Below are 72,089 nucleotides of genomic sequence, written 5' to 3' on the forward strand. Positions count from 1 at the left end.
GAAAGGCCTCAAATAAATGATCTAACAATGCAACTCACATCCTGACCTGAAGTGCTGGTGTCCCATATGGGTGCCGGTTTTAGTCCAGGCTGCTCCACTTCCAATCCAGCTTTCTGCTGTTGCCTGAGAAAGCAGTAGATAGAAGATGGCCCAAGTCCTTAGGCCCCTGCACCCACATGGGAGACCTGGAAGAAGCTCCTGGCTCCTGGCTTTGGATCGGTATAGCTGCAGCCATTGCATCCAATTGGGGAGGAAGACCTCTCCCCACCCGCCTCTCTCCCCCTTCCTCTGTCTGTGTAACTCTGACTTGCAAATAAATAAATAAATCTTTAAAATAAAGAACTATACCCCAATAACCCTGAAGAACATAAATGGAAAAAGCCTCAACAGAAGTTACTAGTTAACTGGATCCAAAATCACATCAAAAGACCATTCACCTGGACTATGTGGAATTTACCCTTTGTTCAACATATGTAAATCAATAAATGTGATACATCACATTAACCAATTGAAGAATATAAATCATATGATTCTCTCAATGGATGCAGAGAAACATTTGATAAAATACAAAATCCTTTCATGATAGAATCTTAAATCGGATATAGAAGGAACATACCTCAATGCAATCAAATATATGTCAGACCCACAGCATCACATTGAATGAGGAAAAGTTGAAAGCATTTCCACTGAGAACCAGAAAGAGACAAGGAAGCCAATCTCATCATTACTGTCCAGTTATATTCTGGAAGTTTTAGCCAGGGACATTAGAAAAGAAAAAAAAAATCAAAGCTATTCAAACTAGAATAGAGGAAGTAAAATTATCCCTGCTTGCAGATATGAGCCTACATGTAAGGGAACAAGAAGACTTCACTAAGATATTATTGGAATTCCTAAGAGAGTTTAGCAAAGAAGTAAGGGGTAAAATTAACACACAAAAGTCAATAGTATTTGTTTATACAAACAGTGCCATGGATGAGAAAGAACTTGCAAGATCAGTCCCACTCACAACAGCTACAACTACTTAAGCACCTTGGGGCAAATTTAACTAAATATTTGAAAGATGTCTATAGTTGGCCCTCGCTATGGCTCAATAGGCTAATCCTCTGCCTGCGGCGCCGGCACACCGGGTTCTAGTCCCGGTTGGGCGCCGGATTCTGTCCTGGTTGCCCCTCTTCCAGTCCAGCTCTCTGCCGTGGCCCGGGAGTGAAGTGGAGGACGGCCCAAGTTCTTGTTCCCGCATAGGAGACCAGGAGAGGCACCTAGCTCCTGGCTTCAGATCATCGCGGTGCGCCAGCCGCAGCGGCCATTGGAGGGTGAACCAACGGCAAAGGAAGACCTTTCTCTCTGTCTCTCTCTCTCACTGTCCACTCTGCCTGTCTGAAAGGAAGGAAGGAAGGAAGGAAGGAAGGAAGGAAGGAAGGAAGGAAAGAAGGCAGAAAGAAAGATGTCTATAGTGAAAATTACAAAATATGAAAGACAGGAAGTGAAGAAGACACAAAAAATGGAAAATCGTCCATGTTCTTGGACAGAAAGAGTTAATATCATCAAAACGTTATTACTACATGAAAAAATTCAGTGCAATCCCAAACAATTGGTTTTTAAGCATCTGAATGGCACTCTAGTGCTCCATGTTTGAATTCTCATCAGATAGAATGGGTAAAAACATGAGATGATTGAAGTAATGCAGAAGAAACAAGACTCTACATAAAATTGAAATAAGGACAAATAGAACATTTTTTAAAGATTTATTTTATTTATTTGAAAGACAGAGTTAGAGAGGTAGAGACAGAGAGAGAGGTCTTCCATCCGCTGGTTCACTCCCCAGATGGCCTCAATGACCGGAGCTGCACTGATCCAAAGCCAGGAGCCAGGATCTCCTCCCGGGTCTCCCACATGGGTGCAGGGCCATCCTCTACAGCTATCCCAGGCCATAGCAGAGAGCTGGATGGGAAGAGGAGCAGCCTGGACTAGAACTGGCACCCATATGGGATGCTGGTGCTTCAGGCCAGGGCTTAAATCCACTTTGCCACTGCACCAGCCCTGGCCAAATAGAAATTGATGTGGGCCAGCCACCCTATCTCAACAGTATTTGTTAGAAAGCAGCAAAGAAACATAATGCAGGAAATTCCACATTGCCAAGCTCTGGAATGTAAATCAAGTAGGGAGACCAGGGGCCGGCGCTTTGGCATAGCAGGTAAAGCTGCAGTGTCCGCATCCCACATGGGTGCTGTTTTGAGACCTGGCTGCTCCACTTCTGATCCAGCTCTCTGCTATGGCCTGGGAAAGCAGTAGAAGATGGCCCAAAGACTTGGGCCTCCGCACCCTAAAGGGAAACCCAGAAGAAGTTCCTAGCTCCTGGCTTCAGGTTGACGCAATCCGGCCATTGCGGCCAATTGGGGAGTGAACCAGCGGATGGAAGACCTCTCTTTCTCCCTGTATCTCCTTCTCTCTGTGTGTAAATCTTTCAAATAAATCTTTTAAAAAAAAGGGAAACAAAACATATATAGTATGTTGCCAAAGTCCGTTGCCTGCGATTTTGGATGAAAAAGATGACATGCTTTCAGGCTTCGTTCTTTGGTGAAAAGTAATTCCTGAGCAGTGTTTATAAAAACATTTATGGGGCCGGTGCTTCAGAAAAGTGGGTAACTCTGCCTTTCCAATAAATAAATAAATCTTTAAAAAATAAAAATTTTTATGTATTTATTTTGAAAGTCAGAGTTACAGAGAGAGAGAGAGGGAGAAACAGAGACAGAGAGATATCTTCCATCTATTTGTTCACTGCCCAGATGGCCGCAGTAGCAAGGGATGGCTAGGCTGAAGCCCAGTAACAATAGCTTCATCTGGTCTCCACATGTATCACAGGGGCTCAGACATTTGGGCTGTATTTGCTGCTTTCCTCAGGCCACTAGCAGAGAGCCGAATTGAAAGTGGAACATCTGGAACATGCAATGTACCTATAAGACACAACAGTCTCAAAGGTGACAGCTTTATCCATTATGCCACAATGCCAGTCCTACTGAAGAGTGTTTTTTTTAAAAATGAGTGGAGGGGCTGGCGCTGTGGTATAGCAGGTTAAAGCCCCAGCCTGCAGTGCCAGCCTCCCATATGAGCACTTGTTCGAGTCCTGGCTGCTTCACTTTTGATCCAGCTCTCTGCTGTGGCCTGTGAAGGCAGTGGAAAATGGCCCAAGTTTTTCAGGCTGTTCCTAGCTCCTGGAACTTCTTCCAGCTCAGTCCTGGCCATTGTAGTCATCTGGTGAGTGGGCCAGCAAAGGAAAACCTCTGTCTCTCTCTCTGGCTCTACCTCCCTCTGTTACTCTGTCTTTCAAATGAATAAAATAAATATTTTTTTTATTTTTTAATTTTTTTATTTACTAAATATAAATTTCCAAAGTACAGTTTATGGATTACAATGGCTCCCCCCCCATAATTTCCCTCCCACTCGCACCCCTCCCATCTCCAGCTCCCTCTCCCATTCCACTCACATCAAGATTCATTATCAATTATCTTTATATACAGAAGATCGATTTAGTATATATTAAGTAAAGATTTCATCAATTTGCACCCACACAGAAACACAAAGTGTAAAATACTGTTTCAGTACTAGTTATAGCGTTACTTCACATTGGACAACACATTAAGGACAGATCCCACATGAGAAATAAGTACACAGTGACTCCTGTTCTTGACTTAACAATTTGACACTCTTGTTTATGGCGTCAGTAATCTCCCTAGGCTCTAGTCATGAGTTGCCAAGGCTATGGAAGCCATTTGAGTTCGCCTTCATTTTTTTTTATTTCTTTTTTTTTAAACTTTTATTTAATGAATATAAATTTCCAAAGTATAGCTTAAGGATTACAATGGTTTCCCCCCTTCCATAACTTCCCTCCCACCCACAACCCTCCCCTTTCCTCCTCCCTCTCCCCTTCCATTCACATCAAGATTCATTTTCAATTCTCTTTATATACAGAAGATCAGTTTAGTATATATTAAGTAAATGTTTCAACAGTTTGCCCCCACATAGTAACACAAAGTGAAAAATACTGTAGGAGTACTAGTTATAGCATTAAATCACAATCCACAGCACATTAAGGACAGAGATCCTACATAATATTTTTTAAAAATTGATTAATTTTCTATGCAATTTCCAATTTAAAACCAAGGTTTTTTTTTTCATTTTCAATTATCTTTATATACGGAAGATCAATTCAGTATATACTAAGTAAGGATTTCATCAGTTTGCACCCACACAGAAACACAAAGTGTAAAAATACTGTTTCATACTAGTTATAGCATTACTTCACATTGGACAACACATCATTAAGGACAGATCCCACATGAGACGAAAGTACACAGTGATTCCTGTTGTTGATTTAACAATCTGGCATGCTTGTTTATGGCATCAGTAATCTCCCTAGGCTCTAGTCAAGAGTTGCCAAGGCTATGGAAGCCTTTAGGGTTCGCTGACTTCAATCTTATTCCTACAGGGTCATAGTCAAAGTGGAAGTTCTCTCCTCCCTTCAGAGAAAGGTACCTCCTTCTTTGATGGCCCGGTTCTTTCCACTGGGATCTCACTCACAGAGATCTTTCATTTAGGTCTTTTTTTTTTGCCAGAGTGTCTTGGCTTTCCATGCCTACAATACTCTCATGGGCTCTTCAGCCAGATCTGAATGCATTAAGGGCTGATTCTGAGGCCAGAGTGCTATTTAGGACATCTGCTATTCTATGGGTCTGCTGTGTCTCCCGCTTCCCATCTTTCGCCTTCATTTTTATCATTTAACAAAACTTTATTCAGTTAATGCTTGGCAGAACTTTGTTGAATCAGAAAGTTCAGTATAGTTGAAGAAGTGCTTAGTAGGCAGGGGGCAAGAACACATAGTAATGGATGAGGCACCGAAGGTAAACAGGCCAGAGCATTTAAACTCTTAGTATTAAACACGAGGGTCGAAGCGAGCCGGTTTCAGGAGGAGCTAGGGTGGTAATGGCGACATGGCCACGCTCAGGGCTTTCACCTGCGATGACCTGTTCCACTTCAACAACATGTGAGTTCAGCGCGTCCTGAGCCGCCCGCTGCTGGCCAGGCACAGCCCCCGGGCCGAGGTGTCGGAGGTCGGGTGGGCCCGGGGCTGGGATCTTGGCCGAGGCCCTAGGGCGCTGCTTGCTCGGGGGGCGCGGCTGCGGGGCGCCCGCTGCTTCAGGCTCCTGGAGGGCCCGGGTCGCGAGCGAGGCAGGGCTGGGGCCACGGGAGTCTGCGGACTGGGTGCCCAGGCGGCCACCGCTCCAACCGACTGCTGTGGCTGTGCAGTCTGGAGCTGCGGCCTTGCCCCCCTTCTCTCCTGTGCAGAAGGATGATCATCGGGCATTTGGGGATGCAGGCACCGCGGGGTGCGGGGACCAGGCAGTTCCCGTGGCTCACAAGCACTGTTTATTTTGGAGTTGTCAGGCAGTTGGGAAAGTTGACTTTATTGTCCCATTTCTCCATCCTGCCTCCCGTGCCATGTCTGACCTGCGGGGGCAGCAGGTCCCGGGTCTAGGGGATTTGGGGATGAGGTAGCAGGGAGTAGCGCGGAGCAAGGGCCCAGAAGGGCGGAGGCGGAGCGGGGAGAGGTGCGGGGTCGATGCGAATGCAGGTGTGGTTCCGAGGACAGAGCAGGGTGACAGGGCTCAGCCCCACGGTCTAGGGGCTTCCACTAGGCCTTGCGAGAGACTTCTAAAAGCCCTGACCGCAGCTCAGCCCAGGAGGCTCGCGTTGAGCGCTGGCTGCCCTGCACCTGTTCCGAGTGCTCCTGTGATAACCTGCTACCCTGAGACTTGCTGTCTGTCATAGCATTCTGTGAATGAGTGAACCCTGGCGTGCAGGTGAGCCGACCCTGAGAAGGGAGTGGGTGGAGTCAGCAAAGAATCCTGGTAGCCCTGTGTTTTTTTCCTTTTAAGAATCACAAAGTCAAAATACTGTTTTAAAAAGATTTATTGGGGGATGGCGCTGTGGCGTAGTGGCATAGTAGGTTAAGCATCCTCCTGCGGTTCTGGCATCCCATATGGGCGCCGGTTCGAGTCCCAGCTGCTCCACTTCTGATCTAGCTCCCTGCTGAGGCCTGGGAAAGCAGTGGAAGATGGCCGAAGTGTTGAGCTCCTGCACCCACGTGGAGACCCAGAAGAAGCACCTGGCTTCAGCCTGGCCCAGCTGCAGCCATTGTGGCCATTTGGGGAGGAACCAGGGGATGGAAGACATCCCTTTCTCTCTTCCTCTTCCTCTGTCTGTAACTCTGCCTCTAAAATTAAAAAAAAAAAAACTTTAAAAATCTATTCACTTATTTGAGAGGCAGAGTTAGAGGGAGAGACAGACAGTGCTATCTTCCATCTCCCAGGTGCACCAGCAGAGAGCTGGATCAGAAGTAAAGCAGCCAGGTTTAAGTGGCTGCACCACAAAATCAAAATGTTTATTGTATTCTTTGCATACCACATTGTTAAACATTCCTGCTGCAGCAGTACTGGTCTGCTGGAGCTTACCGGCTGGAACAGTTAACGGGAATCACACACCCAGTGATGAAGGCGTCGGCTCAAAGGGGCAGGTGATTCTTAAAGAGTTGGTCCCTGGTCACGGGATATTTTGGGACTGCAAATGCTTGGCTGAGAACTGCGGCTTTGGGGGCTAACTTGGTGCCCAGCAGCAGCTCTGTGACTGTGAGCGGAGCAGAGGAGTTGGCCCTGGCAGCAGCCCAGAGGTGGTGGCCTGAAAAGAGCTTGTGTTTGGGAGGGGCAGCCTGGGAGCGGGCAGACAGGGTGCAGCTTGGTGCTGCGGGAAGAGGTGGCAGGGTGTGACGTGACATGGGTAACGTGGAAGGAAACCACAGCAGAGCCCAACTTGGGGCTTCCGAGATCATTTGCTTTGTTCAGGTCTCCGTCATAGGCCCGCGGGAGACCCTCACTTCCTCCCCGCTGGATCCTGTTGCTGCATTGATTAGGGCATTGTGGTGGGAAACTCTTGAGACTCACTGAAATTAGGTGTTCGAGGAAGACTTGAAGCAGTGGATGTAGAACGCTGCAGTTCATTTAACAAACACGAACTTTGGGCAAAGTATTTGAGTGCCTACTAAGGGCCAGCACTAGAGATGCAGTGAACAAAACAGAAGAACACTGGTGTCTCTATGGAACATGCATTTTAGAAGGGAAGCAGTAAATACAATGTGTAGAACTTAGTGTTCCGCAGAGGGAAGAAGGGATGCTGGAAGGGAGTGGGCATTGAGCTTTGCACTGAGTGTCCAGGGAAGGCGTCAGTGCAGACAGACCGGAAGGAGTGGGTGAGTCCCGTGCACACAGGGGCAGGGGCGCTGTACGTGCAGCAGAGACCCGCGTGGCTGCAGTGGACTGTGAGCATGTGAGGAGACACCCAGGTGGAGGGGTCAGGCAAGCATCTCGGCAGGGAGGTCTCAAGTTTAGGCCTGGACTGGAGAGAGAATTGGGGGATGGGAGGTTGTGACTACCCAGGTGACTGGGAAGCTGGGTGATGTCCATGATGGAGCGTGGCTCCCTCGGCCATCCAGGATTGCAGCGTGGCCCACAAGTGAGGTGGGCAGTGGGGGGCAGAGTGACGAGAGCATTTCAGGTGGTGGGAAGGGGGTGCTGGTTTATTTCACTAAGTATGATGGTTACCAGTTGCATCCATTTTGTTGCAAAAGACAGGATTTCATTTTTGTTTACATCTGAGCAGTAGTCCATAGTTTATATCTACCATAATCTTTCTCCAGTCAATGGTTGATGGGCATCTGGGTTGATTTCATATCTTAGCTATTGTGAATTGAGCTGCCATAAACATGGGTATTCAGATAACTCTTTCATATGCTGATTAATATTGGCTCGGCCCTGTCATTTTTCTCATAAATATTCATGTTGTTTACTTTGGACTCAGAGATTTTCTGGGAGATTTTCTGCCCGCATATTCTTTCACAATGATGACTATCTTTCTGTGTTTCTGTGCGTAGCACATCCTTAAGCATCTTTTGTAAGGCTAGATGAATGGTGACACATTCTTTCAATTGTTGTTTGTTATGAAGGTCTTTATTTCACCTTCATTCATAAATGAGAACTCTGGAGGTTACAGTATTGTGGTTGACAGTTTTTTTTCCTTAAGATTTGGACTATGTCTTTCGATTTTCCTAATCTGTATATTTTCTGATGAGATGCAATTTTTTTTTAATCTAAGGCACTCCTTCCTGTCACCCTCCACCCCCCACAGGGCTATGCTTTTTCTCTTTAAAATAAACATTTAAAAATATATTATGAAATAAATTTGGGTAATCTAGACAGATTCAATTATTGCTTAAGGCTGAGTTCCTTTTGGTAAAACTCACATCTAACCTCAAAAAAAAAAAACTGGCAGTAAACATGCATATGTAGCCCAATGGCTGTGGTGGAATCAGTCAGGAAGGAAATTGGCCACCCTACATGGTGGAGGGAGGCAGGGCCCAAGGAGCTGAGTGCCTCTGAGTCTTTGTTTCCTCATGTGTGAACTGGAAATACAGTTATCCATTCAGCTGGACTAAGTGAGATAAAAATGTAAATTAGGAACCCAGAGCTGCCATAAACTGCTTTACAGAAACTTTTCAGAAAATCATTTCCTCTTTGTCTTATATTAAAAACACTAATGTCCCTTTATTGGACACCTACCATTGTGCAAAGACATTTATATGCATTGCAATTTTGAACCCCAAATTCATAGTTATTATTAAAACTATTATCAGGCGGCCGGTGCTGTGGCACAGCGGGTTAATGCCCTGGCCTGAAGTGCCGGCATCCCATATGGGTGCTGGTTGAGGTCCTGGCTGCTCCTCTTCCAATCCAGCTCTCTGCTATGGCCTGGGAAAGCAGTAGAAGATGTCCCAGTCCTTGGGCCCCTGCACTCTTGTGGGAGACCCAGAAGAAGCTCCTGGCTCCTGGCTTTAGATTGCCGCAGTTCCTGTTGTTGCAGCCATCTGGGGAGTGAACCAGTGGATGGAAGACCTCTCTCTCTCTCTCTCTCTCTCTCTCTCTCTGCCTCTCCTCTCTCTGTGTAACTCTGACTTTCAAATAAATAAATAAATCTTTAAAAAATAAAAAAAAAACTCTTATCAGAAGAGTATGCATGCTATTCAGGATTTTAACCCAGCTATATCTAGTAATAGTGTCTTCTTTTTTTTTTTGACAGGCAGAGTTAGACAGTGAAAGAGAGAGAGACAGAGAGAAAAGTCTTCCTTCCATTGGTTCATCCCCCTCCCCCCCGAAATGGCCGCTATGGCTGGCACACTGTGACCGGGGCACTGTGCCTACCCAAAGCCAGGAGCCAGGTGCTTCCTCCTGGTCCCCCATGCGGGTGCAGGTCCCAAGCACGTGGGCCATCCTCCACTGCCTTCCCAGGCCACAGAAGAGAGCTGGACTGGAAGAGGAGCAACCAGGACAGAATCTGGAGCCCCAACTGGGACTAGAACCTGGGGTGCCGGTGCTGCAGGCAGAAGATTAGCCAAGTGAGCTGCAGTGCAGGCCCATAATATTGATACTTTTGAAGATTACTAGTTTGTGTAGGTTGTTCCTCAAATAGGGGTGATTTGATTTTTTTTCTGATTATATACAAGTTATATCCCTTAAACAGCAATATCTCAGAGGGGCAGGCGGTGTGATGTAGTGCCTAAAGCTCCTGGCTGCAGTGCGGCATTCCATAGGGGTCACCAGTTCAAGTCCTGGCTGTTCCACATCCAATCCAGCTCTCTGCTAGAAGATGGCCCAAGTCCTTGGGCCCCTGCACCCATGTTGGAGACCTGGAAGAAGCTCCTGGCTCCTGACTTCAGATCACCACAACTCTGCCCGTTGCGGACATCTGGAGAGCGAAACATCTCATGGAAGTCCTCTCTCTCTCTCTCTCTGCCTCTCCTTCTCTCTCTGTGTAACTCTGACTTTCAAACAAATAAAAATCTTTTTTAAAAAATAAATGTCACTGAAAAGATTCTTTGTTTTCTGTTTATCCTTCCAACTGCTGCATCACGTTGATTTATCTCACTATTGATGTTGTACTTTTTGATAAAATGATGTCTGACAGGCGTCTCCAATCAAATTGTGACCTGTTGTAATTAAGAAGCATTCTATGGAGAATATTTTGTATTTTGTATAAATATCCCTCATCAGCTTTTTTTTATTTTTATGAACTCATGCTTTCCTATTTTACTTATCACGTTATATGACAACATGATCATCATTTATTGGCCAATGAGAGTCCTTTCAAGGAGACTTGGTATCCTATGTCCTCCTTGCTTTTTGAGGACTTCTTTGCCTTCCAGTATGTGTTTGAGGATCATCTAGTGTTTTCTCTGCCATAATCCTGCAGTCAACTATTTCTCCAAGGTTCATTGGTTCTTTTAGTGCAGAGTGATATTTTGGAAGTAACCAGATGCTAGAAGTACACATTGCTACTGACTCTTGGAGCTCTCTGGTCTTCCTTAGAACTGAAAAAAATGCTCCTGTATATATATGCGTGTACATATTTCTGTACACATTCAGATACCTTCAAAGGTTGTAGCAAGATGAATAAAAAAATTTGATTTTGGTACAAAAATTTTGTCCATGCTTACAAGAGATCTTTATAACAAGTCAAAGACAATATGAACTATTGTAATATTGTAAGACAATATTTATTATTGTAAAATTCATATTTAAAAATATGAATTGATTTCTAAACATTTTGCACCAAAGTAAACTTATCATTTAATTCTAGTTTCGATGAATTCTGTAAAAAGTTGGATTTTTTAACTTTTTAATTAAATAGCAGAGCAATAGAATTGAGAGAGAGGGAAGGGGGAGGGAGGGAAGGAGTAAGGGAGGAAGAGAGGGAGGGAGAGAGAGAGAGACAAAGGGAGAGAGAGAGAGAGAGAGAGAGAGAGAGAGAGAGAGAGAGATTCTCTATCTACTGGTTCAGTTCCCAAATGCCTACAGTAGACAGAGCTTGTCCAAGGCAAATCTAGGAGCTTAGAAATCAGTTTAGATGTCATATGTGGGAGCAGGGACCCAAGTACTAGAGCCATCACCTGCTACTTCCATGGAGAATATTACCAGGAAGCCAAAATCAGAAGCAGAGCCAGGACTTGAACCCAGTCACTCTGATACAAAATGCTGACATCCCAAAGGGCAGCTTAATTGCTCTACCACAATGCCCACCATTTTCATAAACTTATTGATGTGTCTTCATATATTTATTGAGAGTTATATATCTATACTTGTATTAGAGATCATGGCTTCATACTCATTTGGCCAATCCCAATAATACCATGGTTTCCCTCCCAGTCCATATTTTAACTCCTTCTTCTAAATGTGAGAAACCTGTTGCAATTATGCTTACTATATTCCCTTCTTTGCCAAAGCCCTCTCTATATAACTAATCTTCCGTTGTTACCACTGGCCTCAACCCTTCGTGAGTGCCTCTTTAAGCTTTCCCATGACTCCTCACACTGAGATTTCTGACATGTATGTACTGCACACCCTCACATGACTCTGACATGCTCCCTCACACTGTATTTTTATTTATTTTTTGACAGGCAGAGAGAGTGAGACAGTGAGAGAGAGAGACAGAGAGAAAGGTCTTCCTTTGCCCTTGGTTCACCCTCCAATGGCCGCCGCGGCTGGCGCGCTGCGGCCGGCGCACCACGCTGATCCGATGGCAGGAGCCAGCTGCTTCTCCTGGTCTCCCATGGGGTGCAGGGCCCAAGCACTTGGGCCATCCTCCACTGCACTCCCTGGCCACAGCAGAGAGCTGGCCTGGAAGAGGGGCAACCAGGACAGAATCCGGTGCCCCTACCGGGACTAGAACCTGGTGTGCCAGCGCCGCAAGGCGGAGGATTAGCCTAGTGAGCCGCGGCGCCAGCCCCTCACACTGTTTTACCTCTGCGTGGCTTCCACTTCCAGTGTGGTCTCTGATACTCTTCCAAGCTCCCTTCCAATTCCTCGAACAGCAGCTGAGGTAGATTTCTACTTTTCTATTCTGCACTTCAATGTTTTAGGATTGAGGTTTAGGAATAGGAAACAAAGAGCTACCCTTTTTTACTTGCCTTAGCTGAACTTAGTTGTGAGAAGTAAGGGGAGTGTGGAATCCAGCGACTACTGATCTTGAGGCCAGACCTCCTAATGGCTACTCCTTTTATTTCCTACAGCTTTCCTGTGTCAGTGAAATCAAGTGAGAAAGTAGAACATGCATTCAGGAAGAGCATAGCCATCTATATGTTATCAATAGTAGGGACTAGGGTGCATGAGGAAGTCTTCAAAAATTTCATTTAAAAACTAGGTACTGATTTTTAACAATTGTATCAAAATTAGCTAACTTTTTAATTCCATTTGTCCTGTGAACTTTTAAAAATTTCTTTGTCTATAGTTTGCCCTGTGTGAGGTCTAGATCACTCTAGGGATACAGGACACATTTATGTATGTGAGACTGCATCATGTAGTTTACACTTAGAGGATTTGAGTATGGAAACTTGGGTGTTGTCAGTTGGACATAGCCTGGATACTACACAGTAGTATATACTATTACACCATAATTTTTTTTATCTGGTCGTTAGTTAACAGATATCTGTGTTGATTCCTTTTCTTAGCTATTCTGCATTGAACTGCAATATACATGGGAGTACAGATAACTCTTTCATATGCTTCTTAATTTGATATGATCTCGTTTTCAATTTTGACTTTGATTTCCTGTGCCTCTGGGGCTTTTCCAAGAACTCTTTGATTATTCTTATAGGGTTTCCTCAGTGTTCTCCAATAATTCGATGGTATCAGGATGTAGATTTAGGTCTTTAAGCCATTTGAGTGGATTTTTGTGCAAGGTGTAATGTAGGGGGCCTTGCTTCATACTTTTGCATGTGTAAATCCAGTTTTCCAAGCACCATTTGTTGAAGAGATTGTCCCTGCACCAAGGATTGATTTTAGCTCCTTGGTCAAAGATACCTTGATTGCAGATGTATGGATTGATTTCTGGCATTTCTATTCTGTTCCATTGATCTATCCATCTGTTTTTGTGCCAGTACCAGGCTGTTTTGATTATAACTGCCCTCTAGTATGTTTTGAAGTCTGGTATTGTGATGTCTCCAGCTTCATTTTTGTTGCATAAGTTTGCTTTAGCTATGAAGGGTCTCTTGTGCACGCATATGAACTTCAGCATCATTTTTTCTCTATCTGAGAAGAATGTCCTTGGTATTTTGATTGGTATCTCATTGAATCTGTAAATTTCTTTCAGCAGTATGGACATTTTGATGATATTCATTTTTCCAATCCATGAACATGGAGGTTTCTTCCATATTTGTGTCTTCTCTTATTTCTTTCTGTAATGTTTTGTAATTCTCATCATAGAGAATTTTGACATCCTTGGTTAAATTTATTACAAGGTATTTGATTTTTTTTGTAAGTATTGTGAATGGAATTGATCTTAGAATTTCTTTCTCAGCTGTGGCATTGTGTATTGATTGATGTTTTTGTGTTGGTTTTACATCCTGCCACTTTACTAAATTCTTTTATGACTTCCACTAGTCTCTAAATGGGATATTTTTCATCATATATATATATATATATATATATATATAGAGAGAGAGAGAGAGAGAGAGAGAGAGAATCAAGTCATCTACAAATAGGGATAGTTTGACCTCCTCCATCCCAATTCATATCCCTTCTTTGTCTTTTTTAATGGTTCTTGTGTTACAGTTTATTTTGTCTGATATTAGGATGGCAACCCCAGTTCTTTTTTTGGTTTCTGTTATCATGGAATACCATTTTCCATTCTTTCAGATGGTAAGATGTGTTTCTTGCAGGCAACAAATAGATTTTTTTTAATCCATCCAATAAGTCTATGTTTTAACTGGAGTTTTGAGGCCATTTGTATTCAAGCTTAGTATTGGTAAGTAAGGACTCGATTCTGCCATTTTCCCATTAATATTCCTATTGTTTATTTGGATTTCCTTTGTGCTTTTACTGGGAGATTTTCTGCCTTCACATTCTTTCTAAGTGATGACCATGTTTCTTTGTGTCTGTGTGAAGCACAACCTTAAGTGTCTTTTGTAAGGCTGGATGGGTGGTGATAAGTTCTTTCAATTTCTGTTTGTTTTGGAAGATCTTTATTTTACTTTCATTCATAAATGAGAGCTTTGACTGGCACAGTATTCTGGGTGACAGTTTCTTTCTCTTAAGTCCTGAAATATGTCTTGTCATTCTCTCCTAGCTTGTGGGTTTCTGATGAGAAGTCAGCTGTGAGTCTAACTGGAGATCCTCTGAAATTAACCTGGCATGTCTCTTATACACATTTTAGAATGTTTTCTTTATGTTTTACTGTGGAGAGTTTGATTACATGTGTTGTCCTGAAGATCTCTTCTGGTCATGTCTATTAGGAGTTCTATGTGCTTCCTGTACTTAGATTCCCTCTCTTCTTCCAAATTCGGAAAGTTTCCTATAAGAATTTCAGTAAGGGCTGGCGCCGCGGCTCACTAGGCTAATCCTCCGCCTTGCAGCACCGGCACACCGGGTTCTAGTCCCGGTCGGGGCACCCAGTTGCTCCTCTTCCAGGACAGCTCTCTGCTGTAGCCCGGGAGTGCAGTGGAGGATGGCCCAAGTGCTTGGGCCCTGCACCCCACGGGGGACCAGGGCAAACACCTGGCTCCTGCCATCAGATCAGCGCAGTGCGCCAGCCACAGCACGCCAACTGCGGCGGCCATTGGAGGGTGAACCAATGGCAAAGGAAGACCTTTCTCTCTGTCTCTCTGTCACTCACTCTCCACTCTGCCTGTCAAAAAGAATAATAATAATAATAATAATAAATTTCAGTAAAAAAACAAAGAAAGAAAAAACAAAAAAAATCACACACCTTCCAATCCATTATCTCTCTCTTTTTTTTTTTTTTTTGGACAGGCAGAGTTAGTCACAGAGAGAGAAAGAGAGAGAGAGAGAGAGAGAAAGGTCTTCCTTCCGTTGGTTCACCCCCCAAATGGCCGCTAGGGCTGGCACACCGTGCCAATCTGAAGCTAGGAGCCAGGTGCCTCCTCCTGTTCTCCCATGTGGGTGCAGGGCCCAAGGACCTGGGCTATCCTCCACTGCACTCCCGGGCCACAGCAGAGAGCTGCACTGGAAGATGAGCAACCGGGACAGAATCCGGCACACCCACCGGGACTAGAACCTGGGTTGCTGGCGCCGCAGGCAGAGGATTAGCCAAGTGAGCCGCGGCGCCGGCCCCATTCTCTCTTTCCATACCTTCAGGAACACCAAAGATCTTGTGAGCAAATGTGTGATGTGGTCAGCCTCTGATGCTTCCATTAGATCCTTTGACCATTGGGCCCCAAATGGGGTGGGGATTGTTCTCCCCAAATGCTTTCTACAAGAGTGAAGGTGGTGACTGCTCACCTCTGATCCTAGATGGTTTGGAGCATGTACTCAAGAGGTGGGTGGTTGGCTGTAGTGGGGTATGTAACACTTCTGAACTGCCTTTCAAATGCATAACTGATTTTTAAAAAGAATTGCCAATGTGAATATTTTTTCAGCAAATAATATTTTGTCATTTTGCTTTAAATATTTTTCAAAAAAATTAATATATATTATATACTGTTATAGTTTTTAAGAATTTTGTGGCTATTTTGAGATTTGCTTATGTGAGTGAAATTGAATAACTTTTCATTTGTGAAACTGATTTGTGAACTAGTCCACAATGTGGACTGATGTGCACAGATATCAGATGATTCTTCTGTAATCAAACTTATATAACGTTATCAATTTCAAATTGAAAAGATACATATAAGGAGATCCTTTTGAGATGTTTTATATGAAAACCAAGAGAAAACAGATATGATAATAGGAAATAAGTGATTGGAAAATTATATGTTTCCTTTCAGTTGTTCAAATGAAACTATAGATTGACAGCTTGGGGGTGCCAGCATGCCTAGTGGAGAGAGACTCAGTCTGACAGGCCAGGGAATTCACTGTGTAGATTGATAGGTGTGAGAGATAAACTTCTAGCCCTCTCTGGAATGTAGTCCACTTATTTATGAATAATGAGGCATGATTTTCCCATAGAATACTGCTCTCCTGGTACTGATAATAGACAGCAATGAGAAACTTTGCTGGCCTTTCATCTGCTTGATAAAGCATCTTGTGGAATGTCAGCCTTGCATGTTTTGTTTCATTCAATACCAATTCTTTCTAACCCTGCCAAATTCCTCAAACCTGTGTGCTGACACAACAATTCTTGTTCCCGTGTAAACAGTGTAAGGGAGTTGCTATCCTAGGACACTGTGGTCCCCAAGAGCTTGTTAGATCATGATGAAATACTAAATGCCAGAGGGGCTGAGAGTCAAAAACATGTTTTCCAAAGTGTTTCTCCCCTAATGGAGGATGACAGGTGCAGAGCCTCAGGCAGGTTTATCTGGGGTCCTGGATATGATGAAAGGGAAGCAATAAAGACGCCCAGCCGGAGCAGCTCAGGTCACAGGGGAACTAAAAGCAAGGTCTCAGGCCTGCATGTTCTACAGAAATGTCTCCCTGCTCCTTCTAGCTGTTCTCTTGCCTAGTCACCAGCCTGGCACACATTTTCACAGGTTGAGTATATCAGGAGTTCTGAGAACCAGCTGGTCCCTACGCAGAGATTAATTCTCCCTGCTAAGTGATGAACTTTTATATCTGATCCAGGCCCATGCTCTTCTCTTCTGAGTGGAGACTCAGGGCTTTGGGTCTAGATAGAGGGAGACACTGAAATGTCGCTGTCTCTGATTTTCCTCCACCTCCTCCTGTTCGCTTTACACACTTCACAGGACATGATTGAAAGCTTCTGCCGTGCTTACTTGTGGCCCAGTGTCCACAGAGATGGCGATTTTGTGCTGGGTGTGTTTTTCCCTCTTTACTACATGGAAATGGAAAGAGACATGATCCGGTTATCTTTTTTACTCAAGCCTGAGGATAAAGTGACTGCATCTTGGTAAGCTCAAGGGTGTGTGTATGTGGTGTATGTGTAAACTGCATGTGAGAGTGTGCTTGTGCCTTTGGTGTTTCAAACCCTCTTGAGAATTCTGAGAAGTGTGTACAGAATGTAGACAAGCAGAAGGATGAAGCTGAAGTACTCTATAGTCTTACTTCACCCAAAATCTTCCACTTTCACTTGCTCCTTCAGATAGAGAAGAGAGAAGCTTTATCTTTGTCCCAAGTTTGTTGCTCAAATGTGGGGTTCTTGGGATGAGTGAGACTACTGGGTCGACAGACCTTCTACTGCCAGCCCCCAATGATGGCTCACAGAAGTATAGAAACAGAGAACGTTGCCTGAGTTCCAGTTTAGAATAAGGAACTCACTCTCTTGTCACTTTTGATAGGCATTGCTCAATTGTGCCTGATAGAAAAGTCATGAATGTCTAAGATCTGCTACCATAAACAGACCTTATCTGACCACTGATTAATTTTTAAGATTTATTTTTATTATTTTAAAGGCAAAGTTACAGAGAGGCAGAGGCAGAGAAGGAGAGAGAGTCTTTCATCTGTTGGTTCACTTCCACACTTCCATAGTGACCCAAAGCCAGGTGCCAGGAGCTTCTTCGGGGACTTCCATGAAGGTGCAGGGGCCCAAGGACTTGTGCCACCTTCTACTGCTTTCCCAGGCCAGAGCAGAGCGCTGGATTGGAAGTGGAGCCCATATGGGATGCCAGCACTGCAGGCTGTGGCTTTATCCACTATGCCACAGTGCTGGCTCCCTGATTAATAATTTACTGTTACCAAATTGAAGGCATTTGAACTGCTGATCCTGCAAATGAGAACAAAAATCAAGGGAAATCATCTTCAATTAAGTTGTTAATGGTTTACTTTTGGATTCTGATGGCTTAATTCTCTGGGAAAAAAAAATCATGGAAGCTGTTTTTATTCTGGGTTTTCCACACCTGTGTGGCATATACTTCTGGTAATTGAGTTACTCCATTGATGCTTAATGAGTGGGTTAGCAGCAGTGAACCTGTCTCTGCATGTTGGTTACATGGGTGGAGTATTTTCCTGGAATGCTCAATGTGTCCACCTGCTGACATATTCCAGAGATGATGTGGCAGCATACCATTTGCTTAAATGCTATGCGTCTTTGCTTGTCAGTTCTGTATGGAATTTTAAACTTGTCACTAGCGACTTGCCTTGTCCTGGAGGGAACTGATTGTGGGAATGCTGCTTTTGGGGGAAGAATTGCAACCTTACAATCTCTCCTAATCTGTGGCTTCATGTTATCTGTCCCTTCTTGCTATTTCATTTTGAGTCCTCTTCTCTTTTTTCTCAGTTGTCAACCAACATGTTAAATAGAGTATTTTATTGAAAACACATGCCTGTGAATTCTCTGGATATGTGGCAGCTACTGATTGTTTGCAGTCTGTCAGAGTTATGGAGATAGGATATGATTATCTGAAGGTCAAGGGATCTCTAAATCAGTGTCTGCCTTGGATAAGCACTGGATAATTGCCTTACTGTCTGTCACAAATTTTGTATTGGGTCACCCTCATTTTGTGTAGAAGTGAGCCTATCAGCTTGTACTTATCACATTCTAGAATCTTCTAAGCCTCTAACAGGGTAAATCCTGCTGTGTGATCAGACTCAATTCCCCCTCCACAGGGCTTCCATATGTAAGAGTATGCTATGGATATATTTTCCTATAACTGATGAGCATCACGTTATTCTTTCTATACCAACCACGTTTCATTTTATGTGCATAATCCGTATTCGCATTCCCAGTGTCTGGTATCTGGGATATCACTAATGTTTCTGTGGCTGCAAGTGATATACTAATGAACACTTTTATTTATTAAAGTTTCCATTTTCCAATTGAGATATCTTGGGATAATTCTTGGATCATGAGATACTTGCCAATAACCCAGATTTCTGTTTCCCTACCTAGAATCCCCATACTCCATTGCAGTGTCTCCCTATTCTTCTGTTTCTACCTCCAGCCATGGATAACACTAATCTACCTTGATTTTCTGTGGAGCTGCATATTACAGACACATCATATAAACTGGCATAAACTGACTCATGTTCTCTTTGATATTTTATAACTAGGTTTTGGGGTTTGTTTTTTGTTTTTGTTTTTTTTTTTTTTTTTGACAGGCAGAGTGGACAGTGAGAGAGAGAGACAGAGAGAAAGATTTCCTTTGCCGTTGGTTCACCCTCCAATGGCTGCCACGGGTTGTGTGCTGCGGCCGGTGCACCACGCTGATCCGAAGGCAGGAGCCAGGTGCTTCTCCTGGTCTCCCATGGAGTGCAGGGCCCAAGCACTTGGGCCATCCTCCACTGCACTGCCTGGCCACAGCAGAGAGCTGGCCTGGAAGAGGGGCAACCGGGACAGAATCCGGCACCCCGACCGGGACTAGAACCCGGTGTGCTGGTGCTGCAAGGCGGAGGATTAGCCTATTGAGCTGCAGCGCTGGCTATAACTAGGTTTTTAAAAAATATTTGTTTTCTCATTTTTTTTTATTTGAAATGCAGAGTAAAAGATAAAGAGAGTGATGACAGACAGGGAAAGAGAGAGAGGGAGAGAAAGAGAGAGAAGACAGAGAGCATGAGAAATTATCTTTCATCCACTGGTCATTTCCCAAGTGTCCATGGCTGGGCCAGTCCAAAGCCAGGAACCTAAAATTCCATCCTTGTCTCTCACATGGGTGGCTGAAGCATGCTTACCTGTGCCATCTTCACTGCTTTCCCAGCTGTACTAGTAGAAAGCTGGGCCTGAAGTGGGGCAGCCAGGAGTCAACAGACACTCTGACATGGGATGCTGGTGTCACAGGCAAAGGTTCAACCCATTGTGCCACAATGCTGGCCCTGTGACTGAGTTTCATTTACGGCAAAATATTTTCACATTTCATTCATGTTGTAGCTCATATCAATGCATAGTATCTTTTCTGATGATATCTTAAAATCTGGTTTTAATTTTTGGTATCAACCTCTCTTTCTGGTTGTTCCTAATAGGATAATAGTGTATGAGGATATGCTCTTCAATGTTTCATATATTATTTGTCCCATTGGTATTATCTGTATTTTAAACAACCAGGAAAAACCGAGAGTTGAGTGATCATAGATATTCCTTTTTAATAGATGTTTTTAAATTTCAGAGATTGGGCCCTGGAATCAATCTTTACCAGGAGTTTTTAAAAAAAGTTACTAAGCTTTTAAAATGTTTGTAGACATGAACTGTTGCACACTTTAATGTGATAAAAAGCAATCTTTCAACACTGCAGACACAGAAACTGACATCATGTCAAATTGTATTCCCAAATATGTTGAATGATTGCACCTATATTTGTAAATAGAATCAAAATAAAATAGAAGCAGAATAAATTAAAAAAAGAAATCAAAATTTATTGGTCACTTTTAGATTGCCTCCTTTGCTATGAAGAAGTTTCTGAGTTTGATGCAATCCTATTTGTCCAGTTTTTTTGTTGCCTGTACTTTTATGTATTATCCAAGAAATCATTGCCATTACAAAAGTCTTGAAGTATTTTCCCTATTATTTTCTCTAGTAATTTCAGTGTTTTGGGTCTTACATTTAGCTCTCGTACATCTTGGTTAATTTTAGTATATGGTGACAGGTAGAATCTAACTTGATTTATTCTTCATGTGTACATAGTTTTGCCAGCACCACTTATTGAAAAGAATATCCTTTCTCCAGTGTATCTTCTGGGTTCCTTTGTCAAAAGTCCGTTTTCTGTATGTGTGTGGATTAATTTCTGGATTTTCTTTTTTATTTTAATATTATTTAAGGATTACAGACTTCATGCATTTCATATATACAACTTTAGGGACACAGTGATTCTTTCTACCATACCTCCTTCCCACTCATATTCTTACCCTTCTTCCTCCACCTTCTCCCATTCTCAATTTTAGATTTTACAAAGATCTATTTCAGTTAGCTTTAGATTTGTAAGAGTAACCCTACACTAAGTAGAGAGTTCAACAAATTCTGTTCCATTGATCTTTATGCTTGTTTGATGTCAATAACATGTTTTATAATTAATTTAACTTGAAGTATGCTTTTATATCAGATATTGTGATGCTTCCAGTTTGATTTTTCCCAGAATCACTTTGACTATTCTTGTATGCTTCTGTAAGAATTTTAAGACTTTTTCTAATTCTGTAAAGAACGCCATTAGTATATTTATGGAGATTGCATTGCATCTGTGGGTTGCTTTATATAGCAGAGACACTTTAACTATATGACTTTCCAACGCATGTATGAAGAATAGCACTACAGTTTTTATAGTTATTTTGAATAACCTTTCTTTCTTGATTTTCCTTCACAAGATAATTATTATATTAAAGTGTAGATTTCGTATCTTGTGAATTTACTGAAGTGGTTCATCAGTTCTAGTAGATTTTGAGTGGAATATTTTAGTTTTTCCATGTACTTAATCATGTCACTTGCAAACATGGATATTTCCACTTCCTCCTTTCCATTTCAAATGTCCTTCATTTGTTTCTCTTTCCAATTAATCTTGCAAGTGCTTCCAATCCTATAATGAGTAGATGGTTCAAAGTATGCATTCTTATCAGCTTCTCTATATGAGAGTAAAGGATTTAAACTTTTTCACTTTCGCTACGATATTTGCTGATAGTTTTTCTTGTCTAGTCTTTGTAATTTTGAGATGTGTTTAGTCAATACCTAATTTGTTTACACTTTTTTTATCATGCAGAGAGGTTGAATTTCTTAAAACCTTTTTTGCATCTATTAGATGATCATATAATTTTCATTCTCTATTCTAGTGATTTTTATTAAATCAAGGAGTAGTGAATTTTTTTTTTTGACAGGCAGAGTGGATAGTGAGAGAGAGGGAGAGAGAGACAGAGAGAAAGGTCTTCCTTTTTGCCATTGGTTCACCCTCCAATGGCCATGTAGCCAGCGCATCATGCTGATCCGAAGCCAGGAGTCAGGTGCTTCTCCTGGTCTCCCATGGGGTGCAGGGCCCAAGCACTTGGGCCATCCTCCACTGCCTTCCTGGGCCATAGCAGAGAGCTGGCCTGGAAGAGGAGCAACCGGGATAGAATCCGGTGCCGTGACTGGGACTAGAACCCAGTGTGCAGGTGCTGCAAGGTGGAGGATTAGCCTGTTAAGCCACGGCACCAGCCAGGATTAGTGAATATGAGCCATATTTATATCCCTGGAATACGTCGTACTTGATCTTCATGCATGATATTTTAAGCAGTGTTGGATGCATTGCTGATATTATTGAGAATTTTCTGTCTGTGTTTATCCAGAATATTGCCCTATAGTTTTCAATTTGTGCTGTGTTTTTGTTTGATTTTGGTAATATTGACCTCATTGAAATAGTTTTGCAGTCTCATTTGTTTTCAATCTATTGGAATAGTTAGAAAAGTATTGTGGTGGCCGGCGCCGTGGATCAATAGGCTAATCCTCTGCCTTGCGGCGCCAGCACACCAGGTTCTAGTCCCAGTCAGGGCACCGATCCTGTCCTGGTTGCCCCTCTTCCAGGCCAGCTCTCTGCTGTGGCCAGGGAGTGCAGTGGAGGATGGCCCAAGTGCTTGGACCCTGCACCCCATGGGAGACCAGGAGAAGCACCTGGCTCCTGCCATCGGATCAGCGCGGTGCGCCGGCCGCAGCGCGCCAACCATGGTGGCCATTGGAGGGTGGACCAACGGCAAAGGAAGACCTTTCTCTCTGTCTCTCTCTCTCACTGTCCACTCTGCCTGTCAAAAATAAAAGGATAAAAAAAAGAAAAAAAAAGAAAAGTATTGTGCTGTATTATAAGAATTAATGGTAAAACATATTCAAAGAGTAATTTATGCTTTGTGTATCAGTGTGGTTACAAACTATTGAAATCTTTACTCAGTATGGAGTTGATCTTCTGTATATAAAGATAGTTAAAAGTGAATCTTTTTTTTTAAATTTTTTGACAGGCAGAGTGGACAGTGAGAGAGAGAGACAGAGAGAAAGATTTCTTTTGCCATTGGTTCACCCTCCAATGGCTGCCATGGCTGGTGTGCTGTGGCCGGCACACCACACTGATCCGATGGCAGGAGCCAGGTGCTTCTCCTGGTCTCCCATGGAGTGCAGGTCCCAAGCACTTGGGCCATCCTCCACTGCACTCCCGGGCCATAGCAGAGAGCTGGCCTGGAAGAGGGGCAACCGGGACAGAATCCGGCACCCCGACCAGGACTAGAACCCTGTGTGCCGGCGCCGCAAGGTGGAGGATTTGCCTAGTGAGCCTCGGCGCGGGCCTAAAAGTGAATCTTAATGAAGAATGGGATGGGAGAGGGAGTAGGCGATGGGATGGTTTGTGGGTAGGAGGGTGTATATGGGGGGAAGAACATCTATGATCCAAAAGCTGTACTTTTGAAATTTTTATTTATTAAATAAAAATTTGCTATGAAAAAAAAACTATTGGCATTATTTTCTCTAAATTTTTTCAGAATTCAATTTTTTTGAGTTTGTCATTATTTCTTCAATATTATTACTTACCATTCAGTTATTTTGATTTTCTATATTTTCTTGATAGAATCTTGGTATATTGTATGTAACCAGAATCGTACTCAATTTTTATAGTTTTCTAGTTGGCTTCCTTATTGTGGTTTGTAGTACTTCCTTAAGATTCTCCCTATTTCTGTGTTATCAGTTGTAATGATTCCTTTTCATTTCTAATTCGTTTTGAGTTTTCTTTTTTCTGACTAAGGTTTGCCTATTTTATCCATTTAAACAGAAGGTTTTTTTGAGTGGTGTCTAGTGCATGTGAGGATTTCTGAGAGTTTCATTGTGACATGTTAAATTTTTTCACACTTTATTTACTTTTTAAATTTTATTTAAGGCAGACAAATTGCATTTATTACATATGCACAGATTCAGGAACGTAGTGATACTTCTCACCTTACCCTACCTCCTGCCTACACTCCACCCTTCTTTCTCTTCCCTCTCCTATTCCCACTCTTAATTTTTAAAAGATCTATTTTCAGTTGATTTTATACTCATAATATTAACCTTACACTAAGTGGAGAGTTCATCAAATAGTAAGAAGAAAAAAGCACTGTTCCCTAACAGTAGACACGTGACTTTTATAATCATCAAATCTCTTTTGACATATTTATATTTTTATTCATTTCAAATAATTCCTTTAAACTATATTTAATAAAGTTTTTGGTAGATTTAACTATTTTAAATATTTTTCTAATTCATATCATATGTACATTATAAAACTTTATTAATATAAGGGGAATGGATTTTCAAATTCCATCGGTATAGTGCCAAGAAGACAACCACACTTTCCATACTCCCCTGCACTTCCTCAGTGTCCCCTTCTGTCTCTTCATCAGTTTTTGCAGAAACACAGTTTTAATCCACTTTATATTCACAAGCTTAAATTGACACTGATCATAATATTCAACAAGTAAAAGGTAGAAAGACCACAGTTCCACAAGATTGTGAACATGAGCTAAAAATGACAATCATTTCACCAATTGACCATTTGTTTCCCATGCTTGTTTGTATTCTGTATTAACTGCCACGAGTCAGAGAAAACATAGAATGCTTGTCTTTTTGAGACAGACTTATTTCACTAAGGATAAAGGTTTGCAATTGCATCTATTTGTTGCAAACACAGGATTTCATTCTCTACTATGGCCGAGACATATTCCATAGTGTATATATAACACATTTTCTTTATCCAGCCATCCATGGATTGACATCTGGTTGATTCCATGTTGTAGCTATTGTGCATTGAGCTGCAATAAACATGGGAGTATAAATAACTCTTTTCTATGCTGATTTCATGTTCTTTGGGTAAATTCCCAGGAGTGGAATCACTGGGTCAAATGGTAGATTTATTTTCAGATATCTGAGGAATCTCTATACCATCTTCCCTAATGGTTGTACAAAGCTACATTCCCATCAATGGTGTATGTTTTGCCACCCATCCTCACCAGCATTTATTATTATTATTATTATTATTATTATTATTATTATTATTTGACAGGCAGAGTGGACAGTGAGAGAGAGAGACAGAGAGAAAGGTCTTCCTTTGCCGTTGGTTCACGCTCCAATGGCCACTGCAGCCAGCGCACCGCCCTGATCCAAAGGCAGGAGCCAGGTGCTTCTCCTGGTCTCCCATGGGATGCAGGGCCCAAGCACTTGGGCCATCCTACACTGCACTCCCTGGCCACAGCAGAGAGCTGGCCTGGAAGAGGGGCAACCAGGACAGGATCGGTGCCCCGACTGGGACTAGAACCCGGTGTGCTGGCACCACAAGGCGGAGGATTAGCCTAGTGAGCCCCCGCCCCTGCCCTATTATTATTTTTTGAAGATTTATTTGAAAGTCAGAGTTACACAGAGAAAGAAAGAAAGGCAGAGAGAGAGAGAGAGAGAGAGAGAGAGAGAGAAAGGTCTTCCATCCTCTGGGTCACTCCCCAGATGGCCAGAATGACTGGAGCTGATCCAATCTAAAGCCAGGAGCCAGGAGCCAGGAGCTTCTTCGAGGTCTCCCACATGAGTGCAGGTGCCCAAGCACTTGGGCCATCTTCTATTAGTTTCCCAGGACATAGCAGAGAACTGGATGGGAATTGGCGCAGCTGGGACTTGAACCAGCACCCACAAGGGATGCCAGCACTGCAGGTGGTGGCTTTACCCACTACACTGCAGCACCCCTTTTTTTATTTTTTAATGATAGCTATTTTAACTGAAGCAAGATGAAACAACACTGTGCTTTTTATCTGCACTTTCCTGTGGCTATCAATACTGAGCATTTTTCAGGTGTCTGTTTGTCACTTGAATTTCATCCTTTATGCCCTTTGCCCATTTCTTGATTTGATTGCTTTGTTGTTGATTTTCTTGAGCTCTTTATAGATTCTGAATATTAATACTTTGTCAGTTTTTTAAATTCTAATATTTTTACCCATTCAGTCCATTGTCTCTTTGTTGAGTGTTTCTTTTGTAATGCAGAAGTTCCTTAGTTTGATGTGATCCTGTTTATCTATTTTTTGTTTTAATTGCTTGTGCTTCTGGGGTATTTTCCAAGAACTCTTTGCCTAGGTCAATGTCTTGCAGTTGCCCTGATGTTTTTCTCTAGTGATTTGAAGGTATCGTAATATAGATTTAATTCATTGATCCATTTGGTGTTGATTTTTGTCTAAGGTAAAGGTCTTCTTTCATACTTCTGCAAATGTAGATCCCATTTTCCAAGCACCATTTGTTAAGAAATTGTTTTTCTGTGGGTATTAATGTCAGCTCATTTATCAAACATTAGTTGGTTGTACATTGTGTGGATCATTTCTGGGTTTTCTATTCCATTCCATTGGTCTACATGTTTATTTTTTGTGCCATTACCAAAGTGGTTTGATTATAACTGTCATATAGTATGTCTTGAAGTCTGGTATTGTGATGCCTCCTACTTTGTTTATTGTGTAATATTGTGTTAGATACCTGGAGTGTCTTGTGTTTGCATATAAATTTCAGCATATTTTTTAGACATAAGAAAAATGCCATGGGTGATTTGATTGGGATTGCACTTCATCAATAAATCTCTCTGGTAGTATGGACATTTTGCTTATATTAATTTTCCACTCCAAAAACATAGAAGATTTTTCCTTTTTCGTGTGTCTTATTTCTTTAATGTTTTATAATTTTCATTGTTGAAATCTTTCACTTCCTTGGTTAAATTTCCTCAAGGTTAATTAAATTTTTGTAGCTAATGTGAAAGGGAATGACCTTACAAGTTCGGACTCAGCCATGACATTGTCCAGGTATACAAAGACTATTGGTTTTTGTGTGCTTATTTTATATCCTGCAACTTCACTAAACTCTCTTATGAGTTGCAGTACTGTATTAGTGGAATTTTTGGGTTCCCCTGTCTATAGAATCATGGCATCTGCAAACAGATGATAATCTGAGTTCATCTTTTTGAATTTGTATCTCTTAGGTTACTTTTTCTTGCTTAATGACTCTGGCCAAGACTTCCATAACTATCTTGCCTAGAAATGGTGAAGGTGGGCTTCCTTTACTGGTTCTGGTTTTTATCGGAAATGTGTCTAACTTTCCCCATTCCATCTGTGTTCATCCAGAATATGATGCTGGCTGTGGGCTTGTTGTGTATTGCCTTGATTATGTTGAGGAATGTTCCTTCTACACCCAATTTGGTTAAGGTTTTTATCATGAAAGAATGCCATATTTTTATCAATTGCTTTATCTGCATATATTGAGATAATCATATGATTTTATTTTTCAATTTGTTAATGTGACGTTTCACACTGATTTGTGTGTGTTGAACCATCCCTGCAAGCCAGGAATACATCCCACTTGGCCCAAGTGAATGATCTGATGTATTATTGGATTTGATTACTTCGTATTTTGTTGAGGATTTTGCATCTACCTTCTTCAATGATACCGATCTATTCTTTCCTTTGTTGTACCATTTTCTGGTCTGGGAATTAAGATGATACTGGCCTCCTAGAATCAGCTTGGGAGAATTTCCTCCCTTTCAGTTTAGAATAATAAGTGAAGAATTGAATTTAGTTATTCTTAAAAGTCTGATATAATTCAACAGTGAGGCCATCCAGTCCTGGGCTTCTCTTTGTCTGGATGGTTTTTACTACTGAATCAATCCCTATCTTAGTTATTGTTCTGTTTATGTTTTTCTAAGTTTGATGATTCAATTTTTCTAGATTTTATCTGTCCATATAACTTTCCATTTCTTCTGGATTTTCCAATTTGTTATCATATAGCCATTTATAGTAATTTTGGTGATTCTTACTATTTCTGTGGTATTTTTTATTGATGTAAAGAGAATAGATTTCATGTATTTCATAGATACAATACTAAGGATATAATCATACTTGCCTCTCTTCCTCCTTACCTCTTTTAATTCCATTCCTTCCTTCGTTTTTAAAAAAATTTTGATCTTGAAACTGCAAATACTCCTTACAAAGTCTTCCACATGCTGAATATATTTCATTAATTTATTTTGTTTATTATAACTCTGATAAATGATGTTTTATTTTTTTAAAAAAGATTTATGTATTTATTTGAATGTCAGAGTTACACAGAGAGAGGAGAGGCAGAGAGAGAATGGTCTTCCATCCAATGGTTCACTCCCCAGTTGGCTGCAATGGCCGGAAATGTGCTGATCCAAAGCCAGGAGCCAGGAGCTTTTCCACGTCCCCCACATGGGTCAGGGGCCCAAAGAGTTGGGCCATCTCTACTGCTTTCCCAGGTCATAGCAGATAGCTAGATCAGAAATGCAATAGCCTCCTGTACTGACTCTACAAAATAAAAGATGCTGACACCAGCAATTATACCCAAAATTAATTAAAAAGGACCTTAAACATCTGGGAATAAAAGCAAGACACTGCTTTAAAAAAAAGAAATGGAATAGCCATGTCTCAAACGAGTGCCCACAGGGGATGCCGGCGCTTCAGGCAGGATATTAACCTGTGGTGCCATAGTGCTGGCCCCATCCTTTAATTTTTGCAAAACACCCACAGGAATATAAACGATGGCTAAAAACAATTATCAGATCATAAGTTGCCTGTTTCATCCTTAAACATTTTTGCATTCTATAGTATCTATCACATATCAGAGAAAACATATGAAAATCATCATTTTTGGGAAAAAGTCCTCTTATGAAATAACACCGTTTTAGTTCACATGTTTAAGTAAAGGAAACATTTGCATACATAATAGAATAAAATTCTCAGTCCATATATAAGAACATTGTGTGATACAAAAGAAAAACAGTTTTTTCCTAAATATGAAACTATATTCGATAATTGTTTAAAAATATGTCCTAAAAATTTAACATGAAGTGAATTTATACATTATTGTTCCCAGCATTGAAACATAGAATAAATGCAAGACAACTAAATTAATATATATTAATATATATAGTACAAAATTTATTAAGACTGTTCATAAAATTGAAATTATGGATGCGATGTAAGCAATTAGAAAACATCCATGGTGCAAGTGCTGTGGCATAATAGACTAAGCCTCCACCTGCAGTGCTGGCATCCCATATGGGTGCTGGTTCTTGTCCCAGCTGCTTCTCTTTCAATCCAGATCTCTGATTATGTCTTAGGAAAACAGTGGAAGATGGTCCCAGTGCTTGGACCCCCCTACACCCGTGTAGGAGACTTGGAAGAAGCTCCTGGCTCCTGGCTTTAGATTTGCTCAGCTCCAGCTGCTGTGGCCATCTGGGGAGTGAACAGAGGATGGAAGACTTTTCTCTCTGTCTTACCCTCTCTCTATCTGTAAATCTAACTCTCAAATAAATTTTTTTAAATAAAAGTGAAAGGTAATTTAAAAAAACAGTGATACCTTCCAAGGTATCACTGCCTTTCAAGGATAGAAGACCAAAAGTCTGCATAGTAGGAACATAGGACATCTGTGTTTTAGACTCATAACATGTGATAGCTCTTCTGAAATTCCAAGAACTTACGCTTTTCATATAGTTATTGAGAAAACTGCGGAAACCTTCAGGTGTGAAGTGTGAAATGATAAAGAAAATTCAGTATAGAGAAAACAGACAAATGAAAATGTACTGCAAGTCATAATTTCTCCAACAATACATTTGAAGTCCTGAATCAAATATTGATTTTCAAGGAAAATATAATTCAGAAAAGCTGCTTTTATAGTACTTGATATATTTTCATAAAATTTACAGAAAGGAAGCATGAATAAATTCCTCAGATGAATATGGTTGGAAGAGATAATGCTCCCAAGTGTTTAAATAACTGGCATGTCAGTTGTTATTTAAATGATTCAAGAACTCATAGAACTTTCCTTACTCCTAGGGAGGGTGGGTGGAAGGTATCACTATGTTCCTAAATCTGTATATATGAAACACACAAAACTTGCATGACTTACATTAAAAAAAAAAAAAACTAACAGGAAACAAAGAATGCTTGCATTTGTCTTCTGTCTCCAAGTAGAAATGAGATCCCATATTGGGATAAATCAGAACTCTCCTGAAAGAAGAGTGTGTGCACTGACAGTTTGTTTCATGGGAGTCAAAGGGCCGTTTCAAGCTCTTCCAGAGACCCAGTAACATAAACCACACCAGCTCCAGGAGCCAAGGCTGGAAATCGCTGAATGGCCACCTGACTATGATCACTGGTGCTTTAGGGCTTAGTTGAGAATTTGCCTTTGCTACATTATCTGACCCTTCTCTACAATGCTGCCCCTCTCTTTAGGTGGTTGTGGAAGAACTACCAATATGTGCTGGCCTTTCACTTTGCCATCCAGGAGGTCAATAAGGACACCCACTTACTCCCCAATCTGTCGCTGGGTTTCCAGTTCTACAATGCGATTCCTAGTGACCAGTTCACCTTGTGGAACACCCTGTATTGGCTTTCAGGAAAGAATGAAATGATCCCTAACTACACCTGGCAGACACAGGAAAAATTAGTTGCAGTTATTGCAGGGACCACATCAGCATTTTCTGCTGAAATTGGAACACTTTTGGAACTCTATGGAACCCCACAGGTAAATGTGTTTTTAATGCTGGAGAGAAATATTTGAATCTCCCCTCCACCATTCTCTCCCTCTGGTGAAAGTGCAATGTGGAAGCCAGATATACATAAATCATCATTGGAAAGAAATGTCCAAGAGGACGGCGCCATGGCTCACTAGGCTACCCTCCGCCTGCGGCACCGGCACCATGGGTTCTAGCCCCAGTTGGGGCTCTGGATTCTGTCCCGGTTGCACCTATTCCAGTCCAGTTCTTTGCTGTGGCCCGGGATGGCAGTGAAAGCTGGCCCAGATCCATGGGCCCTGCATCCGCATGGGAGACCAGGGGAAGTTCCTGGCTCCAGGTTCAGATTGGTGCAGCACGCCTGCCGTAGTGGCCATTTGGAGGGTGAACCAATGGAATGAAGACCTTTCTCTCTGTGTCTCTCTCTCACTGTATAACTCTGCCTGTCAAAAAAGAGAAATGTCCAAGAATATCCAGAGTTGTGAGATTATTAACAGATGCAAGTAAAAGTAAGGAAAGGAGTAGTGGATATGGACAAGTGGATATTAGATAATAATCATCCACCCAGATTATTGTGTAATGCCAATGCATCCAGCCCCGAACCTGCTGGAAATATTGATTCCAGAGTGCTGGTGGCTCTGTACCTCAAAAGAAACATCCACATCACAGAGTAGTGTCCTGTCCTTGGACAGGACCATCTCAGGTTTCAGCCAAGTGCAAAAGACTCGTAGATGTGGGGACAGAAAGACATGGCCATCTAATTTCCCTTAAGGACAACACTGAGGGCCCTGCCTCCCCACAGATCAACAAGTGGTATGTGAGGCTCAGTTACAGTTGTACTGGTATTCACGCTAACCTATTAGATTCCCTCTGACCTACCCTGCTATACTTACACCCACCCACACAGAGTTTTCACAGGGTCACAGTGAGCTTCCCACTCCCAACTCCTCATATCACAGATTTTTTAAAAATTTCAGATGCAGAGAAACAGAGGCAGACAGCCAGAGATCTTCCAATAGCTGATTTACTCACTAAATATCCACCGTGGTGCTGGGCCTGGCTGGCCATGGCAGAACCTGGAATCCAGGAAATCAATCCAAGTTTCCCATATGGGTGTAAGGATCCCAATTAATCAAGCCACCACTACTGCCTCCCAAGGTTTGTATTACTGCCAAACACAGACCACAGCAATAAAAGAGAATTCAGGGCTGGAAAACTATTTTACCAAAAATCAGAGAGCAATTAAGTACTTCATGACAATTTATGAAATGATGGAAAACTAAGTTAACTCTGATGTATTAACAGATCAACACACTGAAGATTTATTCTATACACACTGTACATCCCACGCTAGCTGCCGAAAGAGTGGGCTCTGCTCCATACAAGGTCAGGATGACGAAAAGACCACTATCTTGGTGATACTGCTTCCAACGTTCATGTCTTATTCAGTTCCCACTGCATGACATGAAGAATACACAGGAATCCTGGCCGGCGCCATGGCTCAACAGGCTAATGCTCCGCCTTGCAGTGTTGGCACACCAGGTTCTAGTCCCGGAGGGGCTCTGGATTCTGTCCTGGATGCCCTTCTTCCAGGCCAGCTCTCTGCTGTGGCCCAGGAGTGCAGTGGAGGATGGCTCAAGTCCTTGGGCCCTGCACCCCATGGGAGACCAGGAGAAGCACCTGGCTCCTGCCATCGGATCAGCGCGGTGCGCTGGCCACAGCGTGCCAGCCGCGGCTGCCATTGGAGGGTGAACCAACGGCAAAGGAAGACCTTTCTCTCTGTCTCTCTCTTTCACTGTCCACTCTGCCTGTCTAAAAAAAAAAAGAATACACATGAATCTTACACATTTCTTATGTTACGAATCGGTAATCCATTTATTCTAAAAGCAGTTGACATTGGAAACATGGTCTTTCTGTGTGTAAAATTCTAAAGCTCAGTTATCTCTACAGCAATCTGTCTCTATGCCCCATAGGATTCCTCCCACAGGCCTCTCTTTAATGGAATATCTTACACCCTCTGCAGCAGAAATAACTTCACATGCCACTGAAATGATAGTTACGGTATTTTGTTTTTGCTTTCAGCTATCATATGGCCCTTTTGATCCCATGCTGAATGACAAAGACCAGTTTCCATCCCTGTATCAGATGGCTACAAGTGATGGTTTTCTAGCCCATGGAATGATCTCCTTGTTGCTGCATTTTGGCTGGACTTGGATAGCACTCTTTGTATCAGATGACATGAAAGGAGAGTGGTTCCTTCACGATATCAAGGCAGAGATGGTCAAGAAAGGTCTCTGTGTGGCCTTTGAAGTGAAGCTCCCTGCCACTAAGAGAATGTTTGCATCAACCGATATCACTTTCATGACTAGGCTCAGCGTTTCATCTGCAAATGTGCATGTACTATATGGTGATGTAAGGAGCCTCATCCATGTGGACATTGTAGGACAATTCTTTTTAACCACAGGGAAGGTGTGGGTCATGGCAGCAAAGTGGGATATTGTTGTGTATGAGACATACCACATGCTGCACTCTTTGCATGGAGGCTTCTCATTTTCTCCCCACAGAGGGGAAATCCCTGGTCTCAAACATTTCCTAAAGACAGTGAACCCTTCCAGATACCCAGAAGACTTTTACTTCAGTAAATTGTGGCTTCACATTTTCAACTGCTTACCTGATGGCTCCTTTTGTGGAAAAATTGGGTTGTGCCCACCAAATGCTTCCTTTGAATTTTTCCCTGGAGACATTGATATGATGACCATATCTGACTCCAGTTATTTTATCTACAATGCTGTGTATGCTGTGGCCCATGTGCTACATAAGATGCTTCTGGAGAAAGTAGACAGACTGTCTTCAGGAGAATCATCCCAGCCTATGCTTCTTCCCCGGCAGGTAAACATACTCTAAGCAGACAGCATGCATTCAGCACCGATGTCATCCAGCAGTGTCTTGTTGAGGGGCATCATCCTGATTGTTTTTTTAGGTCGAGATCATTAGACACAGTAGAGTAAAACATGTCTTGTAATAACTGTAATTATTATTTGTATCTGAAGAATTCTATCACAGAGGATTATGAATTCATATTCTATAACTAGAAATGTTATCAGAATATTTTCCAGAATAGGATGATATGCTATAAAATACTCTAATCTCACTTGTGACAAAGCATAGGAAGAAAAAATTTGGTCAAAATTGTTCTTTTCTTTAGAATGTGTGCAAAACACAAAATATTCCCTGTGGATTATATTAAACAACATCTAGTGAGTATATATTCATATATATGATTTATAATATCATATATTATATATCCATACACACATATGCTCATATATAGGGAGGTAATGACGTATGCCTTCTGTGAGTAAATTTAAGGGGAAAAATAGTAGTAGGTTCTAGATAATATCCTAAATTGACATTTGGAAATTAAGTGATGATGATTCTTAGAAAACCTGCAACAGCCAGGGATCAAGGACTGTGGTCCCTTTGTTAAACACTGAGAATTAAAACTAAACACAGAGCCGGCGCCGCGGCTCACTAGGCTAATCCTCCGCCTTAGGGCGCCGGCACACCGGGTTCTAGTCCCGGTCGGGGCACCAATCCTGTCCCGGTTGCCCCTCTTCTAGGCCAGCTCTCTGCTGTGCCAGGGAGTGCAGTGTAGGATGGCCCAAGTGCTTGGGCCCTGCACCCCATGGGAAACCAGGAGAAGCACCTGGCTCCTGCCATTGGAACAGCGCGGTGCGCTGGCCACAGCGCGCCTACTGCGCCGGCCATTGGAGGGTAAACCAACGGCAAAAGGAAGACCTTTCTCTCTGTCTCTCTCTCACTGTCCACTCTGCCTGTCAAAACTTAAAAAAAAAAAAAAACTAAACACAAGGTGTGCTCCTGTTTTACAGGTTGATTTGTTATCCACATACAAAGTCATTCTCATTATCCATATATGGAGTCCATTTAGGAACTCCTGCTTGCATGCAGATGGGAAAAATTAATTCATCAAGTTTGTTGAATAAGTCAAATGAATTTAATGTCTAAAAAAAGGAAAATAAAAACATGTAAAAGTGAACATCACAAAATTTACCTCTCTATCTAATTTCTATGTGTACTTATAATAATAATAATATTTGAGGGTGCCTTGGCACAGTAGCTTAATCCTCCGCCTTCGGCTCAAGCATCCCATATGGGCGCTGGTTCTAGTCCTGGCTGCTCCTCTTGCAATCCAGCTGTCTTATATGGCCTGGGAAAGCAGTAGAAGATGGTCCAAGTACTTGGGACCCTGCATCTGTGTGGGAGACTGGGAAGAAGCTCCTGGCTCCTGGCTTTGGATCAGCACAGCTCCAGCCATTGCAACCACTTGGGGAGTGAAACTTTGTCTCTTCCTCTCACTGTCTGTAACTCTACCTCTCAAATAAATAAACAAAATATTTAAAATAATAATATTGGAAATTTATATTCATTAAATAAAAGTTAAAAAATAATATTTAATTCATTATTTGTGCTTTACTTGTAATGAAACTTAGAAAAGTAAGTGAATTTGCTAAGAAGTCTTTCAAATATAAAAGTATAGATTTTTTGTAATTCTACTCTAGTTTCATGAAGATAGCATGATAGTTGTTTAAAGAATAGGGCATTAATTGTATCTTGCAAAAAGTGTCATGAGACTCTGAATATCATGGGATAGCACCTTATTGATATTCTCACTACTATGAAGAGATTTGAAGTTTTTGTTTTGGTTATAGAATGTTCTCTGTAACATCAAAAGGTAACCACATTCTCTATTAAAAAAAAGTCTGGGATAGGGAAAGAAAGAAAACCTCTGTTAATATTATTTTCAAGCTGCCTAGAGGCATAAAAACTCTATCTATCTATCTATCTACATACACATAAGGTAATACAATTTTATAAGTTTGGGATAACCTGAAATACCAGGGAACTCCACATTTTGGAAAATGTTTATTACAAAAAACTATGCATGGGTTTCTTATTAATCTAACCATAATAAACTAATATATAATTCAGTTATGTTAAACTTTGAAAAGTATATACATAGGGGCCATTGCCATGGAGTAGTGGATAAAGCCACCACTTGTGATGCTGGCATCCCATATGGGAACTGGTTTGTTCTCAACTGTTACAGTTTCAATCCAGATACCTGCTAATGGTCTGGGAAAAGCAGTGAAAGATGGCTTTAGGGCTAGGGACCTTGCCCCCACATGAAAGACGTGGTTCTGTCTTCTGGCTGCTGTCTAGATCAGCCATGGCTGTTGTGGCCATCAGAAGTGTGAACCAGAGGGTGGAAGATCTCCTCTCTCTGTCTCTCCCTCTCTGTAGCTCTGGCTTTATATATATATATATATATATATATATATATATATATATATGTATATATGTATATATATATACATACAGATATAGTGCACATATATGCACATATCTTTATTACCACTACAATAATAAAGGTATTTAAAATATAAATCCATTTTATGCTCATGCAGAATACTAGGGTCAACTACCACAAAACCTCAACCAAATTTCCAAAGTCATGGTTGCACAAGAACCCATGGCTTAGTCACTCTGGGACACATTGCCCAATTTTTCTATTGGAATAAATACTCCCTATTGAGTTTTGTGAGGCAAAGGCTTTTTTATTTATTTATTTATTTGATAGGCAGAGTGGACAGTGAGAGAGAGACAGAGAGAAAGGTCTTCCTTTTTGCCGTTGGTTCACCCTCCAATGGCCGCCGGCCGCCGTGCACCACGCTGATCCGATGGCAAGAGCCAGGTGCTTCTCCTGGTCTCCCATGGGGTGCAGGGCCCAAGGACTTGGGCCATCCTCCACTGCACTCCCGGGCCATAGCAGAGAGCTGGCCTGGAAGAGGGGCAACCGGGACAGGATCGGTGCCTGACCAGGACTAGAACCCGGTGTGCTGGCGCCGCGAGGCGGAGGATTAGCCTAGTGAGCCGGCGTCACGGCCAGGCTTTTTTTTTTTTTTTGACAGGCAGAGTGGATAGAGAGAGAGAGACAGAGAGAAAGGTCTTCCTTTTGCCATTGGTTCACCATCCAATGGCCACTGCGGCCAGCACATCTCGCTGATCCGAAGCCAGGAGCCAGGTGTTTCTCCTGGTCTCCCATGCGGATGCAGGGCCCAAGCACTTGGACCATCCTCCACTGCACTCCCGGGCCATAGGAGAGAGCTGGCCTGGAAGAGGGGCAACTGGGATGGAATCCGGCGCCCCAACCAGGACTAGAACCCAGTGTACCGGCGCCGCAAGGCGGAGGATTAGCCTGCTAAGCCACGGCGCCGGCCAGGCAAAGGCTTTTTCTTTATTGAACTTATGTGATGGTGACTACACAAACAAAACTAAGCCTTTGCAAAAAAAAAAAAAATTGAAAACAGGCAGGAAGCAAAATGGTTGTTTAGTACATACTCACTCTCTACTTCTCATTTGAATTCCTTCTGTCTTTCCAATTTGGATATCTTCCAGCTTCATCCACTTTTAAGGAAAATCCAGTTCACTAACAATGCTGGGGATGACATATCCTTCCATGAAACAAGAGACCATATGGCACATTATGATATCCAGAATATTGGGAATTTTCCTGTTGGTCTTCAGTTGTCGATTAAAATTGGAGAGTTTTCCTCCAAGAGTCCCCATGACCAAGTCTTGGTCATCAGCGAAGAGATGATAGAATGGCCTATTGCATTCACAGAGGTAAGGTTTCCTGTCCTTGTTGGACACATGCTAGGGGATCTGAGTAAATTCCTGAGACAACATTAAGGGTGAAAACTTCAATGGTTCAATTCTCATTTTTCACTTGGCTTAAAAATTTACGGTATAACTTACACATATTCTGAGCTGATATGTATAGGAAGTGAAATTTTCTATAACATACTGGTTTCAGTTTAGGCATAGTTATTCACATAATAGTTGAAGAAATAGAATAACCAAAGTGATAAATAGAAATAAATATCCAAGTAGAGACCTATAGATACTAAATATGCTCTGCCTTATATTCTGAATTCCTTAATCATATGATAAGGGTTCATTATGTTTTGATGCACTATGAATACAAGTGAATGATAGATTGATATTGTTTTCCTCTTTGTAGATACTATTCAAGTTTTCAACTGTCATTGTGCATGCCATTCATTCTTCAGTCCTTGTTGTACATCCATCTCATGCTTTACATCTCAAATCAGCTGTCAGTCTCTGGAGTCTATGCACTCCTCCGTACATACATCTCAAAACGTTGAACATAATTTCCATCATCTTTCCACCCTGGACTACTCCAGGCAATATTATGTGTGATTTATGAAATGTCATGCTTTGCGTCTCTAATAAGTTGTCAGTTTCTGGAGTCAATGCTCTCATGAAGCCAAGAAACCCAATTATGGATGAAATATGATGCACAGTTTACAACATATTCTCATCATTTTTGGCATTTATTGTAGAATTAATCAGAAGTGTGTCTATTTACCATGTTTTTGGTTCTTTTATCTGCTGTATAAAATCTTCTACTCAAACATACATGAAAACACGATGAAAATACACTCAGACTTCTTGGTTTTCCTATTCGTTTACCATGTAGAAACCTGTATTAGAAAGATTTTCAATGAAATATTTCAATAAAATGGGCAAATACTCATAATATACATGTTGATATATAAAACTGACATACTTTCATACTATTTGAAAAAAGTTGATAAAGCAGGAAACATGATCATGTAAACTCTGTTACATGTCGAAGTATTATCAGTACAATATGTATTGTGAGTAGACATAGTAGTGGCCTGAAATTAAGTGAAATTGATGGTCAATTTTTTTATTTTGTGAGGGAGGAAACATTGACATTCTGTGCAAGTAACTGATGGCATGCAAAATCATGACCAATGCTTCCTTTTTTCCCCTCAGACACCCCAATCTGTGTGTAGCCAGAGCTGTGGCCCAGGATTCATGAAAATACGACAGGAAGGAAAACCTGTCTGCTGCTATACTTGTACTTTTTGTCCAGAGAGATACATTTCCAATCAGACAGGTAAAAAAAAAAAAATATATATATATATATATATATATATGTATATATATCTTCCCCATGAAAACTGCACTCACTTAACTATCTACAAAAAGAAAACCAACGATATTTGCAATGGGATAAATCATTGTTCTCAAAGCATGCTTTCACGCATCCCAGAGTTATTTTATTTAATTTTATCCAGAGTTTTATACAGTTATTTTTATTTTTAACATTTTTAATTAAGTAAGTTAAACAAATTTCATGCATTTCATATATACAGACCCAGGAACATAGTGATAGTTCCCACTCTACCTTCCCTCCTCCTTCCTTTCTCATTCTTTCTTTCAATTTTTACAATGACAGACTCTCAGTCCATTTTATCATCACATGATCAACCCTCCACTAAGTAAAGAATTCAACGAAATGCAAGGAAAAAAAAAAACCACTGTCCATTTTATGAACAAGAACTCTACCCCATTACATGCAAGTATTTTGTGACAGTGCTTATCTGATTTGCCTCAACTTTGGCATTGATGCTAGCTGACAACTCCCTTTAATATCCAGTGGGGAAGCACCCCCAACCTTAGATCTTCTGTTGGACCATACTACGGTTGAACCTTAATGTGAGATATATAATAATCAAGGTTATCTATATGTGCCTAGAAGGCATGAAATCAATACTTTTATATGCACAAGTGATGAACAGAGCTAGTGCACTCAAAGTGTTAGGAAATCTTTTCTTTCTTTCTGTACCATGTACTTATTACTATGCATGCTATCAGATAAACATAATTAATACCATAGAATTGTCCTTTTGATGGAAATAATTAGTAATGGAAAGCAATAAGATGAAATATGAAAACACTGGCCGGCGCCGTGGCTCAACAGGCTAATCCTCTGCCTTGCAGGCCGGCACACCGGGTTCTAGTCCCGGTCGGGGCACCGATCCTGTCCTGGTTGCCCCTCTTCTAGGCCAGCTCTCTGCTGTGGCCAGGGAGTGCAGTGGAGGATGGCCCAAGTCCTTGGGCCCTGCACCCCATGGGAGACCAGGAGAAGCACCTGGCTCCTGCCATCGGATCAGCGCGGTGCGCCGGCCGCAGTGCGCCTACCGCGGCAGCCATTGGAGGGTGAACCAACGGCAAAAGGAAGACCTTTCTCTCTGTCTCTCTCTCACTGTCCACTCTGCCTGTCAAAAAAATAAATAAATAAAAATAAATAAATTAATTTAAAAAAAGAAATATGAAAACACAACATCCTACTAAAAGACAATTTGAAACCCAAAGCTACTTTTTAGCTTTTCCATAAAATAAACATTTAAGAAATTACCTATCAAAATCTAATTATTGAAAAATGTAGAAATGTACTAGGTCTAATGAAAAATATTTCCATTGTTCAAAATATAGGGAATGGATCTTATAATATTTTGTGTTATTCAGAAAAGAATGTTCAGTTCCTATTATCTTAGCATAGAAACAATTTGGCCTATCCCTTCAGAGAGGAAAGAAGGGTTTTTCAGGTATGAAGATAACCACAAGGTCCTGACGTCCAGTATTATCATGTGAGTATCACCTATAAAAACTGAACATGACCATTATGGCAAAAGTAGGTAAACTAACAATCACGTCCATATTTAATGATATGTACCTGAAAGAGAGGCATACCATTAACTGAGCTGTTTTCTGTGACGTCTTTCATGGTGTAGCAGCAGAAGGGGATGTTTCCAGAGAAGTAACGTGGTCAGCAGACCTCATTGTTCCAGATCTATCGCCTTCTGCAAAGGGATAACAAGTTGTGTTTTCAGGAATAAATGAGTGGGGAATTGAAAAATCACAACTTTTCCTTTAATAAATTGATAAAATACCATTTATTCCAAAGATTATTACCTAAAACTAATAGAACTGCCTTCAAATTCCAATCCAAATGTTTTCTACTCAATCATAGTATCTCACCATTTCTATGGAAAAGTGACTAGAGGACTCACAGAGAAGCAAAAATATGAAATTAAAAAAGACTTGTTCTACCACATATCACTAGTATACAAAGAGGAAATGCTAGAAATTAGAGCAATGATTGGTATAGGGATATCATGTAAGGTTTAGCTCATTTACTTCTCCAAATATTCTAAGTCAAGGCAATACTAGGTTTCTCATAAGAAAGGGAACTAACTATAGAGGATAAAATAGGGAGAATCCATGTTCTTGGAGACAAAACTGAACCATAAAGAGGAGTCAACCTAGCACCCCAACTGCTGAAGATTCTCATTAGTGACTATGTTGTTTGCATCTGAAGATGATCATTCTCCGTGGGTAAGGAATGAATGAACATGGTATTACATAAGAAGCAGTCTGTACTGACAATGGCATTGCCAAGTTGTTTTCCTCAACAGAGAAAAAAGGAAGAATTTGTGTAATGGACACCTTGAATCTTTTCCACAGATGCAGACCAGTGTGTCCAGTGTGCAGAGCATGAGTACCCAAACAGTGAGAGAAATCGCTGCCTCTCCAAGCTGGTGACCTTCTTAGCCTTCGAGGATTCCCTGGGGATGGCTCTGACCTGCATGGCTCTGTGCTGCTCTGTCAGCACAGCTGCAGTGTTGGGTGTCTTTGTGAAGCATCGACACACTCCGATAGTCAAGGCCAATAATCGGTCTCTCAGCTACATCTTGCTCATCTCCCTCCTCCTGTGCTTTCTCTGTTCCTTACTCTTCATTGGCCGTCCCCAAACAGCCACTTGTGTCCTCCAGCAAATAATGTTTGGCCTTGTGTTCACAGTGGCTGTTTCCACGGTGCTGGCCAAGACCATCACCGTGATTCTGGCCTTCAAGGTTACGAAACCTGGAAGAACCATGAGGCAATTGCTGATATCAAGAGTTTCTAACTCTGTCATTCCCATCTGCTCCCTGATCCAGCTGATTTTTTGTGGTATTTGGTTGGGAACCTCTCCTCCCTTTCTTGATAGAGATGCTCACGCTGAGCATGGCCACATCATCATTGTGTGCAACAAGGGCTCAGTCACTGCCTTCTATTGTGTCCTGGGATACCTGGGCTTCTTGGCCCTGGCGAGCTTCACTGTGGCTTTCCTAGCCAGGAATCTGCCTGACACATTCAACGAAGCAAAGTTCCTGACGTTCAGCATGGTGGTGTTCTGCAGTGTCTGGGTCACCTTCCTCCCTGTCTATCACAGCACCAAGGGGAAGATCATGGTAGCAGTGGAGGTCTTCTCCATCTTGGCCTCCAGTGCAGGGCTCCTGGGTTGCATCTTTGCTCCCAAGTGCTATATCATTCTCATAAGACCTGAGAGGAATTCTTTGAAAGAGTTTAACAACAGGAAATGCTCTAAGGGATGGTGAAGTTTTCTCATGAGTAACTGTCACATTTTCAGAGTTTGTAACCAAAACCTCGAAGTGAAGTAGCATTCCGTATTATAAAGGAACTAAAGTTAATTTATCATTTAGACTAGATTTCTATCTGTGTCTGTGTTTCTCTATTAATCTCTCTCTACCTAGCCCATCACTCTTTCTCAAAGTAGTGAAAGGAAGTTCTAAATGAAATAAAATAGAGGGGCCGGCACTGTGGCACAGTAGATTAAAGCTGCAGCGTGCAGTGCCCACATCCCATATGGGCACTGGTTCAAGTCCCAACTGTTGTGATTCTGATCCAACTCTCTGTTATGGCCTGGGAACGCAGTAGAAGATGGTCCAACTCCTTGGGCCCCTGCTCGTGTGTAGGAGATATGGAAGAAGCTCCTGTCTCCTGGCTTTAGATAAGCTCACCTCTTGCAATTTGGGGAGTGAACAGGTAGAATGGAAGACCTCTCTCTCTGGCTCTACCTCTTTCTGTAACTCTGTCTTTCTAATAAATAAAATCAATCTTAACAAAAAATAGAGTCACTGCAAAACCAACTCAGATCATCATGAAGGTTTCAGGCAATAATTTCATTTTACACTAAAGCATTATCAATGAAGTGGATATGGAATTAATTTCGATTTTATTACCAATTTATATACAACAGAAGTTTCTATATGTGGTAAGATATTGAAGTTACCAATGCTTTATGCTGTGGTTCTTCTGTCTCATTTAGATTGGTTGTTTCGTTGTTGGCATCTTAATTCAAGTGGTTTAGTGCTTTTTCTTTCCTGAATATAAGAATCAAGTGTCCATTAAATGTATCTCTTTGTGGATACTGTCTTTTATGCAAGCACTTTTATAAGCATTAACCATTTTGAAATGGATTCTCCATCATATATATATATATATATACATATATATATATATATATATATCGTTATAAGGCATATGAAGTTCTGATTCTATAAAGTTGTATTTTATAAATTGATTGCTTTTTCTTATTTCTTTTGCTTAGAAGTTTAATTTCACATAGGAGAGATATTTTTATTGACATTAAATTTCCATAGCCAGTAAGAACCATTTTTAAACAAACAGTCGGTGGCATTTAAGATTAGCACATTCTCACTGTATAAAGTATGTTCACAAATTTGTGAAATCATCATCTCTATGCAGGTCCAAAATCTATCACCACCCCCAGATCAATCTTCTGCAATATGCAGGCACTTGCAAGTCCCTAAGGCCACATGCAAATATCGATCTCCTTCAGTTTCTATGGATTTGCCATTTCTAGACAGTTTTTACCATTGAAAGTAGACAATATGTGACCTGTGATGTCTGATTTCTTTCACATTGCATTTTGTTTTCTGTTCATCCTCATTATAGCAAGTTTTCTTCTTTCTTTTTGTAACTGTACAGCAGTGAATCTTATGGATTTACTGCATTCAATTTATCTAGCCATCCTGAGATGGACCTTGAGGTTGTTTTCATCATTTGACTATTGTAAACAAGTTACTCTGAACATTTACATACGGATATGTATTTAGGTAGACATCTTCAGATATTTGGAGTGTGCTAGGATATTTCAAATAGTCCTAGGGCAATGCAATGAATTTATGAATTTATTGTGATGAATTTTTAAAAATCATTTTATTTCTTCATGTGCAGGGAAAGGAGTACATATCCTTCCGGTATATCAAGGAGAGGCCTAGGTCATGTCATGTCTGAGCATACCCACGCAACACTTACTAAGCTCTTATCCTTGGTGACGCCATTCTATAGCAGTTTAAGTTTTACTGCCCCCATCTTTTCGCAGAACTCCAGTTCTATCAGAAAGCAAATCCCCTCTAACATCTCACTTCAACTTTTGTTTGAATCAAACACCTGGTGCCTAGATTGTATTGGCTCACAGATGGCCTTTAACATCCATGACTAAAGACATTGAAGTGACATGGAGCTGGGATATTCATGAGCTGGAGGAGCAACATCACCTTGAGCTGGGGTACAGTCATCCATGCACCCACCTTTGAATTCAGAGACAAAAACACCTACAGTGCAAATAAATGCAGGGCCTGTTGTCAAGGGGCAAAGGCACAGCTTGCTCTCTCTACTAGTTCTTTACACTTTGTTTCCCCGTGGCCCTCAGAAAACATCTAGAATTACTCTGTCAAAGTTCTCCAAGGAAGTTCAGTAAATCCCACATTCTTCAACACCCACATTAGTCCTTTTGTTCCTGAACCTTCTGAAATCATCTCCCTTCTCACTTCTGTTTCATGACATTGCTATTTCATTAATTCATTGTCATTCATGTGTTCATTGAATAACTGCTCTTTGCCCTATTTTATAAGTTAGTGAGTGAATTTTGCAGAAAGGAGAACCATTTGTTTATGAATGCAATGCAATTGCTATCAGAGTTTTAACTGAAAAAGTAGTCATGAAGAGCACGATTATGGTGAAGAAACTCAAGTCAATAAATGTAAGCAAGATAGTGAAAGAGCTATAAACGAAACATATAAAATCTTCATGAGAAAAACTGGAGTACACACACCAAAAAATGCAAAGATATCCCATATTCTTGGGTTATAAGAATCAATACTATTAAAATACTCATAATATTAAAGCAATCTAAAGACTCAGGGAATGTGCTGTTAAAATTCTGATCTTATATTTCACGGAAGTAGAACAAATAATCCGTGTTACAATGGAGTGAAGGAGGAAATTTACTCAGGATATGTCAGTCAAAATATAGACAGTAGCATCTGGCTACCAGAGGCCTGGATTGTTAAGTGGGAGGGAGATATGGAAGAGATTGTTCAAAGGATGTGTAATTATAGGCAGGTAGAAGGAATATTTTTTGAATGTACAAAACAGACAAATACAGTGAGATAAGAAGTAGTTAACTGATTGTGTTGGGCCTGAAGTTAGAGAGAAGAGGATGGGTGAGAGTGGGAGAAAGGGGGCATGACCATAAATGGTTATGGAGTTTTTTGCTTGAGTGATAAATGTTCTTTTTTTTTTTTTTGACAGGCAGAGTTAGACAGAGAGAGAGAGACAGAGAGAAAGGTCTTCCTTCCGTTGGTTCACCCCCCAAATGGCGTCTACGGCCGGCACGCTGCGCTGATCCGAAGCCAGGATCCTGGTATTTCCTCCTGGTCTTCCATGCGGGTGCAGGCCCCAAGTGCTTGGGCCATCCTCCACTGCCTTCCTGGGTCACAGTAGAGAGCTGGACTGGAAGAGGAGCAATTGGGACAGAACCAGCACCCCAACCTGGACTAGAACCCAGGAGTGCTGGTGCTGCAGACAAAGGATCAGCCTAGTGAGCCACGGCGCTGACCATGAAATGTACGTAAACTCTTTAAAGCGACTGGTTATACAAGTATGAGCATATTAAGTTTTGGATTGTACATTTTAAATAGATGAATTGTATTTGTATACAAGGCTATTGATTTTTGTGTATTCATTTTATATCCTGCCACTTTACCAAACATGACAGATCAATTCCATTCACAATAACTTCTTAATTACAAAAAATTAAGTACCTTGGAATAAACTTAAGCAACCTTGCAAATATCTGCTGAGAGTGCTCCTTGTTAAGTCTTCCAGGGCTCTGGTTCTGCTTTTGCTGCCTGGTCCAGAGGATCGGGCAGGAGTGCTGGCACAGAAATACTAGCATGGCTGGTGCTTTAGTCTTGTCACTTCCAGAACTTTCTAGTGCTGACCTTCTTTTCCCATTCAGTATCCCAGGTCTTCTTTTGATCCACTTCCAACCACAAGCCTTTGTGCATGTGGCTCATTGCCTGGAATAACTATGTCATCACTTTGCTCTAAACTTCTTCATCCCTTGGTCAGACTTATCTCAAAGCCACTTTCTCAGAGAAGCTTTCCTTGACCTCTCTAATGTTGCCAAACCCTCAGACAATTTCACATTAATGATTTAATGTTGTCCAATGTGAATTAATGCTATAACTAGTACTCAAACAGTATTTTACACTTTATGTTCTATGGGTGCACACTGTTGATATCTTTACTTAATATATACTAAATTAATCTTCTGTATATAAAGATAATTGAAAATGAATCTTGATATGAATGGAATGGGAGAGGGAGCGGGAGTTGGGAGGGTTGCAGGTGGGAGGGAAGTTATGGTGGGGGGGAAGCCATTGTAATCCATAAACTGTGCTTTGGAAATTTATATTTACTAAATAAAGGTTAAAAAATAAAGAGTTACATAGAGGAGAAGGAGTGGCAGCGAGACTAAGAGAGAGAGAGATAAAGACAGAGAGAGAGGGATAGAGGGAAGGAGGGAGGGAGGTCTTCCATCTGCTGGGTCACTCCCCAATTGTCTGCAGTGGCCAGCGCTGCACCGTTATGAAGCCAGGAGCCAGGAGCTTCTTCCAGGTCTCCCACATGGGTGCAGGGGCCCAAGAACTTGGGCCATCTTCTACTGCTTTCCCAGGCCATAGCAGAGAGCTGGACTGGAAGCGGAGCAGCCAGGGCTACAGCCAGCACCCATATGGGATGCTAGCACTGCATGGGTGGCTGTACCTGCTATGCCACAGTGCTGGCTTCACAGAAGATCATTTGATTTGAAAAGAGTCAATGTCAGGTATTCAAATACAATATTCCTGACCCAAAACAGTGAAGACAGTTTATGAAATTCTACATGTTACTCTTCAGAGGTTATAATTTTTTAAAAATATTCAGAGAAATCTAGGTGCTTTATATTTTTTATAGAGGAGAAATCTTTGGTTTCAATGTGGAGCAGAATAAACATCAAACAGCAGCATTTACCTTCCCTTAAGCAGACAAGGATCCCTGCAGAAGGGAACCATGATGGGGCCAGTGCCATGGCTCACTTGGTTAATCCTCCGCCTGCGGCACTGGCCATAATGGCCATTTGAGGGGTGAACCAATGGAAGGAAGACCTTTCTCTCTCTCTCTCTCTCTCTCTCTCTCTCTCTCTCTCTCTATAACTCTACCTGTCAAATAAAAAAAAGAGAAGGGAACCATTAGAAAAACATGAAATGTCTGAATCTCTTTGCGATTGAATGGTGTCAAGATGAGGCACTTATTCTCAAAGCTGGCCAATTCCAAGCCATTATTCCATTATTTTCAAGGCTGCTCAGTGGACTATAATAGAGCAAGTGGAGGCATCATCAGACACACGGGGAAGCAGGAGAAGCTGGCTGGAGTATTGCAGAACAAACCAGGACCTACTTAAATCCTAATGAAGGCCACATAGAAACGTCTGTAGTTCCGCCATTTGCATAAGAGAGTTGAGAGGAGGTAAAAGAGTCAAAACACAGAATGCACTCACTTTGGCTAGCACTGGGAGTGGAAATCAGAAGGTAGGAAACAGAACAAAGGAAATTAGTGCATGCTAATTGGGATGGACAAGGTGGAGTTCTACAAGGGGCTGGTTTCTTCGGTGAAAAATAACTTTCTGAGCTGTTTTGCAAAGTAAATGGAACAATCACAGGAAAGTCTGATATAGGGATTGTCATGTGTAGAATTGAGGTACATTAGTTACAATTCTGGACATCCAAAAAGGAAAATCTAGAAACTCATCCCAAGTCCAGATCTGGCGGCATATTTAGAAAACAAATAGGAAAGGAATTCAGATGTTTGGTGGTTTCCCAACAAAGTAGCATCTCTAGAGTGGGATTACAAGCTGTGGTATATGAATTTGGTTTTATGTGCAAAGAACCTGGGTAACTGAATCACTGTAACTTTGGAGATACCAGAAAGTTATTCTACCACATTTCTATTTTCTTTCTTTCTTTTTTTTTTTAAAATATTTATTTATTTATTTGAAAGGGTTACAGAGAAAGAAGAGGGGCAGAGAGAGAGTGAGAGTTGGGGGGGGGGCGTTTCTTCCGTCCATTGGTTCACTGGTTTACTCCCCAACTAGCCACAATGGCTGGAGCTGCGCTGATCCAAAGCCAGGAGCCAGGAGCTTCCTCCAGGTTCTCACACGGGTTCAGGAGCCTAAGGATTTGGGCCATCTTCTACTGCTTTCCCAGGCCACAGCAGAGAGCTTGATCAGAAGTGAGGCAGCTGAGTCTCAAACTGGCGCCCATATGGGATGTCGGTGCTTCAGGCCAGGGTATTAACCCATGGCACAGAAGGCCGGCCCCCCCATGTTTCTATTTTCATGGTCACATCGTTTGACACCTTCTTTTAAAATTTTCCATTGTAAGGATTGGTTCTTTAGCTTTTAGGCTTTGTTGTGTAACAGTTTGTTAATATGATGTATCACATTAGTTGATTTGCGAATGTTGAACCATCCCAGAATACAAATAATAAATCCCACTTGTTCTGGGTGAATGATCTTTCTGATGTGTTGTTGGATTTGATTAACTAGCATTTTGTTGAAGATTTTTACATCTATGTTCAGCAGGAATATTGGTCTATAGTTCACTTTCCCTGTTGTATGTTTTTCTAGTTTATGAATTAAGGTGATCCAGTCTTCATAGAAGGAGTTTGGGAGGATTCCTTCCCTTTCACTTGTTCTGAATAGCTTGAGAAGAAATTGAATTAGTTCTTTAAATGTCTGTTAGAGTTTAGCAGCAAATTCAGCATCTGGTTCTGGTGTTTTCTTTGTTGAATGGGTCTTTTTTACTAATTCAATTTCCATTTTGGTTATTGGTCTGCTTAGGTTTTCTGTCTTCATAACTCAATTTTGGCAGATTGTATCTGCCCAGGAATCTATCCATTTCTCCTAGATTTTCCTATTTGTTGCCATATAGTTCTTTGTATAAATTCCTGATGATTCTGCTGGTGCTGTGGCTCACTAGGCTAATCATCTGCCTGTGGCACTGGTACCCCGGGTTCTAGTCCTGGTTGGGGTGCCAGATTCTGTCCCGGTTGCTCCTCTTCAAGTCCACCTCTCTGCTGTGGCCCGGGAAGGCAGTGGAAGATGGCCCAGGTCCTTGGGCCTTGCACCTGCATGGGAGACCAGGAGGAAGCACCTGGCTTCAGATTGGCACAGTGCTTCTCTCTCTCTCTCTCTCCCCCACTAACTCTGCCTGTCAAAAAAAAATCCCTGATGATTCCTTTTATTTCTGAGGTATCTGTGGCTATGTTTACTTTTTCATTTTCATTTATGATTTATTGATTTGAGTCTTCTCCCTCTTTTTTTGTTACTTCAGCCATTGGTATATCAATTTGGTTTGTTTTTTCAAAAAAATAGCTTTCCATTTCAGTGATCTTTTGTATTGTTTTTTTTGTTTCAATTTTGTGTATTTCTTCTCTAATTTTAATTATTTCTTTCATCCTCATAATGTTGGGTTTGGTTTGATGTTGCTCTAGGTCCTTGAAGCACATTGATAGGTGATTTATTTGATGCCTTTCCAATTTCTTGATGTAGGCACTGATTGGTATAAACTTCCCTCTTAACTTTGCTTTTGCTGTATCCCATAAGTTTTGATATGTTGTATTGTCACCTTCATTTATTTCCAGAAATATTTTGATTTCCTTTTAGATTTCTTCTATGACCTACAGTTCATTCAGGAGCATGACTTAAAGTCTATTTCGTGTGAAATTAGGGTGGTGACACCTGCTCATTTTTGCATTGCATTAAAACAGAATAACTTTTTCCAAATTTTCATTTTCAATTTCTGTGTGTATTTGTTGATGAGGTGTTTTTCTTATAGGCAGCAAATAGGTGGGTCTCTTTTTTTGTAATCGATTTAGCCATCCTGCACCTTTTAATTGGAAAGTTTAGGTCATTTTCATTTATGATTACTATTGATAAGTAGTGACTTGGCCCTGTGATTTTTTACAACTCTTTCAATTGTTTGCTTTGGATTTCTTTTGTACTTTTACTGGGAGAATTTCTACCTCACGTTCTTTCATAACAATGACTATGTTTCTGTGTGTAGCACATCCTTAACCATCTTTTTGTAAGGCTGGATGAGTGGTGACAAATTCTTTCAATTTCCATTTTCTTTGGGAGATCTTTATTTTATCATCATTCATAAATGAGAGCATTGCAGGGTACAGTATTAAAAAGGATACAAATTGGAAAGGAAAAAGTCAAACTATCCCAATTTTAAGATAGCATGATTCTACACATAGGGAAAACAAAAGACCCTGCTAAGAAAGTATTGGAACTCATGAAAGTGTTTGGCAAGTGGCAGGATACAAAATTAATACACAAAAGTCAAAAGTCTTTTTATACACAATGCCCTGGCTGAGAAAGAAATTCTAAGATAAATATTATTCACAATAGCTACAAAATATTAGATACCTTGGAGTAAATTTAACCAAGGAAGTGAAAGATCTCTATAATGAAAATTACAAAACTTTAAAGAATGAAATAGAAGACACAAAAAGTGGAAAAATCTTCCATATTCATGGATTGGAAAAATTAATATCATCAAACTGTCCATACTACCTAAAGCAATCTGCAGTATCTTAATCAAAATACCAAGGACATGTTCCTCAGATCTCGAAAAAACAAATGATGCTAAAATTTATATGGAAAACCAAGTGACCCCAAATAGATACAGCAATCTTATACAACAAAGCTGGAGATTTCAAGATATACTACAGTGAAATTATAATCAAACAGCCTGGTATGGGTGAAAACTAGATTGTAGGCCAATGGAAAAGATTAGGTAAATAGAAATTAATTCACATATCTACAGCCCACTTATATTTGACAAAGGAGCTAAAATCAATCCATGGGGCCAGGACCATATCTTCAACAAATAGTTCTGGGAAAACTGGATCTCTGCATGCAGAGCTATGAAAAAAGAGCCTTCCTTTGCACTTTACACATAAATCCACTCAAAATGTATCAAGGATCTAAATCTATGATCTAATACCATCAAATTTCTAGAGAACATTGAGAAAACTCTGCAAGACACTGGCATAGGCAAACACTTCTTGTAAAAGACACCAGAAGCACAGGCAATCAGACCGAAATTGACAAATGAGATTACATCAGGCCAAGAAGCTTTGTACTGCAACAGAAACACTCAGTAAAGTGAAATCACTCAGTAAAGTGAAGAGGCAGCTGACAGAATGGTAGAAAATATTTGCAAGCTATGAAACTGATAAAGGATTAATATCCAGAATCTATAAAGAGCTCAAAAATCTCAACAAAAATTTTTTTAAAAAACAATCATTTAAAAAATGGACCAATGACTTGAACAGGCATTTTTCAAAAGAGGAAATTCAAATGACAGGGAAGACACATGAAAAAATGCTCAGGATCACTAGCAATCAGGGAGATGTAAATCAAAACCACAATGAAGGCCGGCGCCGTGGCTTAGCAGGCTAATCCTCTGCCTTGCGGCGCCGGCACACCGGGTTCTGGTCCCGGTTGGGGCGCCAGATTCTGTCCCGGTTGCCCCTCTTCCAGGCCAGCTCTCTGCTATGGCCAGGGAGTGCAGTGGAGGATGGCCCAAGGACTTCCTTGGGCTCTGCACCCGCATGGGAGACCAGGAGGGGCACCTGGCTCCTGGCTTCGGATCAGCGAGATGCGCCGGCCGCAGCAGCCATTGGAGGGTGAACCAATGGCAAAAAGGAAGACCTTTCTCTCTGTCTCTCTCTCTCTCACTATCCACTCTGCCTGTCAAAATAAATAAATAAATTAATTAATTAAAAAAAACACAATGAGTTTGCTCCTCAGACCCACTGGAAAGATTTTCATATAGAAATCAACAAACAACAAATGCTGATGAGGATACAGGCGAAAGGTACCAAAATCCACTGTTGGTTGGAATGTAAGCTAGTACAGCCATTGTGGAAGACATTATGGAGACACCTCAAAAAGCTGAAAATAGATATGTTATTTGACCCAGCAATCCAACTCCTTGGAATTTGCCTAATGGAAATGAAATCAGCATATTGCTACCCCTGTGTTTATTGTAGGTCAATCTACAATAGCTATGATATTTAAATAATCTAGATGTTCATCAACTGAAGACTCGATAAATAAATTATGGTATATATTTTACATAGTGTGGAATAATAATCAACAATGAAAAAAATGTCTTTTGCCACAAAATGGATATAACTGGAGCTATTATAGTTAGTGAAATAAGCCAGTCCCCAAAGGACAAATAGGATATGTTTTTCCTGATCTGGTGACTAATAGAGCACCAAAAATATAATGTACAGGAGTGAAGTTCACATTTTGTGATTTGATTATTATTTATCTCCCTTGTCTCTACTGTTGAGGAACATTTTTTTATTTATACCTTCTTACTATTTTTTGAACTTTCACCTTTGAATGTTTAATCTTATGAGTATAAAGTAAACTGAAAGTAGACCATTGTAGTTATTAATAGATGGAATAAGAGAGGAAAAAGGAGAAAGTATGTAAGTCCGTTCTGGAAAGAGGGTAAGGTGGGAAATATCACAATTTTCCCAAATCGGATTATATGAATTATTGGAAATTTGTGTATTTTAAATTAAAAAAAGATTGTGATTACAGTGGCTGCCCTGTGGTAGCTGTAGCCTAAATTCTCCCAGGAGTCTACAAAGTGCTATGCCTGTGGTCAGATGGGACACTTTGAACAGGAATTAGGGTGTTCATCAGAAAATGTTCCTGAGACCATGTGCCATCTGCAATGGAGATCATTGGAGAGATGACTGCCTCCAGAAACTATGGGACTTTGGAGTCAGCTGTTCTTTTTTGGGTGAAGGGGTACAGGGCTTCTCTTGTCAGTTTTCATCACCCACATCTTCAGCACCCAAGAGTCTCTCTGGTGGTCAGAGGAGCCCAGTTTCCTTCTAGTTTCGGGAGCCACTTTCTTTCTGTCCTCCTGTCCAGTTCAATTCTCCCCTCCCCTCTTGGTGTGACCATAAGGGGAATCTAAGGAAAGCCTTTCATTAGATGTTTCACCCAGCCTGTATCCCAAATTCATTCATGCCATTGTACATCCCAAGTCACTCATCTTGGGATAGTCTTCTTTTTAGTTTAATCCAACCCATGCAGCATAAGACAAAATCTGGGACTGAAAAAACTCTGAATTGTTACTTCTGGAAATTAAGAAGTTAAGGACTCACCCATGCAGACAGCTGTCCTTTCTACTTAGATGGGCCAGGTTTTTAACATGACCTGCTCAGTCATTTCTCCCATTGATCTCTTGAGGAGTTACTCCCCTAGTGTTATTCTCCTCACAGAAGGGGATAACTCTCCTCCCTTTCCATTCTCCAACATCGTCTTTTTATAGATGCTCTTCCTGTGTAGACCTCCCATTCTCACTATAGGTCTGTGGACATTGGTTTACACCTCATCCTTGTCAACCTCTGTTTTTGTTAGTCTAATACAGACAATGACTAGAGAGGCTATGTTTCAGACATAGGCAGACTAAATGTGTAAAGGACTTAGAATGCAACAATATGAGATCACGTTCTTGGGAAAAAAAAGTCAGAGGTGGAAACACAGGTAAAATCATCTCCTCCTGTTCTCCAGAACTCTGCACTGCTCTGTGCTCCAGGATGCTATGCACTCACAGCCCAGGGGTTTGAGGGATACCTCAAGTAGAGAGCAGAGATGGAGAATGAGGGCAAACTCTTGTCTCTAGATTTCTCTTTTCAGATGATGCTCCATAGTGGGGTTCTAAGAATTGCATCCTCTGATACCAGGAACCTAAGGCGGTATAATCTCCTGAAATATTTGGGATGCTATGTGAACACTGGGAATTCCTTTGACCCTCAGACCTTGATCTGCTTAAAAATGCCAGCCTACTTATCTAAAGACCAACCCAGGGGGAAACCAGGAGAACTGAGTCTTATGTTGCAGTCACTAACTTAAATATATATAAAATGTTTAAGTAAACCAATTATGACTTTATGTTGACTGGATGGCTTACACCTCTTACCCTACAGTTGGATCTCTGGAACTCAAATGATAATGTTGTAGGCTAGATTGGGCCTAAATTCCTGTTTCAGGCTCTTGCTGCTCCCTTAGAGAAGCATTCTAATACAGGTACAAATACAATGTACAAAGTGATGAAATTATTTAAAAAGATAAAGAAAACACACACACATATAGGCATTTTTGAGGGGGGGGGGGACAAGATGGGAAAAATAGAGAGGTTTCCATATCCTGCTTGTTCTGGATCCACGTGAAGAGAGAGAGAGAGCACCAGGCTTCTTATGAGCTTAGAATGTGGAGTAGTTATACCGTACTGCCCCCAGGTCCTAGGTAATGGGAGGTATATCCTAGGGAAGGGGTCATTTGATTGACAGATGGGTGGGTAGGATTACACAGGGGAAATGTGGCTTCCAGCTCATGACCCTAATCTAGCTACCTGCCTTATCCCATATCAATAACACTCATACATGTCATGGGGTGGACATGTTTTGTCATAACCAAAATTCAATCATTGGATTGTGGGAGTGGTATCAAGCTTATGTCATGTTTTATAAAGGCTAAAGAGTTTAACCCCACTCTTTCACGTGGTCGCTGTCTCTCAGATTTTGAAAATCCACTGTGGCTGTTTTAAGTTTCTTTCTGCTCTCCCACAGCAGTATGGTTTGTTAACTCCATCCCTTTACCTGGTGAAGTTGGGGAAGAAAAACAGGTTCTGTTGCTTAGTTAACAGTTAAGTCAAAGACAGCTTCCTTGCATATATGTGAGATATTGCCCTTGACAAAGCCCCCAAGGTACCTTTCAACCCAGGGTGTTGGCATTCCTCTTCTCGGGGCCTTTGGCAACAGTCTCCCTGGCAATGATTCCATCTCCCACTCTCTAAAATTTGGATGTAAGTGAACTGTCCCACGTGGCCATCTCACCAAAGGCAGATGGGCCACAGCTGACAGTCTCTCTTGGGAGCTGTCTTGCAGCTGCCTGAATACTTGTCTCAGGGGCAGCCTCAAGTGGCTGTCTGTTGACCACCTGTCATTGTCCTAAGGCACTTGTCTGGTGAAATTTGGTTGAACAAATCTAGCCAAAATAGCAATGGGAGACCAAAACTTTATTCTTATAGCCCTTAGTGTGTATTTTAAAATTTGTAAAGATTTTATTTATTTATTTGAGAGGTAGAGTTACAGAGGGAGAGAGAGAGAGAAAGAGAGAGAGAGAGAGAGAGAGAAAGGTCTTCCATCCACTGGTTCACTCCCCAAGTGGCCACAACTTCTGGAGCTGGGCCAATTTGACTTTCAAAATTCCTTAAAGCCTGATAGAATGATAACTACACCTGGCCAATCTGAGGCCAGGACCAGGAACTTTTCCAGGTCTCCAATATGGGTGCAGGGGCTCAAGCACTTGGGCCATCTGCCACTGCTTTCTAAGGCCATTTGCAGAGAGCTGGACGGGCAGCCAGGACATGAACTGGTGTACATATGGGATGTAGGTGCCATAGGCAAAGAGGCTAGGCCTACTCTGCCACAGAGATGGCCCCATGTGTTTTAGATTAAAGTCTATTAAAAATGATACTTCTTTACTATATTATTTCTTGTCCTCAGTAGTCCCTGAGAATGAATGAGAAATAGCCAGTATCTCTCAGTTATATCACTGTTTTCCTGCAACAGTTATTTTATACAAAAAAAAAAAAACAGCAAAACTTCCATGTTTGCAAGGCTTTATGCTGTTGTATTGAAGTGAGCAAAAGTGGCTCAAAAACAGTATCAACCCAAATTTCTCTTCATTTATATAACTTAGGTAAATCTTTGATAATCAGCTTTGTATTTTTTAAGGATAAAGATATTTTAAAAATCATTAATGTGAGAGGCTGGCGCCGTGGCTCACTTGGTTCATCCTCCACATGCAGTGCTGGTATTCCATATGGACACCGGGTTCTAGTCCAGGTTGCTCCTCTTCCAGTCCAGCTCTTTGCTGTGGCCTGGGAGGGCAGTGGAGGATGGTCTAAAGTGCTTGGACCCCTGCACCCACATGGGAGACCAGGAAGAGGCACCAGGAACCTGGCTCCTGGCTTCGGATCAGCGCAGTGCCGACCTTTGCAGCCATTTGGGGGGTGAACCAATGGAAGGAAGACCTTTCTCTCTGTCTCTCTTGCTCACTGTCTATAACTCTAACTGCCCCCCCCCAAATCATTAACATGAGTTTTTGCTGCTGTTTGCTAGTCAGGAAATGTTATACTTACTCTTGTCAGTTATTTAAATTCATGAAAGTATAATTTTGACCAAATAACTAATATTTCAAATGAAGGTATAGTATTTATTGTGTTCTGTGTATGAAATATAACTAAGTAATCTATAGGATTTTCTTTGACAGAAAACTTTCAAAATGATAGCTATAGTTTTCTAATATCTCAGTCTCTTAAGTCATTTATATCTATTGCTAAGTATAACCTGGGTAAAGACAAATAAGATACGTGTTCCTAAATATAAGCTTTTTCTTAAAGATTTATTAATTTAATTGAAAGTCAGAGTTACACAGAGAGAGGGGAGGCAGAGAGAGAGGTCTTCCATCCGATGGTTCACTCCCCAGATGGCCACAATGGCTGGAGCTGCTCCAATCCCAAGCCAGGAGCTAGGAGCTTCTTCTGGGTCTCCCATGTGGGTGCAGGGGCCCAAGGACTTGGGCCATTTTCTACTGTTTTCCCAGGCCACACCATAGAGCTGGATTGGAAGAAGAGCAGCTGGAACTAGAACTGGCGTCCAAATGGGATGCCGGCGCTTCATGCCAGGGTGTTAACCCACTGCCCCACAGCGCTGGCCCCCTAAATATAAGCTTAAGTACCATTAACATTGAATTCTATTTAAGAAAAAAATTCACTCATTAACATACACATTTTCTTAAATTGTCCTTATAGGGTAAATAATTATGGAATACTTGAAAGTAAGGTTCTATATGTCCTTTTGTTAGGAAAATTTTGTATTAATTTAGAATTTTTTTTAGATTTGTATTTATTTGTTTGACAGGTAGAGTCACAGACATTGAGAGAGAGAGAGAGAGAGACAGAGAGAAAGGTCTTCCTTCCTTTGGTTCACTCTCTAAATGGCCACAACGGCTGGAGCTGTGCTGATCCGAAGCCAGGAGCCAGGAGCTTCCTCCTGGTCTCCCACGCGGGTGCAGGGACCCAAGCACTTTGGGCCATCCTCCACTGCTATCCCAGGCCACAGCAGAGAGCTGGACTGGAAGAGGAGCAACCGGGACTAGAACCAGCACCCATGTGGGATGCCTGCACTGCAGGCAGAGGATTAACCTACTGTGCCACGGCACTGGCCCCATTAATTTGGAAATTTATCATCAGTAGATGGGGAGAAGGAAATAAAAAGGATATTTAAACATGATGATGTGTTCTTGGTGAGAAAGGTTAGGAAAGAGTTTTTGTATTAAGAAAAAGTTTTGCTTGTAAAATTTTTGTCTTACGGTAGAATGGCTAGATTACTCTTGAGTGGAAGGGAAAAGATAGGGCAAAACACAAAGATGGATTAAGTAGGGTGCAGAGGAGGTGAGCACGTTACAGAAAGTTTAAAAGGCATAAATCTTGTAAGAAAAGTTTATATGTGATAAAATTGACTACAATTTTTAAAATGTTTGCAGTGTTTTCTAAAAATTGAACATTAATATAAAAGGTCCATTGACATGGGATATAAGATTAGAATAGGGTCTCCTCTAAAGCAGTGAGGTTTCTGAAATATATAGATACCTATATGTTGATAAATATCTGAAAATTGTCTTGATCTTGAATTTTGAAATCTGTTTTTAAAAGCAATAAAATCTACAGTATTTCCTTTTAATAGTTTCTGTTTAATCAGTGACTCTCTGTAAATTGTCTACACAGGTCAAAGCTTACTTTGGTTCCAACTCTGTTCAGTTGTTCCAAGTAATGGGAAGATTTATGTGCTAATTGTTCTATTAAACATTTTTATTTCCCCTTTTTGTGACTGAACAAGGAGATATAAGTTTATGTTTTAGATATTCTCATTGGCTTGCTACTGTCTTTGTTAAATTCTGATTGTTTGGAAAGTAGTGAGGTTTTTTTTATCTTTTATTTAATGAATATAAATTTCCAGTGTACAGCTTATGGATTACAATGGCTTCCCCCCCCATAACTTCCCTCCCACCCACAACCCTCCCCTTTCCCACTCCCTCTCCCCTTCCATTCACATCAAGATTCATTTTCAATTCTCTTTATTTACAGAAGATCAGTTTAGTATATATAAAGATTTCAACAGTTTGCCCTCACATAGCAACACAAAGTGAAAAAATACTGTTGGAGTACTAGTTATAGCATTAAATAACAGTGTACAGCACATTAATGACAGAGATCCTACATGATTTTTTTTAAATTAATTTTCTATGTAATTTCCAATTTAACACCAAGTTTTTTTTTCATTTTCAATTATCTTTATATACAGAAGATTGATTCAGTATATACTAAGTAAAGATTTCATCAGGTTGCACCCACACAGAACCACAAAGTGTAAAAATACTGTTTCAGTACTAGCTATATCATTACTTCACATTGGACAACCCATTAAGGACAGATCCCACATGGGGTGTAAGTACACAGTGACTCCTGTTGCTGACTTAACAATTTGACACTCCTGTTCATGGCGTCAGTAATCTCCCTAGGCTCTAGTCATGAGTTGCCGAGGCTATGGAAGCCTTTAGGGTTCGCCGACTTCGATCTTATTCCGACAGGGTCATAGTCAAAGTGGAAGTTCTCTCCTCCCTTCAGAGAAAGGTACCTCCTACCTTGATGGCCCCGTTCGGAAAGTAGTGAGCTTTAAAAAGATTTTTTTTTATTATGTACTTACTTTAAAATACTCTAGTGATCTCTTTGATCAGTTCACAACTACAAGTAAATCTGATCTATAACTGCTTCAATCTCCCTAGCTAAATAGATGAATATTATTTCCCAACATTAAGGGATCCCATTTTGACCAGATATTTTAAGCCTACTTGGCATCTTTGACAGGCTTTCTGAAAATCAAGGTTCTAAATCCTTTAGCCTTTGAAATTTCCAACTGGGCCCTGGTAATATCAAATGACCTATCTTTCAACTTGTAGAGGTAACAACTAATTAGGTGATTTGGGTTATATTAAAAGTACTGGCAAGATGTGTGATGATGCTAAGCTTTAAATTATGCTGATACAAGAATTTTGTTGATGTCAATATCCTTGCCAGTTATAAAAGTCTGATGATCTTGTGCTGCATTCATCGGGATGGTTATCTTGATGAAAAAGAGGTTCAGAATTTTGAAAAGCTTTGTTAAATCCTTCAGGTGCTTTCTAAAATGCTGAATAGAGTGGCCGTAAGTGTCTCTTCTTGTCAATTAATGAATTTGTAATTTTCCCCTTCGCAATTGTAAGTCTTTTGTCATTCACCTTCAGGTGTTCTTCTCTAACAACATTTACAATCAGATTTTTGGGAAAGATTCTAACAAACGTTCTTTTTTTTTTTTTAATTTTTTTGACAGGCAGAGTGGATAGTGAGAGAGAGAGACAGAGAGAAAGCCGGCGCACCACACTGATCTGAAGGCAGGAGCCAGGTACTTATCCTGGTCTGCCTTGGGGTGCAGGGGCCCAAGCACTTGGGCCATCCTCCACTGCACTCCCAGGCCATAGCAGAGAGCTGGCCTGGAAGAGGGGCAACCAGGACAGAATCCGGCACCCCTACCGGGACTAGAACCCTGTGTGCTGGTGCCGCAAGACGGAGGATTAGCCTGTTGAGCCACGGCGCCGGCCATAACAAACGTTCTTAAATAGAGTTTTATAACAGCTGTAAGATCAAGGGTCTAGATAACAAGTTGCAGAACTCTCAAAAAATTCAAAAATTGCTCATGGGGATTTAACAAAAATGAGTTATATAACACTGAATAAATCAATAAAATATGTGGACATCTATGTAGTTTTTTCTATAGTTCGTTCAGTATTTAATTGCTTTTTATATGCAGGAAACATCTTTTCTGTGATTCTTTTGTTAACAATGTTTTAAGACAGATTTTTATATAGATAAAAATGTTTATCTTCTCTCTGCTTAATTTCTCGAAAGTTCAAAAGTTTTCTGAGGCATTTTACATTCTCATGTGATTGTGCGCACATAAATTCAGTCAAAATCTATTCTTGGGGCAGATGCTGTAGTGTAGCTGGTAAAGCCACCACCTGCAGTGCCAACATCCCATATGAATGCAGGTTCGAGCCCTGGCTGCTCCACTTCTGATCCAGCTCTCTGCTATGGCAGGGAAAGCAGCAGAAGATAGCTCAAGTGATTGAGCCCCTGCATCTTTGTGGGAGACCCGGAAGAAGCACCCAGCTCCTGGCTTCGGATTGGCACAGCTCTGACCATTGTGGCCACTTGGAGAGTGAACCATCAGATGGAAGACCTCTCTCTCTGCCTCTCCTCTCTCTGTTTCAACTCTGACTTTCAAATAAATAAATCTTTAAAACAAAGAAAATCTGTTCTCATAGAAAGATACAATTAAAAAACGGTAAAATAAAGAAAAGTTTTTGTTACTATATTTAATGCAAATAGTCAATGTACTAACTAAAATACATCTGCTTATAAGGCTGTTCATGTAGCTGGCATTGTGGTGTAGCCACTTAGGCCTCCACCTGCAATTCTATTGTCCCATATGGGCACAAGTGTGAGTTCCAGCTGCTCTACTTCTGATTCAGCTCCCTGTTGATGTGCCTGGGAAAGCAGCAGAGGACAGTCCAAATGATTGGGCTCTTCTACCCATGTAGGCGACCTTAATGAAGCATCTGGCTTCTGGCTCCCAGATTCAGTCTGGCCCATCCCCTGTACTTTGGAGAGTGAACTAGTGGATGGAAGATTCTCTCTCTCCCTCTCTCTCCCTCTATCCCTCCCTCCCTCCCTCCCCATCCTTTCAAATAAATAAAATAAACCTCTTTTTGTAAAAAGAATGGAAGTATGGTTCATAATGTTAGGTTTGCTCATCTTGAGAATTTTCTAGGTCTGACATTACTGTACCCGATCATTGTTTTTAGGGTGTAAATTTAATTTGCTATGATGTTGCTTCTTATGTTACATGTTTTATTTTTTGAGCTTTGGTCTTAGTGCCTGTCAGAGTTCCACAGAAGTACAATTCCAGCAAATTAACACTGAACTGGTTCTTGGGGAGAATGATTCATGCCTACAGAACAGATAAAATTAAGCTTAACAGTGGGCTCCAGGCAATGCAGCCTAAGAATCGTTCCTTCTAAGAACTGTTTGTTGCTTGACTGTGGCTAACAGTATTACTGACACTGACTCCTGGTCAAAGATTTCTCTCGCTGTGTAGGTGCAGATCAGCAACTGAGTCAGCTCCAACTGGGCAATGTGGGACAAATAAGACGTGGTGGATTGACTGCATTTTGGAAAATGGATCTTGACCATGAGAAGGGAGTGGAAGTCAAAATGGAGTCACTGAGATCAACCCTAAAGAAAATTAAGAAGACAAGAGATGTTGTGGAGGAAGGGCTCTTATGCATGGTTGCCCGATGGCCATCCAGTTAAATCAGCTCCCTAAAGGACAAACCTAACTGGGGGCCATTGAGTGACGTGCAAAAAATGAAACATCTAATTTAAGCATTTTAGAGCCAAAAAAAATTGTTGTTGTTGTTGTTTTGACAGGCAGAATTAGACAGTGAGAGAGAGAGAGACAGAGAGAAAGGTCTTCCTTCTGTTGGCTCACTCCCCAAATGGCTGCTATGGCCGACGCGCTGTGCTGATCTGAAGCCAAGGAGCAAGGTGTTTCCTCCTGGTCTCCCATGTGCGTGCAGGGTCCAAGCACTGGGGCCATCCTCCACTGCCTTCCCGGGCCACAGCAGAGAGCTGGACTGGAAGAGGAGCAACCAGGGCAGAACTGATGCCCCAACAGGGTCTAGAACCTGGAGTGCCAGTGCTGCAGGTGGAGGATTAGCCTAGTGAGCCACGGTGCTGACCCAAAAATTTCTAAACTATTAAACAAACATAATGGATAATAAAAGGGGGAGGACATTTGTGATCTTGTGTAGTCACTTTAACATATGTTGCTGTGTGCTTGTCAAAACTTTAGGCAAGTGGAGACTCGATTCAGCCATTTTCTGGAAACAGCAGCTTAAATAAAAGGTATCTGACAGCAACTACCTGCCAGGTGGACTCAGGGAATGGGGACCTTGGCTGTGGCTGCTCCTATCTCCTCCATTATACGTGCTCTTTATCATATTCCTGATCGTGTTCTTTGTTCCATTCATTGTAAACTGCCTTAGTAATTTTGTTTCCTCTCATCTACAATCAATCAATCTTCACATAGTCATGGACCATCATTTGCAGAATTTGTTCTACAGGGTACCTTGGACAGATCTCTAGAAGAACCCTGCCAGCTGTCCCCAACATCATCCCTCTCCAAATGTGCCCTGACCTGTGAGAAACAGGCCCCAGAGAGGACATTCTGTCCACAGTGGCCTAAGAGTGAGTCTCGCCGTCCCTCTTAAACATGGAGCAGACACAGTGGTCACTGTCCATTCTCCTAATAGCAGTTAGTGGCCACTCTGGAGCAGAGGACACATAGCGGCAGCAGACAGTTAATGTTAACATTGGGTGGAGCAACTAGTGAGGGGGAAAGCACTTACATGCAGAGACAGGTCTTGCAAAGACAAGGCAGCAGGACTGTGAATGAACAAAATAAAGGGAACTGCAGATAAGAACAACTGAGACCAGAGACTGGCCAATTAGGAAGGAACAGAACAAAGCAGGATGAAATCACTGCAGAATAAAAAGACACATGCACACCAAATAATTTTTCTTAAAGGGTCCTATCTCAGGCTTCCCAAGTGCCACCTTCTTTCAACGGCTTCCTGTTCAGGATCACCCCTCCCAGCTGAAGGCAATCTCTCTGCTCCTTGTCCACTTTCCATGTTCTCATTCTTTGTGGGCATGAGACATTAATGTGAATGGCTCAGAACCACACACACCTGCAGCAGGAGAGATGTTCCCTTCCTGTCCACCTGGGGGGCCTTAGGCTTTACATCTGACTAAAATCCTGGGTGTTCAGTTCAGCTCCCCAGACTCTACCTGGAAGACATTGTGTAGGAACCCTAAAACCTAACAGGTGGCCTCAGAGACCTGCTCCCTTCAGACTTCCATGTGGTAGGGCCATCCTCAGGGTCACCACAGACCTCTTACGTGCTTATCATTCCCATGTCCTGGGGCCCAAAGGCAAAAGGCAAAAGGCAAAGGGAACCATGTCAGCCCTGAAGTATTTCTCTAAGGCACAGCAACAAACCTAGCTCAAGGACAGTTTCTTTTTTTTTTTTTTTTCCTTTTTTTTTTTTACTTTTATTTAATGAATATAAATTTCCAGTATACAGCTTATGGATTACAATGGCTTCCCCTTCCCATAACTTCCCTCCTACCCGCAACCCTCCCCTCTCCCGCTCCCTCTCCCTTTCCATTCACATCAAGATTCATTTTCAATTCTATTTATATACAGAAGATCAATTTAGTATAAAATACTTCAACAGTTTGCACCCACATAGCAACACAAAGTGAAACATACTGTTTGAGTACTAGTTATAGCATTAAATCAAAATGTACAGTACATCAAGGACAGAGATCCCACATCAGGAGCAAGCGCACAGTGGCTCCTGTTGTTGACCCAACAAATTGACACTCTAGTTTATGGCGCCAGTAACCACCCTAGGCTGTCGTCATGAGTTGCCAAGGCTATGGAAGCCTTCCAAGTTCCCCGACTCTGATCATATTTAGACAAGGTCATAAAAGACAGAGTGAGGATAGTAACCAATGATCCTAAGAGTGGCCTTAACCAGGTCTGAACAATTATACAGCATTAAGTGGGGAAGAGGACCATCAGTACACACAGGTTGGGAGTAGAGCCATTGGTGGTAGAGTAGAGGTTATGATTACAAAGGAATGAGGCTCAAGTGCACTAGACAGGGTCTAGAACAAAGGACAGAGTCATTATTAGAGGAGCTAAGAAAGGTGCTGTCTAAGCTACAAGTAATTTTTCTGATTGAGAGGCAAATAGAACCTGATAGAAGGGGCTTGATAATAATCTGGTGGGCTTTAGGCCTTGTAAGTTAAGAGGCTCAGACCTATCTATCTCTTCACATGGGGTATATCCTAAGGGAGGTGTGAACCTCCTAGGGGAAGGCACTCTGTTGACTTTCATTACTTGGCTGGCCTGGGAGGAGAGCTGGCCAGGTAAAGGCAGGTGGCATCTCTAACAAGAAATTTACAGTTCTGCCTGCAATGTTGCTGACCCTACTTGACCATCCCCTCAGCTGCAGTGGTCACTTTGGAAGTTGGGCTGAGTGAAGGGCTTTTCAGCTTGGAGCCAATAAGATCTGTGGCTCTGACCTGGCATCCTTCGATTCCAGGGCAGGTCCATTTCCAGTGATCCAACTCTTGGCAGAGCTGCAAGGGCTCTTCACAAGCTGACTTCTGCTGAAGCCCAGGCTTACCACATTGAAAGCCACTGCAGTGGACTGGCCTGTTGGGTCTCCTTGAGGGCAGATCACTGCACAGATCAGCCATTAATAGGCCTGCCACCCATTGCTTCTGATGCCTAGCTTTCTTTTCCTCCTGGTTTGTGTTAAAGCAGACCAGAGGATGCAAGTCAAGGGAGTGCCCGTGTCCCATCTTTAATCTTCGGTGGCCTGAACTACAAGTCTATAGTCACAGGCATGTTCTGTAGTAGTTTTTCTAAGGTAGACAATGCCCATGAGGAAAATTATATTCTCACTTTAAAACTTTCTTTCCCTTGGGTCTGAAAGGGAGGTTTTTTTTTTTCTACTTACTGTATACTTCGCTGATGGCGATGTGAATCTCGCTATGAGATTATTAGTTAAGTTCTTATTTTGGCTATGCTATTACAGAAAAATGTCAGCCATCTCTTATAAGGTCTAAAGAGTAAATTGTGCGTCCCACAGATTCCTTCATAATAGAATTAGTTCCCTACCTTGAAGAGAATAGAGAAGTGAAAGAACAAGTTGGGCTTAGAATAGAGAAATGAGGGAGCAAGTCCTAGATCACTTGCTGACAATAGCAATATTACATGAATACTTAGCAAACCGTTTCAACCCTTAGATAAGAACTTAATAAAACATTTACCGGAAGGTTCAAGGACAGTTTCAATGGCCGCTGCAGCCGGTGCACCATGCTGATCCGAAGCCAGGAGCCTGGTCTCCCTTGCAGGTTCAGGGCCCAAGCACTTGGGCCATCCTCCACTGCACTCCCAGGCCACAGCAGAGAGCTGGACTGGAAGAGGGGCAACCGAAACAGAATCCAGCACTCCGATTGGACTAGAACCCAGTGTGCCGGCACCGCAGGCGGAAGATTAGCCTATTGAGCTGCAGCGCCAGCCCAGCATAACATGTTAATCTGTAGTCTGGGGTGTGCCGGTATCCTATATGGGTGCCAGTTTGAGTCCTGGCTGCTCCACTTCCCATCCAGCTCCCTGTTCATACCCTGGATAAGCGGCAGCAGATGGTTCAAATGCTTGGGCCCCTGCACCCATGTGGGAGACCAAGAGGAAGCTACTGGCTCCTGGGTTTGGTCCCTGGCTTTTGCTGCCATTTGGGGAATGAACCACTAGATGGAAAATTTCTCCTTCTCTCTCTCTCTTTCTTGCTCTTACTCTTGCATATCTCTCCCTCTCTCTCTGACTTTAAAATAAGTAAATATTTTCAAAAGATATTTTAAAATGTATTTTATCCAGCACTTTCAGTTGTTTTCAATGAGAGGGTTGGTGAGAGCAGCATGCCTCTCTCCTCTGCCCATTTACCTAATGTGGGATTCATCTTCTGTGTGTTTCTAGGCTGTCTGAAATCCTAAGTAGGGTGAAGCGGTACTCAAAGAGCTAACTCAGAGGTATTTGAATCACTTGCTTGCTTTTTTAGCTGAACAGTAATGACTAGGATTTGAAAAGTGTATTAGTAGTACCTGTGAGGGCTGACCCAGGTGAGAGCCCATCTGCACCTCTAGGGATCTCAACCCTTCCTAGAGAAACAGAATGGTCCTGCGTTCCCCAGGCAGGGTTCTCAGAGCCCAGAAACTCCATGAAGTCTCCTTAGAATTTGTGCGAAATCCTACATCAGATTTCTGCGTGTCCAATGTTGGGAAGCATGGCTTCATTTTCCCAAGTCCTAGAAAACTGCTTAAGCAACACCTACACACACTTGGGACAAACATCAGGAGCGTCAGTTTAAGCGGACCTGCTATTGGCTGGTTAATTTATCTAATCTATGTGGGGTAGGGGACAATGAAGGAAATTGGGACACAATGATGGGACAATGAAGTAGGGGAACGAACTTTGAAGAGCTGAGTTCACAGAACTGAGTGGCTCCGTCTCTGTCCATGTGTTTCTCTGGAGCCAGCAGCCCCGTGGCACTTGGATCTGTCAAAGTCTGGGGTCTCCAAGCCCTAACTCTGCAGCAAGTCCTGGGCCACCCAGAGGGGTGGAGAAGTGAGCGGTGTCAGGGAAACGTGGTCCCGAGGATGTGGTTGGTGACAGCCCTGAGCAGTGCTGTCTCTTTGACCAGCAAGGTGACCCCTGGATGCGTCCCAGGCTCACGATGTCCTCTGCATGCCAAAACCCCATGACAAAGCATGTGAGCAGGCCATGGAGTCCCTCCCCCAACCATGGAGAGCACCCAGAGCCGGTCTCCCCACCCTGGGAACACCTGGCTGTCTATCCCAGCTGGAGCACCCCTCTCATTGAGCTTAGGGTCCATACAATGTATGCTACCCTCCCCAGTCCCACCTCCACCCCTCCAAAATCCCCTTTGGGTCCCTGTCCCTGTTTTCTTCCAAGATTACCCCTTTACATCACTCTGAAACTTAATTGCAGTATTTTTTTCTTAAGTCTTGATAACTCTGGGATATCAAAAATCTTCCCATCTAACTCTTCTTTCTCAAGAATGTTTGCCTAGCCTTGGCCTTTTAGAACTGGCCTACAGCTTTAACAATCAGCCTGAGACTGTCTCACAGTACTTGTTGGAATTTGAGAATTAAACCAACTCAGAGTTTGGCTTCAGAAGAACTGACATTTTTTAAATATTGAGACTTCCATCTATAGCATGGTTTAGTTATCAATTCCTCTTCACTTTCTGGGAATAACAGAGTTTTCCACATAGAAATTGTAACCAAAAGAGTATAAGATTTAGGAAATAAACAAAGTAGGGGACCAAAACACCCTGGGAATTTGAACTCTCTTGGGTTTGTTTTGCACAGAGAGTTCCAGCAGTGTTGATCTTGCAACATTGTGCTCAGTCAGTGGTGGTCGCTGCAAGGAATCAGTCTGGGTCAGATCTTCATGACTAAAGCTTAGCTTTTCCTATTATGATACTAAATTCTCCAGGGAGGAGTTGGCCGCCATTTTCTGAGCACACATTGTATGAAGAGGTACGCTGCTAACATTTATGCTGTGGTGTTGTATCCTACACACTCCCCTGACTTTGGCTATGAAAGACTTGACAACCTGTTTCTTGATTTACCTGAAGCTTTCCTTTGAGCAATGCCCATTTAAGACCGATGAACAGGTCGCAATCTTAGCACGTGGACTCCATGTGTCCAGTAATAAAGTTTTGTACCTTTGGGTTTTTCCCTAGATATCTGATGTATTACTTCTTTCTGTACAATTTGTATGCCTTTAGTTTCTTCTGCTGGCCTTGACACTAAAGAAAACCTCTGTGCAATGTTGAATAAAGTGGTGATAATAGCAAATGATGATGTACTTATCTGATATTAAAGTTACTCTGCTCTTTTTTAAACATCCCTCTTCTTCTTAGTATTTTTTTTTGTAAAATGGGCACTTTGTTATCTTCCTTAAATGTTTGTTAGAAGTACCAGAGAAGAGACTGGAGCCTGTAACATTCACGCAGGAAGTTCCAAATTATATACACTATGTATTTAATACACATGGCACTGTTGTGATCTATTAATTTTGTTTTAATACATTACATATTTTAGGAAATGTCCACCTTCATTTATACTTTCAAATTTATTAGCATAAACTAGCATATATAAATTCATGATTATTGTGTAACCAAACACTCCCCTTTAATAACTGAAATTGATTGTTCTTTGTTTTGCCTTTAAAAATTAATCTCACTTAAAATTTATCAATATTATTGCTTTTCTTGAAAGAACCAATACTTGATTTTGGTGAGACACCCCTTTTTTAGCCCCAGCTTTTATTCCCTTGGCCTCTTAAGCAGGGTTACTTCTTTTTTTTTTTTTTTTTTTTTTGACAGGCAGAGTGGACAGTGAGAGAAAGAGACAGAGAGAAAGGTCTTCCTTTTGCCATTGGTTCACCCTCCAATGGCTGCCGCGGCTGGTGCGCTGCGGCCGGCGCACCGTGCTGATCTAATGGCAGGAGCCAGGTGCTTCTCCTGATCTTCCATGGGGTGCAGGGCCCAAGTACTTGGGCCATCCTCCACTGCACTCCCTGGCCATAGCAGAGAGCTGGCCTGGAAGAGGGGCAACCGGGACAGAATCCAGCACCCCAATCGGGACTAGAACCCAGTGTGTCCGCACTGCAAGGTGGAGGATTAGCCTATTGAACCACGGCGCAGGCCAAGCAGGGCTACTTCTAACAAGTTCAGGAACAAGACTGCGGACAGAGGTGAGAGAGCCTGGGACAAAGCCCAATGGGACAACGACAGGAAGAAAGAGCAACTGCTGGTTGATGGGAGCTGGAAAAAATTGCCTGTTGTGTTCCTGTGTTTGTAACAAAACATACAATGTTGCATGTGTATCAAGAAGGAAAAGGTAAATTTATATATTAAGATGTTTATTAAATATATATTTTATTAAATTTGTTTTTCTTTTCTTTTCTTTCTTTTTTTTTTTTTTTTTGACAGGCAGAGTGGATAGTGAGAGAGAGAAACAGAGAGAAAGGTCTTCCTTTTTGCCACTGGTTCACCCTCCAATGGCCGCTGCGGCCAGCACATCGAGCTGATCCGAAGCCAGGAGCCAGGTGCTTCTCCTGGTCTCCCATGCGGGTGCAGGGCCCAAGCACTTGGGCCATCCTCCACTGCACACCTGGGCCATAGCAGAGAGCTGGCCTGGAAGAGGGGCAACTGGGATAGAATCCGGTGCCCCAACTGGGACTAGAACCCAGTGTGCTGGCGCCACAAGGCAGAGGATTAGCCTGTTAAGCCACGGCGCCGGCCAAAGATGTTTATTAAATATATATTTTAAAGTATTAAAATATAAAATGTAAATTAAGAATGACACCTTTATTGCCTCTCTTTTTTTATTTTTTTTAAAGATTTTATTTAATTTGAAAGTCAGAGTTACACAGAGAGAAAGAGAGGCAGAGAGAGAGAGCGAGTTCTTTTATCCACTAGTTTACTCTCCAACTGGCTGCAAAGACCGGAGCTGTGCTGATCTGAAGCCAGGAGCCAGGGGCTTCTTCCAGTTCTCCCACATGGGTGCAGGCACCCAAGAACTTGGGCCATCCTCCACTGCTTTCCCAAGCCATAGCAGAAAGCTGGATGGGAATCGGAGCAACCAGGACTGGAACTGGTGCCAATATGTGGGGAGGGGAAAGGTACCCTAAGCCACTGTTGGTGGCAATGTAAACTAGTACAGCCATTGTGGAAGACAGTGTGGAGATACCTCAGAAAGCTGAAAATAAATATACAATATGACCCAGCCAATCTCATTCCTGGGAAACTTCCCAAAGGAAATGATATCAGCATGAGTTATCTGTACCTCCCTGTTTATTGCAGCTCAACTTACAAAAACTAAGATATAGATTCAATCCGGATATCTATCAACTGTTGACTGGATAAAGAAATTTGCTATAAATACGTAGTGTGGAATACTACTCCACCATAAAAAACTGAATAAAATCCTGTCTTTTGCAACAAAATAGATGTAACTGGAAACCATCATACTTAGTAAAATAAGCCAGTCCCAAAAAGACAAACACCGTGCTTTCTCTGATCTGATAGAGTTCCAAACATGTAATGTATTGGGGTGAAATTGACATTTTGATATTCATTGATTGTTAACAGCCCTTGTGTCTATTGTTGAGGAACAGGGTTTTTCTTTCATACTATTTTGTTGAACACTTTATTTAACATGGGGTTAATTTTACAAGTATAAAGTGAACTGATGGGGCTGGTGCTGTGGTGTAGCAGGTTAAAGCCCCAGCCTGAACTGTCGGCATCACATATGGGCACTGGTTCTAGTCCCATCTGCCTCTCTTCTGAATCAGCCCACTGCTATGGCCTTGGAAAACAGTAGAAGGTGGCCCACGTGCTTGGACCCCTGCACCCACGTGGGAGACCTAGAAGAAGCCCTGGCTCCTGACTTTGGATCGGCTCAACTCCAGGCGTTGCAGCCATTTGGGGAGTGAACCAGCAAATGGAAGACCTCTGTCTCTCTGTGTGTCTCTACCTCTTTCTGTAACTCTTTCAAATAAATAAAAATAAATCTTAAAAAAAGTAAGATGAAAGCACATTATTGTAAAAACTAAGAAAAGGAGTAAGAGAGGAAGTAGTGAACGACCCCAATTTCGTGGTCGTCAGGATGGCGACCCCAGAGACCCGGACCTCAGGCCAGATGATGCAAAGAACATGAGGCGGTTTATTGAACATTTGCCCAAACGGGCTCCCCAGCACCACTGGTGGTCGAGAGAGCCCAGAGCAGGGGTTACAGGCAGTTTTTAATGACAATAGCCACATGATTAACATATGTATGCAGAGCGTTTGGTGATTAGCTATTTTGAAGGGCAACAGGCATGCAAACTCTTGTCACAATGTTTATCCAGGGAAGGGGTGATGGTCTTTCCTGGAAAAGCCGCAAAATCTTCTGCTCGCTAATCTAGGGTACATTTGGTGCCCGTGTTGGGAGGGGGTAAGTTTATACAATGGTCACTAAGTTACAGAAACTTATTGCAGCTCTTTTCAGACATCTGCAAGCGTTATCGCGTGAGACAGTTACACAGAGCAGTTACACAAGGCAGTTTCCCAAGGTTATTCTGCAGGCAGGTGGAGACACAGTTATATTAAGGGATGACTACCACCAGCAGCTAAACTTTTTAACCCTTCACTATAATATTATTTTAATATTTACTTTTAGCAGGGGTCTTACAGTAGGAGGAAGGGTGGGAGCCTGAGTGGGAGGATGGAGTGGGAAATATTGCTTTGTTCCTATATCTGTGAATACGAAATGCATATTTACTTTAATTTTTAAAATTTAATTAAAAAGCGAAAAATAAAACTAAACAACAAATAATAGTATTCATATTTTTTAAAGATTAAATCAAAAGTGTATGGCAAGCCTGCCATATAAATTTATTTTTCAACTTCTAAAGAACAAAAAGAGGTAACTCACAATGTGTTTAGACATAAAACATTTTATAAAGCAACATCAATAGAATTAAGTTAGTAAATGTGGACCTTATGTGTTTTTATAATTAACCTGTTTATACAACCTGCAATCCATCTGCTGGCAGGAAAACTACTTCAAATCATCTCAGAGAATAGATTTCAATGTCAAACTGAATTCATTACTTTGTAGTAGTGGAAGTTCTGGCCTGGAATTCCAAAAAATTAAGCTCTTACACCAATGATTAGAATGGCCACTAATATTTCAAAGAAAGCAATGTCTTTAGAAGATGAGCCCAAAACTGGGATGCAAGAATGAAATTTAATTCTATGCTCTATTAGGCATCTTCTTTTTTTTTTTTTTTTTTTTGACAGGCAGAGTGGACAGTGAGAGAGAGAGACAGAGAGAAAGGTCTTCCTTTGCTGTTGGTTCACCCTCCAATGGCTGCCACAGCCGGCGGACCGCGCTGATCCGATGGCAGGAGCCAGGTGCTTCTCCTGGTCTCCCATGGGGTGCAGGGCCCAAGGACGTGGGGCATCCTCCACTGCACTCCCTGGCCACAGCAGAGGGCTGGCCTGGAAGAGGGGCAACCGGGACAGAATCCGGCGCCCCAACCAGGACTAGAACCCGGTGTGCCGGTGTCGCAAGATGGAGGATTAGGCATCTTGATATTAACACTTTGTTTCTCTCCCCACCCAAAAAAATCCACATTATAATTTTAGAACCCCAAGGAGTCCCAATTCTCATTTAATATCCACTGTTCTGAGGTAACACAGTTTTTGTGTCAGCTTCAGATTGATGAGTTCAACGCACTTGAGCAAGTGGGTGACAATCTGTGATTCATGTTAGCAGCCCCAGATTTAAAACCCCACAATTAGTTAGGTACTTTCACAATACATTTTTGAGAAACATCATTATTCCAGATCAAATTTCAAGGCATAGAGCATCAGCGTTGTGTCACTGCAGGTTAAGCTGCCACTTGTGACACTGGCATCCCATCTAGAAGTGATGATGTGAGTCCCAGCTGCTCTACTTTTCATCCAAATTCCTGCTAA

At 41.7% G+C, this 72,089-nt stretch overlaps 1 protein-coding gene across 1 annotated transcript; it reads left to right on the forward strand.

The window, feature by feature from the left end:
• Positions 1-16,738: 16,738 nt before the first annotated feature.
• On the forward strand, positions 16,739-41,817 carry LOC133749348 (vomeronasal type-2 receptor 116-like). The gene is made up of 6 exons (XM_062178526.1): positions 16,739-16,959; positions 30,180-30,471; positions 32,543-33,349; positions 36,938-37,165; positions 38,366-38,489; positions 40,904-41,817. Exons 1-6 carry the CDS (start codon positions 16,739-16,741, stop codon positions 41,815-41,817), a joined length of 2,586 nt encoding a protein of 861 aa, XP_062034510.1.
• The last annotated feature ends 30,272 nt before the right edge of the window (positions 41,818-72,089 follow it).

Source organism: Lepus europaeus, chromosome 20 (assembly GCF_033115175.1).
Source record: "Lepus europaeus isolate LE1 chromosome 20, mLepTim1.pri, whole genome shotgun sequence".
Taxonomy (NCBI): domain Eukaryota; kingdom Metazoa; phylum Chordata; class Mammalia; order Lagomorpha; family Leporidae; genus Lepus; species Lepus europaeus.

Coding starts and splice junctions, on each gene's coding strand:
- LOC133749348 (XM_062178526.1), top strand. CDS start 16,739: ATGTCGCTGTCTCTGATTTTCCTCCACCTCCTCCTGTTCGCTTTACAC. Junction 30,472..32,542: donor AACTCTATGGAACCCCACAG/GTAAATGTGTTT, acceptor TTTTGCTTTCAG/CTATCATATGGCCCTTTTGA. Junction 38,490..40,903: donor ATACATTTCCAATCAGACAG/GTAAAAAAAAAA, acceptor TCTTTTCCACAG/ATGCAGACCAGTGTGTCCAG.